Genomic DNA, 72,089 nt, shown 5'->3' with positions numbered 1-72,089 from the left:
AGGATCCCTCAACAAGCCCTCAGTGTCCACTTGGAATCTGCAGATATCCTCATGAATTCGTTAAAATTTCTAAAAAGTCCCACAAAAACCAAGAATCCCTTAAGGATTCTTAGTTAGGATACTCATATACTCAGCTCGTAAGGAAAATTTTGATGATAATGAGACCGTATCCTTGATTAACAATCTTGTACAGAATTCTGGATCGTCTCTTAACAAATCTAACGCCTTACAGAGTCTATAGAAAAGAAGGAACGTAGCTTTAAATTGTTCACGCAGAAAGATCAATATACACACTAATACCACAGACAAAAAGTTAAAACACTCTCAGTCATATTTATCGCACGCTTCAATGATATTATTGAGAATAAATTGTAGTTTGGACTGTATTCGCATTTGTCATTTTATTCAATGAAATTTATAAAGTTATGATACACGACATTTTGCTGTACATATTTGTATCTATTATTGCGGTGTGTTTTTACATGCGCAATGTATGTAAAACCATAATAATAAAGACAGTGAGCCAAAGAGATGAGAAAAAAAAATTATGATTGTAACTCTGTGTGAGTCTTAGATTTTTTATTTCTCTTATGTCGGTGTTGGTGCTTTGTTCAAACAAACTGTTCCAAATCTGAAGAACAGAGTTTTTAATTTTAGCACCTACTGGCAGACTCAAGTGGGCTGGTCGCTCAATATGAATGCCTAAGAAAAGAGATTGGTCTTTAGTTGAGATACTGGTAGAGATTATTGGCCTCATGAAACGTTGCCAATGTATGACCAATGAACATTCTGAAGTAAAGAAGCGCGTACGCGAGTCCTCAGTAGTTGGTGAGATTTGAGGAAATATCGACGAAAATGAAGCTCTGAAATGTAATCGGTGTGGAGTTGACATGCTTTTTAAATGACTAAAGCAAAAGACACGATAATATTTACAAAAATTTACAAATTTTAATAGTATTGAAAATTGTTGCCAAAAACGGATCCATTTTGTTGCCAAAATCGGGGGGTGCCAAAATCGGAGCATGCCAAAAATGGAGCATGCCAAAAACGGAATCCCACTGTATTTGGATCCAAGATTTTAGGTGCAGATTGAGCATGCTTGATAAACAAGAATCCTGTTTTGAGTTAAAGAAAGTTTAAGAAGTTGATGATTCTGTCATTTATACTAGCTACAGTGCTGTTCTGAATAATAGCAGCGCATGTCGATTTTCATACAAAATGCTCAACTTTGGCATGCTGTAGTTTTGTTCTCTTTCAAGCAATCGAGCTGAAATTTTCTCCACAGAACTACAAATATAATCAATTTTGTAACTAAAAAATTTCAGTTTTTTCTGAGTCCCTGCCGAAAAATGAGACACTAGGTGAAATTTTTCGAAAAAATAGCAGTTTTTCATTTCAAAATTTTTCTTCTACAAATATTTTAAACATTTTCGGTTTAGGTGTAGGTTTGATAAGTAGGAGGAGATTGTTCCAATGGTAAGTGATATACAATTTAAAACTATAATGTCAAGCCGAAATTCAAATTTTTAAAACTGCTATTTTTTCGAACAATTTCACCTAGTATCTCACTTTCCGGCAGGGGCTTAGAAAATTTTGAAATTTTGTGTTTACAAAATTGGGCATATTTGTAGTTCTGTGGAGAAAATTTCAACTCGATTGCTTGAAAGGGAACAAAACTACAGCATGTCAAAGTTGAGCATTTTGTATGAAAATCGACATGCGCTGCTATTATTCAGAACAGCACTGTATATACAAGAATTCACTATTGATGTAATATATGGATATTGAATAAGTTTCAACGCGCGATTATAATACTTCAGTTTTTGTGCTGTTGTATTGCTGTATGTAGTGGGAAACCAATCAGTTTGGTGATTCTAACGGTAAAAAAAAGCACGACGAAAGGAAAGTTGATAATCTATCATCATTATGATTTCAGTCCTAATTTCATGATCCGTTTAATAAATTCCGCGTATGATTCGGCAATTTTAACAATTTATACATGTGTATTCGAAGAAAACAGACTACGAGCATTAATTACCTTGCAGATATTATATCATTTTCTACAGCCTAATTTAATAATCCGTACATTGGTTGTAACAAAAAAATTTTTTTTGATCTTGGGATGTTGATTTGCCTCCTAATCATAGTTTCGACAATAGTCACATGCTTACTATCCCTTATGGCAGTGTTGTTGATTCTATTGTCTATCGCTCATCAGTTTCGCGCTACCCGGCAGGGACTTGATCCTCTGTACCCAATACTCTGCTGTGTCTTAACTTCACGCAATACATTCTGTAGATGTGTGATACAGTTTGCGGAATATTATGATTTATCACTTCGTTCAGATGGAAAATTCTGTTTTGGTACCATATTCACATATCAGATAACTCCCACCTGGAACGATGTAATACATCGGAGACATGTAGATTCAGATGTATGTATACGATCTATGCCTAGTTCGGCTCTGATCGACAGGCAATCAGTGTATTCAGTTTTTCAACTAGCTTGAAGCGATGAACGTTTCAAGACAAGCTCTCCACTATATCTGCTAGCAATCACCGGTCGCCGATAGACATTTCGGTTCTTTTCTGCTAAAGAAAGATCCGATTGTATGCCAAAGACTATGGCTCATGCTTTTCAATACAGCTGGTAAAACAAGAACTACACCCAGCACCAAATAGTACGTAACTATGAGGCGGACCGGAAAGTTTGATGAGCAATCCCCACCAATATAAACACAGAGTAGAATAAGAAAAAAAAAACTCAGCAATCGCAGAAAAAGAAGCCCGACTTCGCGAGTCTCGTCTCAGGTAATATTTAACACTTCCGCATTTTTCCGCCCCCATATACTAAATTAGCATCTCCAGAAACAGAACTGAGAGGGCAAGTGTACCATTAGTGGTGCACCTAAGGGAAAACTGCTAAAACATGGTGTTAAAATCATGAAATATATGATTTTAACGTATCATTCGATAGATCTTAAATCTTTCTATCATTCAAAATGATAAAAAAGTAGATTGACTAGGAAAACAAAGTTTAAACACGTCATCAAAATTTATTCAATTTCGTTTAATCAATAAACAATAATAACACGATAATGAAACTTTATCCACTTGAAAAGTGAGAGATCCATCCCATTAAAAGTGAGAGAGAGTGTTTCATGTCTATTATACTTTTATTTTTTTATAAAAATCTTTTTTTGTGGTTTCTTCAATTTGAGTTTGAATGTTTAAGCTAAGTATGCTGTTTCGCCCAAGAAAAGTAAAAAAATCTTTGACTGAATGGGTCAAGAAATTTCCTACAGAGAGCCCCCTTTGGGATGGCATTTCTTCTCAAATAATTTATAAAAATTATATAGAAAAGATGCGTGACAACATATTTGGTATCAACCTATTATCAAACATCTCTATCACGGATATAATGATAACAAATTTTGTTATTATTCGGTAACCATTTATAACAGAATATTAAAATGATAACAGCCATAATGAAAGTTGTTATCAATTTGATATCATCTTTGCTCGGGGTGCAATAATATTCTTCAATATTATCTCGATTATATCACGGATTCCAAAATTGTGGTGGTGTATACTAAAGTGTGATATAATGAAACAGCATTTTCTTGCCATATAAATTTTATTAAAATCTGATCGATCAAATTGGAATGTATTGGCTGTTTAAGAATTATTATTCAATGTAAAATGTATGGAATTAAATAAATATTGTGGCGTATTTAAATCGAAAAGAAGACCGTACTTAAATCAAGCGTGGCACAATGAAGCGCGATTGTGCAGTGTACAATGATCTGAATCGACATTTTGGCAGAAAAAGTTATTTTTTCTGTTCCTGGTTATTTTGGACGTATGATGTCTTCAGGGAAGTTGTTCGTAATTGAGCTCTGTATCTTCTTAGAAAAAAAAATATGAATAGGGTTTTACATCAATTATCTTGATAAAACCCTGCCAACAACCTTCACCAATTCACTCGGTTCATGGCCCCTTCTCTCCATCCTCGACTGCAACCCACGCTCTCCAGGTCCTGGTGCACCTGGTCAATCCACCTAGCTCGCTGCGCCCCACGCCTTCTTGTTCCGACCGGATTCATTGCGAACACCATCTTTACAGGGTTGTTGTCCGGCATTCTTGCAACATGCCCTGCCCAGCGTATCCTTTCAGCTTTAGCTACCTTGACGATACTGGGTTCGCCGTAGAGTTAAGCGAGCACGTGGTTCATCCTTCGCCGCCACGCGCCATTCTCCTGCACGTCGTCGAAGATCGTCCTTAGCACTCGGCGTTCGAAAACCTCAAGAGCTTGCAGGTCCTCCTCGAGCATAGTCCACGTCTCATGCCCATAGAGGACTACCGGTCTTATGAGCGTTTTGTACATCGTGCATTTGGTGCGGGGGTGAATCTTTCTTGACCGCAGTTTTTTCTGGGGCCCATAGTAGGCACGACTTCCGCTGATGATGCGCCTTTCGTATTTCCCGACTAACATTGTTGTCAGCCGTCAACAAGGATCCAAGGTAGACGAACTCGTCCACCACCTCGAAGGTATCTCCGTCTATCGTAACACTGCTTCCTCGGCGAGTCCTGTCGCGCTCAGTTCCGCCAATCAGTATGTACTTTGTTCAGTGCGCATCGTACCTTCGTGCTGTGCGTACACGAATTCTCTCTGCTCTTGGAAGTTTTCTTAAAAACTACCTAAAGCAATAAAACAGTACTTTTCAGTGCTACAAAAACAGTACTTTTCAGTGCTAAAATTAAAAACGGTACTTTTCAGTGCTACTAAAACAGTACTTTTCAGTACTATTTTTTCTACTATTGATCCCTTTACGATCCTTGTTTGGACCCGTGCCTTCGATTTTTCGTTGGACCCGTTGGCGAAAGCTAGCGGTGGTAATCCTTCTTGGACACCGTCTTGGGAAAAAACCTTTCGAAGGTCACGTCTTCTTTCGTTTATTAATTAAACATGGTATCAACAACAAACAAAAGGAAGGGTGAATCTCTGAATTCACTACTTCCTTCCAAAAAAGTGGGTTTTAAAACTGTCACTACACGTGGCAAGAATGGAAGAAAGGACGCTTCCCCGGAATGCGAAGTTTCTTCCAAGGGTGAAATGAATAATTGTATCGAAATGAGCAATCAGTTCGATGCTCTAGACAAATTTTCCGAACACCAAATCGAAGCAGCCTCTAGCCCAGGCTCTTTGATTCAAGTGAGGAAGCAAAGAGTGCCGCCTATCGTGGTCAGTTGTTCCGAATTTGGGGGATTTAGGCAGGAGATCTTGAACTCCATTAGGGGAATCAAGGTTTCCTTCCAAATCGCAAAGAAAGGAGACTGTCGCGTTTTGCCGGAAACTATTAAAGATCGTGAGCTTCTTCTCAAACATCTTGAAGAGAAGAAGCACAAATTTTTTACTTATGACGACAAAACTGAACGTTTGTTCAAAGTTGTCTTGAAAGGTCTCTCAAGTGACTATAAATCACCTGAAGAGATCAAAAATGGAATAAATGATTTACTTGGATTTTCCCCAGTCCAAGTAATCATTATGAAAAAGAGAACCCAATCTGGCATTGTTCGGAAAGGGCTTTCTCAAGAATTTTATTTAGTTCACTTTAACAAAAAAGAACTAAATAATATTAAAGCTTTAGAAAAAGCAAAACTTTTGTTTGATGTCCGTGTGACATGGGAACATTTCCAGAAACCTGGAGGAAATTACCAGAACCCCACTCAGTGCCGTCAGTGCCAAAAGTGGGGTCATGGTACAAAAAATTGTCGCATGGATGCTAAATGCATGATTTGCGGAGGTTCTTCTCACGCCAAAGACGTCTGTCCAGTGAAGGAAGATACCACCAAATTCATATGCTGTAATTGCGGGGCTAACCATAAGTCAAATTTTTGGAATTGTCCTTCACGCAAAAGGGTCATTGAGGCTCGTGCCAGGCAGATGAAAGATAATATCCGTTACGATAACGGTCGTTTCCGGAATTTGCCTGGTAGAGTATCGAACAATGCTCATTTTTCAGTTAACGATCGCTTGATCATGAATCATACCCATCAGGAAGATCATAATCATGCTCAGTCACAAACAAATTTTAATCCGTCGGGTAGCCGTTCGAATCTTTCAATTTCGAATGTATCTACCCACGGTAAATCCTTTGCCGATATCGTAGCAGGAAATTCGAACTCCTCCCCTGTTCGATCCATGGGTACCCATTCTACTTGTTTCAAATCAAATGGAAAAAACCCTACCGCCACAGGTAACTCCGCTTCTTCGTCTACCGAAAATTCCAATGGGAAATCATCAGATGATATGTCTGCCTCTGATTTTAATTTTCTAACTGAACAATTGAATCTAATGATTGATGCAATGTTCAAAGCCACCACTATGACTGAAGCAGTCCAAGTAGGTGTAAAATTTACAAATCAAATTGTTATTGGATTACGTTTTTCTAATGGATCCAAATAATAATTTAAATATTTTAAATTGGAATGCTCGTTCTCTGAATGGTAAAGAGGACGAGCTATTTAATTTTCTTACGGTTAATAACGTGCATATAGCAGTTATTACCGAAACGTATTTAAAACCTGGATCTAAACTCAAAAGAGATCCTAACTTTTTTGTTTATCGTAATGATCGACTTGATGGGGCATGTGGGGGAGTTGCAATCATCATTCATAGGCGTATAAAACATCAACTGTTTTCATCATTTGAAACTAAAGTTTTTGAAACTTTAGGTGTTTCTGTTGAAACACAGTTTGGTAAATATACTTTCATAGCTGCCTATTTGCCTTTTCAATGCTCTGGGCAGCAAGTTAATTTGCTCCAAACTGACTTGCGTAAATTGACTCGCAATAAGTCAAAATTTTTTGTCATTGGTGACTTTAATGCCAAACATCGGTCATGGAATAATTCTCAAAGTAATTCCAACGGCAGAATTTTATTTGATGAGTGCTCTTCAGGATATTTCTCAATTCAATACCCTGATAGCCCCACATGTTTTTCCTCTTCTAGAAATCCATCAACGATCGATTTGGTCTTAACCGACTCTAGTCATCTTTGTAGCCAACTGATTACTCATGCTGATTTTGATTCTGATCATGTCCCTGTTACATTTCAAATATCCCAAGAAGCGATTCTCAATCCTATCAGCTCCACTTTCAATTATTTACGAGCCGACTGGAATATATATAAAACGTATGTTGACTCCAATCTTGATGTTAACATTTCTTTAGAAACTAAACTTGATATTGACAATGCTCTTGAAACTTTAACAAATTCCATTGTTGAAGCCCGGAGCATTGCAATTCCAAAATGTGAATCCGTGATTATAGACGATGATCTTAAACTCTTGATCCGTCTTAAAAACGTGAGAAGAAGGCAATTTCAACGCACTCGCGATCCTGCTATGAAAATTATATGGCAGGATTTGCAGAAAGAAATCAAGAAACATTTTGCTCAATTAAGAAACAAAAATTTTGAAAATAAAATTTCTCAATTGGACCCTGGCTCTAAGCCCTTTTGGATATTATCGAAAATCTTGAAAAAACCTCAGAAGCCAATACCGGCATTGAAAGAGGAAAACAAATTATTACTAACTAATTGCGAAAAAGCTCAAAAACTTGCTATGCAGTTTGAAAGTGCGCACAATTTTAATTTAGGACTTACTAGTCCAATTGAAAATGAAGTTACTCAGGAGTTCGAAAATATTCTCAATCAAGAGAACGTTTTCGAAAATGCCTGGGAGACTGATTTGGAAGAAGTGAGAACTATTATTAAAAAATTCAAAAACATGAAAGCTCCTGGCGATGATGGAATTTTCTACATCCTCATCAAGAAACTTCCAGAAAGTAGCTTATCATTTTTAGTTGATATTTTAACAAATGTTTTCAATTAGCATATTTTCCTGACAAATGGAAAAATGCTAAGGTTGTTCCAATTTTAAAACCAGACAAAAATCCTGCAGAAGCTTCTAGCTATCGTCCAATCAGTTTGCTTTCCTCCATCAGTAAACTTTTTGAAAAGGTTATTTTGAACAGAATGATGGCCCACATCAACGAAAATTCAATTTTTGCCAATGAACAGTTCGGATTCCGCCATGGACATTCGACCACTCATCAACTTTTACGTGTAACAAATTTTATCCGTTCCAACAAATCTGAAGGCTATTCTACTGGTCTTGCTCTTCTAGACATAGAAAAAGCATTCGACAGTGTTTGGCATGAAGGTTTGATTTTAAAATTGAAAAACTTTAATTTTCCAACATACATTGTTAGAATAATTCAAAGTTATCTGTCAAATCGTACACTTCAGGTTAATTATCAGAACTCCAGATCTGAAAGACTTCCTGTAAGGGCTGGAGTTCCTCAAGGCAGCATTTTGGGACCAATATTATACAATATTTTCACATCTGACTTACCTGAGCTACCTCAGGGATGTCAAAAATCTTTGTTTGCGGATGACACAGGCCTCTCCGCCAAAGGACGAAGCCTGCGTGTCATCTGTAGTCGATTGCAAAAAAGTTTGGATATTTTTTCTTCATACTTGCAAAAATGGAAGATTTCTCCTAATGCTTCCAAAACTCAACTAATAATATTCCCACATAAACCAAAAGCTCTTTATTTGAAACCTTCAAGTAGACATGTTGTCACGATGAGAGGGGTTCCAATAAATTGGTCAGATGAAGTTAAGTATCTAGGGCTCATGCTAGATAAGAATTTAACTTTCAAAAATCACATTGAGGGCATTCAAGCCAAATGTAATAAATATGTAAAATGTCTCTATCCCCTTATTAATAGAAAATCAAAACTTTGTCTTAAGAACAAGCTGTTGATATTCAAACAAATTTTCAGGCCAGCCATGTTGTATGCTGTACCAATATGGACTAGCTGTTGTAATACCAGGAAGAAAGCTCTGCAGAGAATTCAAAATAAAATTTTGAAAATGATTCTGAGGCTTCCTCCCTGGTATAGTACCAATGAGTTACATAAAATATCCAATGTTGAAACATTGGAACAAATGTCAAATAAAATAATAAATAATTTCAGGCAAAAATCGTTGCAATCTTCTATTGCCGCGATTAATGCATTATATGTTTAGGTTAAGTTAGGTTAAGTATATTCAAAGCGTTTTTTTTCTCTTAACTTGCTGTCCAGAGCATTGAAAAGGCAAATAGGCAGCTATGAAAGTATATTTACCAAACTGTGTTTCAACAGAAACACCTAAAGTTTCAAAAACTTTAGTTTCAAATGACGAAAACAGTTGATGTTTGATACGCCTATGAATGATGATTGCAACTCCCCCACATGCCCCATCAAGTCGATCGTTACGATAAACAAAAAAGTTAGGATCTCTTTTGAGTTTAGATCCAGGTTTTAAATACGTTTCGGTAATAACTGCTATATGCATGTTATTAACCGTAAGAAAATTAAATAGCTCGTCCTCTTTACCATTCAGAGAACGAGCATTCCAATTTAAAATATTTAAATTATTATTTGGATCCATTAGAAAAACGTAATCCAATAACAATTTGATTTGTAAATTTTACACCTACTTGGACTGCTTCAGTCATAGTGGTGGCTTTGAACATTGCATCAATCATTAGATTCAATTGTTCAGTTAGAAAATTAAAATCAGAGGCAGACATATCATCTGATGATTTCCCATTGGAATTTTCGGTAGACGAAGAAGCGGAGTTACCTGTGGCGGTAGGGTTTTTTCCATTTGATTTGAAACAAGTAGAATGGGTACCCATGGATCGAACAGGGGAGGAGTTCGAATTTCCTGCTACGATATCGGCAAAGGATTTACCGTGGGTAGATACATTCGAAATTGAAAGATTCGAACGGCTACCCGACGGATTAAAATTTGTTTGTGAATGAGCATGATTATGATCTTCCTGGTGGGTATGATTCATGATCAAGCGATCGTTAACTGAAAAATGAGCATTGTTCGATACTCTACCAGGCAAATTCCGGAAACGACCGTTATCGTAACGGATATTATCTTTCATCTGCCTGGCACGAGCCTCAACGACCCTTTTGCGTGAAGGACAATTCCAAAAATTTGACTTATGGTTAGCCCCGCAATTACAGCATATGAATTTGGTGGTATCTTCCTTCACTGGACAGACGTCTTTGGCGTGAGAAGAACCTCCGCAAATCATGCATTTAGCATCCATGCGACAATTTTTTGTACCATGACCCCACTTTTGGCACCGACGCACAATGGGGCAGATCGCTGTTTTCGACGGCCAAAACCTCTAGTACTCTAGTTATGCACCCTAGAGGTTTGGTGTCTTCGACAAAGTGTTTTGGAATAACTTGTACTATATTTTGACACATTCAGATTTGATCTAGATAAGTGAAAACTGATCTAGATCAGTTTTATCTTTTGATAGGAGCGTCCTAGCAAAAAACTTTCTTCTGCAAAGTTGTTCATTGAGGCATTTTTGACATTTCTTCGGAAGACACTTACACTCTATCACCGACGTGGATTACGATATATGACATTTTAGTAAAAACAGTCAAAAAATCGATTTTGACCATTTTTTCATACAAAAAAAAATGTTAAAAAATATTTTGTCATCAAGTATCAGAAGATTAACTATAACAAAGTAAATTTACATCATTAACTAGCAAAATTTTCAGATTTAATTATGTTTTTGATAAAAATAGTCTAAAAATAGTGTTTTACAAAATCCAGGATAACTCATGAAGCGGCAGATGGCGGCAGCTAATTTTTTGTATACGGCTAGTCAAGAACATAAGTTTCATTGTCCCGAAGAAAGAAAAGTGGGGCCACGTGGGACTTTTTTGTTGTGGTGGTTTGAAAACTTGATGAAAATATGTTAAAAATGCTTATATTTAAGAAACTTTTCATGAATTTATATTTTTCAAATGTATTTCTGAAACATATTGCATGTTGACGAAGTGATTTGAAAAAGTCATCACCAAACTGGTATCGTATAATATGGCTTTTATTAAACACAATACTATTACTCTAATAAAAATCAAAGGATAGATAGATAGGTAGATACACATATGGGACAAATTATCTTGAATTCCGTTTAAAAGTTTATTGGACTGGTATTCCAGAGTTGACTTCTTAAAAACACTTCGTCAACATGCAATATGTTTCAGAAATACTTTTGAAAAATATAAATTCATGAACAAACATAAGCATTTTTTAACATATTTTCATCAAATTTTCAAACCACAACAACAAAAAAGCCCCACGTGGCCCCACTTTTCTTTCTTCGCGACAATGAAACTTATGTTCTTGGCTTGTCGTATACAAAAAATTAGCTGCCGCCATCTGCCGCTTCATGAGTTATCCTGGATTTTGTAAAACACTATTTTTAGACTGTTTTTACCAAAAATATAATTAAATCTAAAAATTTTGCTAGTGAATGATGTAAATTTACTTTGTTATAGTTAATCTTCTAATACTTGATGACAAAAAATGTTTTAATAATTGTTTTTATGAAAAAATGGTCAAAATCGATTTTTTGACTGTTTTTACTAAATTGTCATACATCGTAATCTACGTCAGTGATAGAGTGTAAGTGTCTTCCGAAGAAATGTCAAAAATGCCTCAATGAACAACTTTGCAGAGGAAAGTTTTTTGCTAGGACGCTCCTATCAAAAGATAAAACTGATCTAGATCAGTTTTCACTTATCTAGATCAAATCTGAATGTGTCAAAATATAGTACAAGTTATTCCAAAACACTTTGTCGAAGACACCAAACCTCTAGGGTGCATATCTAGAGTACTAGAGGTTTTGGCCGTCGAAAACAGCGATCTGCCCCAGTGTGCGACGGCACTGAGTGGGGTTCTGGTAATTTCCTCCAGGTTTCTGGAAATGTTCCCATGTCACACGGACATCAAACAAAAGTTTTGCTTTTTCTAAAGCTTTAATATTATTTAGTTCTTTTTTGTTAAAGTGAACTAAATAAAATTCTTGAGAAAGCCCTTTCCGAACAATGCCAGATTGGGTTCTCTTTTTCATAATGATTACTTGGACTGGGGAAAATCCAAGTAAATCATTTATTCCATTTTTGATCTCTTCATGTGACTTATAGTCACTTGAGAGACCTTTCAATACAACTTTGAACAAACGTTCAGTTTTGTCGTCATAAGTAAAAAAATTGTGCTTCTTCTCTTCAAGATGTTTGAGAAGAAGTTCGCGATCTTTAAGAGTTTCCGGCAAAACGCGACAGTCTCCTTTCTTTGCGATTTGGAAGGAGACCTTGATTCCCCTAATGGAGTTCAAGATCTCCTGCCTAAATCCCGCAAATTCGGAACAACTGACAACGATAGGCGGCACTCTTTGCTTCCTCACTTGAATCGAAGAGCCTGGGCTAGAGGCTGCTTCGATTTGGTGTTCGGAAAATTTGTCTAGTGCATCGAACTGATTGCTCATTTCAATACAATTATTCATTTCACCCTTGGAAGAAAGTTCGCATTCCGGAGAAACGTCCTTTCTTCCATTCTTGCCACGTTTAGTGACAGTTTTAAATCCCACTTTTTTGGAAGGAAGTTGTGAATTCAGAGATTCACCCTTCCTTTTATTTGTTGTTGCAACCATGTTTAGCGAATAAGAAGACGTGACCTTCGAGAGGTTTTTTCCCAAGACGGTATCCAAGAAGGATTACCACCGTTAGCTTTCGCCAACGGGTCCAACGAAAAATCGAAGGCACGGGTCCAAACAAGGATCGTAAAGGGATCAATAGTAGAAAAATAGTACTGAAAAGTACTGTTTTAGTAGCACTGAAAAGTACTGTTTTGAATTTTAGCACTGAAAAGTACTGTTTTTGTAGCACTGAAAAGTACTGTTTTATTGCTTTAGGTAGTTTTTAAGAAAACTTCCAAGAGCAGAGAGAATTCGTGTACGCACAGCACGAAGGTACGATGCGTACTGGAGGAAACTGTTATTGTTGATGAACTGACTGCCTGTGCACTGGTTCAAATGTGTGGTATTCCGAATCAAAACAATCGTTTCCTCGATCTAACATTTACGAACGACGATGGATGTTGTCAAATGGATTTGTGTGAGCCCCTACTCCACAACGAAACTCATCATAATGCTATGTCACTCACCGTTAACTACAACAAACTTACCTATATGATGAATCTGCACTGCACAGTCAACCAACACGACTTAAATTGGACCTCAAGAGATGTAATTACGCTGATATTGTGTAAGAGCTCTTAACCGTCAATTGGGATGATATTTTCATTGAATACGAAACGTTTGACGCAGCACAATAGAATGCATCCATCGACTCAATGGTTAGCTACTTATGTAGGTTTGAAATGTTTGATGAATTAGGAAATGGTGTACATCGTGTGAACAATGCTGTCGACTTTAATGTGTTGGCATTTTATGCTACCATCTATGAAGTTTTTTCTAGACATTGCCGTGTCGTTAACAGTAAAAGAGGTGTCCCAGTCTACCCCGAGTGGTTCGACCACGAAACTGTACAACTGTTAAAGATTAAAAACAAGCTGCACAACAAGTTTCGGCGGAGCAAATCGATCCGTGATGAGGATGCGTACAGACAAGCATTGCGAGAGTTTAAAACGAAGCAACGTTCCCAGTATGCGGCATATATGGATGAATTGCAATTTAACATTCAGGCTAATCCAAAAGTGTTTTGGAAATATGTCAGCAAAAAACGGCGTGATACTGGAATCCCAGTTAATGTTACGTACAAATTGATGAATGCATCGAACGTGCAGCTGAGTTGTTTGCCGAATACTTCAATGCAGTTTACTCCGAACGAAATGAGATTCAAGTACCTGTATATCCCCGTGCGGAAGAGCGTTTACCTGAAATAGCACTGGCTTTGGACGAAGTGTGTTTAAAAATTCAAACGTTGGATGTTTCCAAAGCTAGCGGTCCAGATGGTATTCCGAAAATTTGTATCAAAAGTTGCGTCGAAGCGTTCGCACTTCCTTTACACAAATTGTTTAATTTGTCTCTTTCTTGTGGCTATTTCCCGGCGCTGTGGAAGATCTCGCACATTGTTCCGGTTCATAAAAAGGGTTCCAAGTTGCCTGTGGAAAATTACCGTGGAATAGCCATTCTATCCGCAATACCGAAAATGTTTGAAAGCCTAATCTATGACCAGCTTTATTCATGGATTGAACCGCGTATTTCATCATGTCAACATGGCTTCTTGAAAAAGCGCTCTACGACCACGAATCTGGCTGAATTTGTGTCTCGAACTTCCCAGTGGATGATGGATGGACTACAAGTGGACACAATATATACAGACATGTCTAAAGCATTCGATGTCATTAACATTAATGCCATTTTATCAGTTTTGGGAAAACACGGCATTGAAGATCGAATTCTCAGCTGGCTTCGTACTTATTTGGAAAATCGGACCCAATACGTTAAGCTACACCAAACGAGATCGAAATCATTTTCTGTTGATTCCGGGGTGCCACAAGGTAGCCATTTGGGCCCTTTGCTCTTCATCCTTGTCATGAATGAATTGCCTAGTTACCTCGATGGAGTCTACATCCTCATTTACGCCGATGATGTCAAAATATTCATTCCTATAAGTTGTTTGAAGGATTGTCGGAATCTACAACGAAATGTTGAGCTGTTCTCCAATTTTTGTATGCAGTTTGGTCTAAAGGTCAATGTATCTAAATGCAACGTGGTGTCTTTCTCTAGAAAGCCTAATACAATCCACTATGACTATCGAATGAGTGCAGATGTCATACATCGATCGTTTTGTGTGAACGACTTGGGCGTGGACCTCGATAGTGAACTATCCTTCACTAAACATATTGACAAGGTAATCGCAAAAGCTAATGCCATGTTTGGAATGATTAGACGGCTTGGACAGGAATTCGATGATCCGTACACAATAATTTCTCTCTACGTTGGATTAGTTCGTTCGATTTTTCGCATATAATTATGATGTTCAGTCTAACTATAAAATGTTGTATATACAGTACAACATTTTATAGTTAGACTAAACATCATAATTATATGCGAAAATGACAGTCATTGGCTATGTTTATAATTTTAATTATTAATTCAAAATTGATTACAGACTTTCTGCACCATTTCATATGATCATCGGAAAGGAACTGCAAATGATATTTTTAATTCGTATATTTCTTTTTTCAGGATATATTAGCAAAATGTATTTGCAGGAAGCCATCGTAAACATTTAGTATGAAAGGTCATCGTATATATTTTTTTTCAGGCTTGTTGGAACAATCTGCTATTATGTATTTAATATTTATCATCTTTCATGCAACATTCTAGGTCAAACAATCGAGTTATTGAATATTTTGTTTTATATTTTACTTTATTTACATTATTGTATTTATTTTTATTACATAACAATCATTTAATTGAACCATATAATACGGGTGATATTGGGAGGGTGCATCAGAGCATCATTGAAGTTACAGCTGGACAATGGAGTGGAGTGCCAGCCGGAGTCAAGGGTTGAAGTAACCGTAACATCCTTGTAGATGGGTTCTTCTATCCCAACAGTTGTAATGGAATTGACGCGCCCTTCTTAGAACAAACCATCCCGTGGATAACTTGACAGGTATTGCAAATTTCATTATACTTTCCGTTGGATCATATTATTGGAAGGAGATTCTCTATTTCCCGCGGGTTTCGCGTAAGTGTCTCTGCTTACGGGTCCGCCACACCCCTTTTGGCCCTTCATACAATGGCATGTTGAATTCAGATTGATAATGAAAATTGACTGTACTGTTAAGTGGAACCGCATGCAGAGCAAGACTCAAGCTAGGATGGTGGCTACCTACATACTACATACATACACGTTGGATTAGTTCGTTCGATTATTGAGTATGCTGGGATAGTTTGGCAGCCATATTACGAAACGCATAAGACAAGAATCGAAAGTGTACAGAAAAAGTTTGTTAGGTTTGCACTCCGGAACCTTGGGTGGAGAGACGTTTTGCCGGATTATAAATCATTATGCACGCTTATTGGAATTGATTCGCTCGAAATTAGAAGAAAAACGGCTGACGCTTCGTTCCTAAAGGATATAATTGATGGTAGGTATAATTCTCAATACTTAGCAGGGCAGATTTCAGTATATGAGGGTAGAAAAGGTTTAAGATTAACAAGGCCGTTTCAAATTCCAAATAGAGTTCAAAACTATGCTAGGAATGAACCTATATATCGTATGATGTCGTTTTATAATGTAAACCCGACTAAGGGTACATAACAAAATTATATCAGCATATGTTATTATGTTATAAATTTTTTTCGAACATAGGTTGTTACAAACTTGATGCAGGATGTTGTTAAAATAACTAAAATTATAACAAAAAGTGTATGAATAGTAACATAAACATAACAAAATGTGTTTTAATTCTATCAAAAACACATCAAACCAAGTTATAATGTTTGATACAAAGTATCAAAATTATAATACTGTTCGATATACGATAATATTGTATATTATTGAAATGCATAACTATCTATTTATGTTGTTATAAAGTTGTTAAAAATGAACAAAAAAGTATCTTAAAGAGAAATAAAACACATTATGTTATATTTCTGTTTTATTATGTTCTGTGGATAACGGAGCCTAACAAAATTATATCATAATATGATATGCACATCATATTCTGATAAAATTTTATTATATTTTTGTTACAAGCCTCTAGTCGGGAACCGTGATTGTTTAAATGTTGAAATGTCCAAAGAACAAATTAAGTATGTAATAAGATTTAATTTTTAGATGTATTGACGGAAGAGCATTGTAATTAGTTTAAGATAATGGGCAAATGCCTACAGTCACAATAAATCAAATCAAATCAAATCAAAAAACTATAGACATAACACCTTCAGTTTGTTTTTGAAAAAGGCTAGAAAATTGTGTTATTTATCAGTTTGTTGTCTTTATAATTCGCATATAATTTTGTTGTTATCAAATCTGGACAAACATTTCAAAAGGGCCCATCGACATTGGTAAACATTGGCTTTGCAAGGCGCTGTTGAGCCCATTTCAACTCGATCACGCTCACCAATACCACTATCAGAAAGAGCTGACACCAATCTTTCTGATAGTGGTGTTAGTTTGCGTGGGCGGGCTAAGAAGGGCTCAACAGCAACGTTTCTAAAAAAAGGCTCAAGAGCTCTTGAGCCCTTTTCAAATGTTTGTCCAGAAATCACCTGACGAGTAAAATAATTAAAAACAACATAACTTAGAAGAATATAACTGTGAAAACCATTGACATTTCTGAAGTTAATACGAATCAAACTAAGTTACTGTAGTTTATGATGTGAAGTGTTGAATTTCAAAAATATGCTTGACAAGCCTTATAATTTTTCGGCTGTAGGGGGGGTGGGGGTGGGGGTGGAGTCAGATAGCCGTAGCGGTAAACGCGCAACTATTCAGCATGATCATGCTGAGGGTCGTGGGTTCGAATCCCGCTGGTCGAGGATCTTTTCGTAAAGGAAATTTTCTCGATTCCTAGGGCATACAGTATCTTCGTACCTGCCACACGATATACACATGCAAAAATGGTCAATCGGCAAAGAAAGCTCTCAATTAATAACTGTGGAAGTGCTCATAAGAACACTAATCTGAGAAGCCGGCTTTGTCCCAGTTAGGACGTAACGCCAGAAAGAAGAAGAAGAAGAAGGGGGGGGGGGGTTTGACCTCCAAAACCCCCTGTTGGTTGCGCCACTGCCATGCCCAGAAGACACATCCCGACTAGAGGCTTGTAACAAAAATATAATAAAATTTTATCAGAATATGATGTGCATATCATATTATGATATAATTTTGTTAGGCTCCGTTATCCACAGAACATAATAAAACAGAAATATAACATAATGTGTTTTATTTCTCTTTAAGATACTTTTTTGTTCATTTTTAACAACTTTATAACAACATAAATAGATAGTTATGCATTTCAATAATATACAATATTATCGTATATCGAACAGTATTATAATTTTGATACTTTGTATCAAACATTATAACTTGGTTTGATGTGTTTTTGATAGAATTAAAACACATTTTGTTATGTTTATGTTACTATTCATACACTTTTTGTTATAATTTTAGTTATTTTAACAACATCCTGCATCAAGTTTGTAACAACCTATGTTCGAAAAAAATTTATAACATAATAACATATGCTGATATAATTTTGTTATGTACCCTTAGTCGGGATCCTATTCCCGAAACGTTTGTTTCACTTCGCAATGGATTATTCATTTTAAAGCTGGGGGTTCTAAATCGATGACATAATTAACATCTGATGTGATGTCTAAGTTTCAAAAACATCAATCGACTTGTGCTTAGATAATTCATAATGGTAATTGTTTTTCCAGTTATACCAAAAAGTTTTTATTACAGTCTGACCAGCCTAATGCTACGTTCAGACTAGAGCTGATATAACGTAATATAAGCTATCTTGATTTCAAACGTCATACTTCGTCATATTTTCAGTGAAAACTAGATGTAAGGTTTCTGATATCAAGAGAGCCTATATTATGTAATGTCAGCAGAGTTGCTTAATATCAATCATATCAGCTGTTGGCTGATGCTCTAAAACTATCAATATCACTTACGAGCATACAATATCATTTTGGTTTGACATCCAAAAGCAGTGATGCGACATCGCACTCTAGATCATCATCACTGCAGAATGAGTAATTACGTGGTAACTATCCATGCTATTAATGTTTTTCAGTGACCAACACAAAGTTTCAATTTATCTGCAGCACTGTCAAAAATATCGCCATAAAATGTGCTTAATTTAAGGCTAAACTTAACCCATCAGTGATATCCATAGTCTATCGTCATCATTGCACTGGTGATGGAGTAGACAGATGTGATATAGATTGATCCGAATTTTATCGCAGTCGGCCTGTACAAATCCGCAAATTTTAAGCGTTGATAGTGACAGCCACGATAAAACAAAAAAACAAAGTATTATACTCCGAAGAATGACATTTGGTAGTGACGTCATTCCTATCGCAATCTCGAACGAGTACAAGAGAAAGCAAAGCCTGCTCTCTTTTACTATCCTTCTAGCCCCATGCTTGGCGATAGGAATGACGACACATGTATTTATTGAAAATCGTTTTTTACACGTGGGAATAGCCTACCTTGTTGTGTATACCGTGGTGACAGCGAGCAACTCTGAATGTCAGCTTTAGTCTGAACATAAATAGCATAACTTTTGTTTCTTCGTACAGGTGCTGCGAAAGGACATTTTTTAAGGCGGTGGAATCACACAGATGCCAGCCGCTCTTGTGGAGACTTTAAATTGTCATAGGCCGGAAATGCTATCAATGGACCGATGCACGAGATCACTATTTGACGTTTGACCGGTGCCGCGTTATGTACGTGACCATGGCAACCAGTGAATTCGGCACCGCTCAAACGTCAAATGAGTGAACTCGTGCACCGGTCCATTGAGGTTTTACTTTCAATTTTCCAAAACATCATGCTACACAAATGCTCTGATTTTTTAATCTTGCTATTAGGTTATCGTAAATATTGTCTAATAGATGGGACAAATTTATAACACAAGTAAGTTATTAGGTACTTCATTCTCCACATTCTCATACAAATGATCATTTAAACTCCAGTGGTCCACACCATGCCCTTGATTAGGATGCCGGAGCAATATTACCGGGAAACGTTTTCCAGTTCATTTGATCCAGCCGCAATTCCTACAACTCAATTACAATTTGTGAAATTAGCTAGAAGCTCATTTACGCCGCCTCCACTACTGTCTAATAAGACGTGAAAATCTTTCGGTTTCCTCGCTCTTCATAAGACTCGATGGGGCTCCTTGGGAAAGAGAAATCCTTCCATAACCGCACAAGATAGACATTGGGTTTGCCTCCGTTCCTTCCAAGTAGTATATAACCCATTCCTGAGTCCTGACGGCAAACATAGTAAGATGTGTGGAACACATCTTACTTTTCCAAGCATCCCCAAGATTTCGGTACGAGAGCCGTGTACATGTAGTTGAGTCGAGACGAGGGTTCTTACGGCAATTGCACTCTCTGTGCTCCGTGAAAAGCGAAACTTTTCCCCTTCTATCGATGCCCTACCATTGCTACCAAGGCTAGGAGGCTCTTACATGACAAGGGATACGCGTGGAAAGTATTTCAATTAAAATTCTTTCGGTCTTTGATGTTTGGTTTTCGTCAGGCAGGCAGCACCAGACAACCAGCAGCGAGACCTACAGAGGGTGGCTGGCAGAGGGCAATGCCTCTCCAAAACTTAATGATGCTAATCCTCCCGCAAAGTTACCAACCGGATGTAGTTTAAATCTGTTTTAGCAAGCGGATTTGGTCGGGTCAGATGGTTGATGCAATGCTGCGAGCGGAAAAGTTGGAATATTGAAAAAAAGTAACAATAGTTAACAATTCCGAGATTGATGAGAAATAATTGTTTTTGTGTACAATAGGCACATCATAAAGATGTAGGCAAAGTGTTGACATTTTTCAAACTTTTTTCAAGCAATTTCTATTACGATATCAAATAATGAAGAAACCAAAAAGATATTAAAAAATTGAAGTCCTAATATGAAAACAAAAAGATTTATTAATTATTAAAGACAATATCTTACACGATATGGGATTTTAAAGTGCCTTCTGGAGATTCGATGAGTTAAGTGAACATAATTTATATCAAACGAAAACGGATTTGGAAAATTTTATTTTTTTTTCTCAAAAAAGCTCTTCTATTAAAAAAAAAATGTTTTCAAAAATCACCTTTTTATATTAATTTGTTTAGCTCTGCCAAAAACAGGGTGTCCACATATTATCCGAACAACAAGATTTGGAAAAGATCTCTCATCTTCTCATTCATAAAAATAAAAGATCAAGGTCCATGTATTTTTTCTAAGACTTATATATGTTAGAAAAAAAGCCCATTTAAATGTTTCAAAGCCATTTCCCCCGAGGGCCTCTAGTCAATCAGGATATATTGTCGTAATAAATTCTTCATGAGATAAATCTATTTTTTTAATATATTTACAATGATTTACAGGTTCTTGGTTTTAAGACAAACTGGAAATATAAAATTGTACCCGTCAAATCCTGCGAGTTTGAAGGACATTTCTCTTCCGTTACCTATCCTGATACCTTGATGGCTACAGCATAGCGTCACACCATTGCCTGGCGTATTGTAAAGCTCCATCTTCTTCGGTCTTCGGCGATACTTCTCCAGTTGCCCCGGACCTTTAGGGTCGCCAAGTTCTCTTCCACTGCGTACAGCCAACGTATTCGCGGTTTTCCATGAAGTCGCCGACCTCTACCTGGTGTCCTGCTGAATATTATTTTCGCAATTCTTTCTTCCGACATTCACACTAAGTGACCAGCCCACTGAAATCTGCCGTAAATCACACGCTTGATAATATTCGCATCTTTGTAGGCTTAATACAACTCGTTATTCATGCGTCTATGCCACACGCCATTTTTGAATTTCCCACCGAGTATTGTCCGCTAAGCTCGAAAACACCGAAGGCTTTCCCGTCAGCCTCTTTCAACGTCCCCGCTTCGTGCCCGTAGAGCTCTACCGGAAGAATCAATGTTTTATACAGCACGAATTTTGTTCCCGTTTGCATGTTGCGGGACCTAAGCTGCTTACGTAGTCCAGAAAAGGTCCTATTCGCAGCCGCAACGTGTCTTTTCACTTCGCGCGAAACGTGGTTGACGCATGTCACATGTAGAAGCTCTACCGGGATCTCGCCCTTTCCAGCAGCCTTACAGTTCTTCAGCTAGCTGATAGCCTTTTAACCGTATCTTATGATAGGTGGGTCCACAGCTTGATCGTCATCATCAATGTTCATTCCGTTACTCGCTATATTTCCATATTCGCCTTTTAACAATTGCTGAAAGTGCTTCTTCCATCTGGCATTAGTGGATTCACTAGTGGATACGAGTAACTGACACTGAAGAAGACTGCAAGTGGCAATCGAAATACGCGTTCTGTCAAAGATAAGCATTTAGGAGCAGAACTAAAAGGTACTAGGTACACAGAAAAAAATCTTTAAATTTCAATGTATTGTAAATTGAATTGAATCAAATTAAATTAAAATTAAATTAAATTAAATTTATACAATCATGTAAAATTCAAGTATTTTTGGTTGCAAATTGAGTTGAAATGCATTTAAGTTTACATGATGCTGTAACAATTCACGAATTTGATTTATATTTACATAGCTTATTATTGATTATCTCGTACATCTATACTACGAATTACAATATTTCACTCCCAAAAAAGAAAGATTGAATCGCGAACAAATGTTTACAGGCATGGAGGCAGCCACACAGAAAAAAGTTTTTAAATTTAAATTAGATGTAATTAGGAAAAGCTGTAAAAATACATGAATAATTATTGAATCAACAGTTTCGTTCAAATTTAGATTAAAATCAATGCACATATTCGGAGCATGTATTTTAACCTAAAATTGCATATTTATTCATTTAACTTTATTTGCCAGTTCATTTTGAACGAAACTGTTGATTCAATTCATGTATTTTTACAGTTTTTCCTAATTACATCTAATTGAAATTTAAAAACTTTTTGCTGTGTTGACTTTTTTTTTATAAATGACATTCAATCTTTCATAATGTTTGCTTGAATGTTCAACATTGAAAATGACAGACAGGGCGGAATTGATCATGTAACGAAACAGGTTGAGAAATAAAAAATCTACTAAATTTGGTCCCTTTAATCAGAAAATGAAGTCAATATGTCAAAATGTAGGCAACTTCCTTTGAAGTAAGCAGGTTTTTCGAGAATAAACGGTTTTACGGTTTAAAAATTTTGCTTGTAATGTTGTATGATTTCAAAAATGAATTCAGTAAGAAATATTTTAAAATGACCGTTATACATCTAGAATTTTTCATTGTATAGGTATCAGGGATAATTGACTTGTGGCTCACAAGGAAAGGCGGACTATATTGATGAAATGTTGCATATGAGATTGAGTTGTGGATTGAGAGAAAGAAGTAACCTAGTATTTAAACTTGTTTAAAAAATATAAGCGGTATCAGCTAAATCGACGGAAAACTGGATTGGATTGAATACTGGAAAATTTTGGCAACGTGAATGTAGCTATGACTAAACCGGTTTATGTTTATAAAAAGTAGAAGACAAAATCCTCAAGAATCAAGTTTTTTTTCAATTCTGAACTATCTATAAGGAGATGTCCTACCTCCGTCGGCGAACGGACATCGATGTTTTCCGTCGGCTAACTTTATAAATGTCGATTCACCATATTGCTATTTTATCAAATAACGGTATACCGTAAACTGTAGAGAGCGTAAAATGGCGCTCCGTCGTCCTTTTCTCCAACTGGGTGGCAAATTGATGATTTTGCGCAATCAACCACTTTTCCACGCGAAGGGGAAATTGCTCTCCTTCTCTCTCTCTGGCCGCGATAAGCTTCTCAATGCAGACATCTTCATTAGTGGATGCTGGATTTCCTCGTAGGGTTCATGCACACACATCCAACCGCACCTGTAGCTGGTATAGAGTAGAGAGCCCATTGCATTGACTGCAGCAGGCGGAAAGAGTAGGCGAGATCCATTACCGTCCCTGATGTGCTGTGGGCAAAATAGCCCACATTCTAAAGCTAATATTGTTGTCAAGTGTTATGATTTTATTTGCAGTCACAACTCGGCGCGTCTCGTTGCTTCCCTCTTCCTGGCCGGTTCGGATATCGGGCCTTCAGCCACCGGTTCCAGGGAGCATCTCATATTTCACCCCTTTTTATCGCGAGGGGACGACAATCAAATCGGAGTTGGGCACCTAGTAGGCGAACCGTTTGTTCGCGTTTCGCTTGAGTGAAATAATATGTAGCTTTTTTCCATTCATGATCGTTGCGATATTTTTTTTTTTTTCATAATTTCCCTTCCTACCCAAACCGCACAGATAAACAGAAGATAAACGCAAAATTTGCCAATATTAGACCCCCTCCCTCCCCCATGTAACATTTTTTGTATGGAAAATTTCAATTTTTTGTATGGACCATAAAACTTTGCGTTACGTAATATTTGAACAATCCCTTGCAGAACTCGTTTTTACAGCACTCGTCGTAATTATCTAACTCGGCAAGCCTCGTAGGATAAATTTACGACTCGTGCTTTAAAAATCATCATTATGCGACTTGTTCCGTAAACTACTATTTGTGATTCCGTTGCAAATCAATCAGCTTTTCATTGATAAGATGCACTACATATGGCCTGCTGTTCCTACCAAAAAACAATGCTGAAAAGTGCTACTTTTCAGCACTGTTTTTGGAGCTGAAAAGTAGTACTTTTCAGTAGAGATGGGCGACTCACTCACGAATCATTCAAAAGAGTCGACTCACAAAATTGAGTGAACGAATCACGGTTCTTTTCAAAAGAGTCACGATTCACAAACACCTCATTATTTGATAGATGAGTCTAAAAATTATATGGATTATATTTTTGAATTGGACTTTTCATTGTTTCTGTCTAGTTGATGTAAATTTATTAAAAATGATCTCGTGCATTTACATATTGCCTTTCACATACGGAATACATGATTTAGATATGATTTTTTTAAATGAGTCACTGAATCGATCAAAAGAATCGATTCACTTTTGTGAGTGAGTCATCTACGATTCACTTCCAAAATCCGACCATTTCGCCCATCTCTACTTTTCAGTACTGTTTAGAAGGTGTCAACCGAATATCCTAGTCTAATCTGCCATAGCATCTGATTTAATATTATTATTATTATTTATTAAGGAGGTTATCTGATTTTATATGTGATGTGCGATACAGATACAAGATCATCAGGAAGCATATAAAATAAATCAATCTGTATGGTTCCTCGGCGATATCGAGCCTTCAAAACACTTAACTTTCGAATGGTGGGTGAAGATTTTGTTTCTGATGCATTATGCAAATTAATGGAAATGTGTGGACTTTTCATGATTCTTATTCCGGGCGTTTCCTTACTTTTGCCCCACATTCCGGACACTTTGATTCAAATTCCGGACAGCTCATAAAATCGTAAAAAAACAAGTCAAATCATTATTCGAAATTGGCAAACAACTAAAGAGGCGTCTAAGGCAGTGGAGTATTACACATTTTTTATAGATATCTATAGAAAATGTTGATTGAAATGAGCCTCGAAAGTGTGAACTTTTGAACGACAAAAATTGAAACATATCATGGGAAATGTTTCCCATACAAAGTAGAGTCACAGATGACAGACAGATGCAATCACTAGCGCCGCCACACAGCGAATTGCGTGAATCAGTGGTGAATAATAGTATCTTGAGATATTTCATATTTACCACTAGCATCGTCATGGGAACTTAGCGATGACAGCGCCACAACGATGTTGCTACTTATGTTGCCATTCAAAATGACCGTTTATTATCTTACACAGTTTTACAATCGGACTTCAACGTCTGTTAACTGTGGTAGAGTGTACGGAATAAGAAGCTGTCCGTAATATAAATCAAAACGGCAGTTTGTAATCATCGGATATTCCGGAAATACTTGTAGATAGCCCTATGTTGCGTACAATAGGGTCCTAAAGCTCTGTCCCAATTTTAGTGCCAAACGCTTAAGTTTAGGCCAATAACACATGTTTACTCAATTTTCTAATGTTTTCCGTTGGTTTGAGTCCAAAAAACATTTTTTTAGATTTTGTCACACTCCTTGGCTTAAACTCAAATTTTGGGTGCATTTTGTTTTCCGTGTCCCTTCTGAAATGTGTTAAAACTAAAACCCCTGTGGTGTTTTTGTCGACTAAGCGAACGTCAAACATGATCTTAAGTGTCAAGGTTCATTTATGGACCCAATTTTTAAATTAAAGTTTAAACATGATATAGCCGTTATTTGAGTGGAAAAAATTGCTAAAGTAGTTGCAGTGAGATGCTCTTTCGTGTTATTGAATAAAAACAAGATTTCATTAAAAATTTTAGGACCCAATTACTCAATATGCATTGTATTACACTTCTGTTGTAAAATCTTGAAGATTGATTGCTGATCAAATTTAGGTCCTCAACTGATGTTCCAGGAATCGGTTCCTGGGAATCCGGAACTTTGATTGTACGGAAAAGTGATCCCAAATGAGTTAAAAAGTGGAAATATACTAATGGTTTATGACTCAGTTGCAAACACTGTGGTTTTATTTGATCCGGGCAAAATAATTATTAATATGTCTCAAATGTCATTCGGACAGACCCCACGAAACATCCGTAGAAATCCGTAGCTGACCGCTCGACTGAGGTGACCAGTCCCAGACAACCAGAAATCGCATGAAAGTTCACGTTACAACTCGTTTATTCATACTAATTACATCAAACCCGCAAAACACCGTGGATAAACTCGTCAGTTTGATGAGTTTCCTCGCATAAAACACTTCTTTTCTGAGTTCATTTATACATTTTGTTTCGTCTCGTACACTCGTACAAAGTAAGTCGCATCAATCCATAGCAGCTGTCAAATCAACATTTGTTATCATAAGTTAAGTCGCATAAGATCTCAGGTTGGTTCGGTAGAATATTTATAGACTCGCATTGTATGTTATTATTCATCGCATAATATATGCACGCATTTCGCCTCCACTTTTGTACGTAGAAGGCCTTTTCGCGACATCTTATGAGTGAAATTTTGCACATATAAAGCCTCCAGGAGATTTCGTTATACGTACATTTTGGTTGTCTGGGGTACAAGTCACTTGAATAATGTCAAAATTTTATTGAAATCGGGTGAAAATTATGAAAATTATAACCAAATGATCACGAAAATTTGGTTGTACAATTATGTCAGGGACGCAAAGGTTAATCGCCCTCGCAGGCGAAAGCAACACCATCGGAGAACCTATCACTACTCTTGCCATGCTAACCAACATTTTCAGCAATACTGGCATCATTTCCCAGCAACCAATAAATCTCAAGCAAATTAAGGCAAATCGTTACCTCATAATGACGTCGGTTTCCCTATCAGATTCAGGGGAATGGGTGGGCGATGGAAGACAATTTCCCCTCGTCAAATATCCTCCCTCTGTTGCTTGTAAAACCAAAGCTCCTGAAGCTGACAACAAATTGGCCACATTCTTCGAGTCTCGCATACACACATCATTTGCGCGAGAGAAAGGACCTGTTCTCCATCATCATCATCATCGCCATCATCACGCAGTGGTGATCATTGTTTGTTATCCTTCCGCTCTCCCTTTTCCCATTATTACGCTAAATGAAGAGCCATGAGTGAGGGGAAGACCGACAACCAAAGAGCGCGCGGTTGGCGAAAGGCAAAAGGCACACGATTACACATTTTTGCATAACCTCATCAACTTCCGCTTGTGCTTGTGGCAGTAATAAGCCCCCGAAGAGATGATCATGCCGGAGGGACAGAGGAAAGGGCCTATTATCATCCCTCGTCGTCGTCAAATGCCGAGAGGAACCTGATGCTGGTCCGCCTGCTAGCAGGCTGCCATTCAGTCGGTTCTGGTCCGGTCAACGCGTTGCACATACTTTCAGGAGCAAGCGAGTCTACATTCGGGATGCTAGGAAGCAGTTTGTGATGCAGCATACTAGTGTGCTGGAGCCAAAAGGTCGGAAAGTTGTTGGAATTTCTTTTTCATTAGTGCTATATCTTGTGGGTTCCCATGTGTGACCATTATTGGGTCGAAATGAGTGTTTGTCGGGTGCCCTGATGACCATTATTGCGAAAGGCAGCTACTTTTCCGGTCATTTTGCGATAGTCGTGTCGTTTTATACAGCTTCGTCGCTTTTGTCGGAGTAGGCTGAGAAGGATGCACTGAACCGTTACTATGAGGATTAAGTTTCCCCCCAGAGTGCTATGATTGACTGAGGCTCAACGACAAGTATTGTACACCGTGTGTTTCTGGACAACGATTATGATGATCTCATTTGGATGCAGATAGTCTAACCTGTGGCCTGTATAGAACGTGTCTGCCGGAACAGAAAGTGGCTACGGGTTTGAGTTTTGATTGGCTTCCTCTTGTTTGGCCGTCGGTCCAAGAGTAATGATGACGGATTGCAAGTGCCACATGGCAAGGAATGGTAGTTAATCATTCCGAATCCAGATTCCGTCCATGGAAGTGATACTCAAAGACAACGACGGAATTGGCATAGAGCATTTTTTTTAAGTGATATTGACAAACGTTTTAAACTATTGCGGATTTCGTGCAGATGTTCGACGGTGGAATGTGGTATGTTTGAAAATTGAGATTTACGTGTGGAGAGCCCCCGCATCGAAATAATACTAATTGAGTGATTGTGGCAAGCGAATAATTGGATTTTAAGTTATTGCCTTTTTGTGGAGCTTTTGAAGTGGCACTCAGGAATAAAAAACCGTTCAATAGGACTCAAAGGATTAATAAACAAATCGGGAATGAGGTAAATACCGTTATTTATTTTAATATCGCTATCGTTTTTAAAAGCAACATATTTGAAATCAGAAAACAGAAACGCGGGAAAAAAATGTTTCGTACCTATCTGAGAACATCCTAAACTGTAGAGTCGTCTTCAGTGACTTCTAGTCGAGTCGCTAAGGTCGAAATACGCGTATCTGTCAAAGGATACAAATTCTAGTTGGAATGAATTCACGGAGAAAAAATATTGGTAACTACAAACAAACTTTAGTTTATTTCAACCAAAATTTTACATAAACAAAAAGTTAGTTTGCTTTTACTTCCCACAAAATGTTTGATGTTTCAACCAATTATTATTTTGGATTAACCAATACAGTCAACTCTCCCTACCACGATTTTGAAGGGACCATCGAGTTAGGGAGATATCGAGTTACAGAACACAAAACCCGTGCAACTGCGATCCAAGGGACCATCGAGTTAGCCATGAAAACCAACTTTTACTATGGTTCTCTTACTCGATATCGAGATACGGAATATCGAGTAAGGGAGAGTTAACTGTTCGTTAGAAAGCGCATTTTCTGTTCTTTTATTTGTGAATAATTACGCAAAATTGAAACCTCTTGATGATTTTATTTTTGAATTAGAATTTATGTTGAAATCTGATTCGATGAAATCTTTACAAAAATTAATGTATTACCAGCTTTTAACTTTTTTTTAACTTTTTCGCAAAACTTCACATCAAATTGTCCATTTAATCCAATTGCAAAATATATGTAATGTTTAGCTTTCGGTAGTTGTAAAAACTTCCACTCGGCTGGAAATTCTATTTCATCTGAAATGTAATTATTATTATCGGAAATTCTGTTTTCATCTGAAATGTAATCGAAAAAAGTAGAAACAATTTTTATTATAGTGATTCTTGGTAATACGAATTTGCCGACATTTGAACGTGTTTCAACCCGAAATTGATGTCGCAAGCCTTCTTCATCTCTATTCGGTTCCGGAACTTGAAACCTACGATAAATTATTGATTTTTTTGTTATCAAATTCAGTTTTGGCTGGCGACTTAAAAACTAATTACATGAGAGCAAAATGTTGGTTTTTCCTTGAACTTGATTTTTTTCTTATTTCGGAACAGAACACGAAACGCTTGAACAAATCGAATAAAGCATGGTGAATAAAGTTAATGAAAGCGGGCTCTGTTCAAACTATAAATTACGATAGAAATAATCGTTGTTTGGTTTGTGTTTTCTTTAAAAAAGTTATCAATTTGCTTCAACATGTATTTTTGCTGAAGTCTACTAGAATTGTAGTTTGAATACCACAGCTCTGAACCAATTAAAATTTGGTAAATGAAACTGTATTTTAGATAGAAATAACGAAAAATCTTAGTTTGGAATAAACTTATTTTTTGTTGACTTGACAAATCTTCCGAGTTAGAATCACCCAAACATTTAGCTTGTTCCAAACTAGTGACATAGTTTTAAAACAACAAAATAACTAAAATATAAGTTTGGAAAACAACAAACATTTTGGTTGTTTCAAACTGTGCTGATTTTTCTTCGTGTTGGTATAGTATTAAATTTGGTTCTTTATTTCCTTTGCCACAAACAAAAAACACATGTTTTTTACTGGGTAAGTTTCTATTCATAATTTCGAAGTAACTCAAGCAAATAAAAAATCGGCTGTATTTGACAGAGCTTCATTGATTATGACTTTTAAAAAACCGACCTCATACCAATAATAAGGCTTTTTCAGAGCAATATTTTTTAAATCTCATTTACGTTGTGAAGGAAGTAAACATATTTTCCAATAAAACTACCTTGTCATCTTTTTTAGTTTTATATAGATTTCGTGCTACATATATAAAAATATTTAAATTCCATTGTAGTGTACACTGAAGAACATAGTAAAAATAAAGCAAAATCATTTATTCTTAGCATCAGGTTTAGTTTCTATCTAAAGATGCTTTAATTGAATCTACTACTATCGCAGTGTGCAGACGTGAAATAATCAGCCGAATAAACCTCAATCTAAACCTGTGAAATATTAATCAATGCGTAATAAATCATACATCATAAGACGTTGTGAGCAAAATCCAGTTGAATGGTGTACATTACGTCGGAGTACTTGCAAAGTGAAGTGAATTATCATCAATTTAATTTCATCGCGGTAGTGAAATTACGATTCGCTTTCAACTGAAAGTGCTTACAGAACAAAGCGGCCGTTGGCCGTGCAACAATACAATACAGAGAGCACGCATCAAAAATGTCTATCCAGTGTACTGTTTGTGCGAAAGTGATAAATGCAGTGAATGATCGAGTTTTCTGTTTTGGTGGATGCGGTCAAGTACTACACGCGAAATGTGCGGATTTAACTAATGTGCAAGCAACTTCTTTACGTGAAAATGTTTCCTTGAAGTATATGTGCCACGACTGTAGAAAAAAACAAGTGTGCCTCAATACAATGTCGGGGAAATGTGAAGAAATACTGCGGGCAATCAATGAGATTAAGATTCGTGTGGAAAGAATTGAATCAGATTGCGAAAGAAACATTGTTTGTGACGCAATAAAAAAGAGCGAGGAAAGCTTAAAAGTGTTCATACAAGAACATATTAGAGTACAATTTACTAATTTAGTGAACTCGGAAGATAAATGTCTTAGAGCCGAAAATCAAGATGCTATAATTTCTGATGTTACCACTCCGGGCGAAGGCCTAGCTGGTAGTAGAGGAACGTCATTAATTAGTTATGCATCGGTAGCGAAAAGGAATAGACGAATAAGTGCGAATGAATCTGTACTACGTTCAGGTCGTGTTCGACAGAGAAGTGATATTTCAACCCCCAAAACTGGTGGCAAAGGTCATGAGCAAATAAAGTGACGCAAGAGGAAAAAGTTCCCAAAAAACACTGGACTGTATGGTGCGAATTAAACCGGCGGTACAGCAAACTAATCAGCAAACAAAAAAAGAGGTAAGAAATAAAATTAATCCGTCCCAAATGGGTATCAAGAGTGTGCGAAATGGCATGAATGGATCAATTGTGGTTGAATGTGGAACAAAAAATGAAGCCGAAGGGCTATTGGACAAAGTTAGAAATGAACTGGGAGAAAACTATATGGCAGCAATTGAGCAACCAAAAAGACCAAGGTTTAAAATTATTGGTGTTGAAGACGAATATGATTCTGATGAGCTGAGAAATATTTTTAAAAATCAGAACAATATTGAAAATGTTCAATTTTTGAAAATTTTGAAGACACTAAAGCATCGTAGGGGTGTTTATACGGAATTCACGCTTATTTGTGAATCTGACTCAAGTACTTTTGAGCAAATTATGCGTAAAGGAAGACTTTACATCGATTTTGATAGTTGTAGAGTCACAGAAAGTGTTGATATATTTCGTTGTTTCAAATGTTGTGGTTACGCTCACAAATCACAAGATTGTAAAAATGGTTTACATTGCGCAAGATGTGCCGGGAATCATGATATAAAAGAGTGTTCGTCTGAACAAGAAAAATGTATAAACCGCGCAGTTTCAAATAAGGACAGGAAAACAAGACTAGATGTTAATCATACTGCATGGAGCTCTGAGTGTCCAATCTACTTGAGAAGGTTAAGACTATCAAAACAGTATATTGATTATAATAAATAGCAATCAAAGGATGTAGCGGACATTATTTTGTTGAATATTGCTGGATTAACTACACATTTTGACGAATTGGAACTTCTTGTAGATTCCAAGAAACCAAAATTGGTTATGCTTACTGAAACACACTTGACAACTGATATAGATATTGCGGCATTTAGCCTAAGAAATTACAAAATTTGTTGCTGTTATTCAAATTCGAGACACACTGGTGGAGTTATGATGTATATTCATGACTCTATACAATTTCATGAAATCAATAATTTGGTGAAAGGAATGAATTGGTTCTTAGCAGTTAAGATAGTCAAAGGACTAAAAGTAGGAGTATATGGTTTGCTCTATCGTTCCCCAAATGGCAATAAAAATGAATTTTTAGAATATTTGGAACTAAATTGGTTAGAAAATACTCTAGACGATAATCAGATGAACTTGATTGCGGGAGACTTCAATATAAATTGGAAGGACCCAAGTGACAGAGAGAGCCTGCGCAACATTACACAGTGTTTCAATTTGAATCAGAGAGTAGAAGATGCAACAAGACGTACAAGACAGTCCGAAACGATGATAGATTTAGTTTTTTGTAATAATGACGATGTTATAGTTTCAATTGAAGAAAACAGCAAAATATCTGATCATGAAACATTGCGAATTGATCTTGGTCAGAATGATGGATGTGTTGAAGATGTTTTGACAATAAAATGCTGGAGAAATTATTCTAAAGATGCATTACTAGCATTGCTGAGAAATAAAATGTCTCATGAGAGTGCAAGATTGTTAGATGAAAAAGCTGACGTTTTAGCTACTGTTCTTAAGGAGAGCGTGAATGAACTTGTTATAGTGAGAAAGATTAAATGTCGATCCCGAAAGAAATGGTATACAATAGAACTAAAAAAACTGAAACATTCAAGAGATGTAGCTTGTAAAATAGCAAGCCAAAGTTGGGATGATGTTGAATGGCAAAATTATACTATACTGAGGAATGAATATTCTAATTCTCTTAGAAAGGCGAAGGCAGAATACACTCAAAAACAGATAAATTTAAATAGAGGCAATAGTAAGCAGCTATGGAAGACGCTTAAAAAATTATGGAAAAATAAAGAGAATTCAGCTAATTGTATAAGTTTCAATGGGTCAAGCGTAGAAGATGGTAATGAAATTTGCAATAAATTTAATTCGTACTTTGTTGATAGCGTTCAAGAAATAAATAGCAGCATAGAAAACGTTCCTGATACCTATAATGATCAAAATGAACATTTATCAGATCAATTGAGTGTATTTCGACAGATTTCTCTGGATGATCTCAGAAAAGTAGTATATAGCATAGGTAACTCATCTGGTGTTGAAAACGTGAATCTTCAAGTACTGAAGGACTCGTTTGAGGTAACTGGCGAATATTTACTAAACATTGTTAATGAAAGTCTCGAAATTGGCAAATGCCCACAAAATTGGAAACAATTAGTTGTTGTACCAATTCCGAAAATACCTGGAACAACTAAAGCGGAAGAATATAGACCAATTAATATGCTACCCATCTATGAAAAAGTGTTGGAAGTCATCGTAAAAAATCAGTTGTTGGATTATTTGAAAAGTCAAAAGATATTAATTGAAGAACAATCTGGGTTTAGACAAAACCACTCTTGCGAATCAGCTCTTAATTTACTTTTGTACAAATGGAAAAGGATGATCGAAGAAAAAAAGTCAATAATTGTGTTGTTTCTGGATCTTAAACGAGCATTCGAAACAATTTCACGCCCTATCATGTTAAACACTTTGCGTAGATATGGTGTTGCAGGAAAAGTCCTAAGTTGGTTTGAATCATATTTATCGAGTCGGACACAAATATGCCAATATAACGGATCAAATTCATTGCCCAGAGTAGTTCCTTTAGGAGTACCACAAGGTAGTGTCCTTGGACCATTATTATTCATTCTGTATATAAATGACATGAAAAAGGCTGTCAAGTATTGTGATATTAACCTGTTTGCAGACGACACTGTTTTATTCATTGGTGACAAGGATCCTTTATCAGCAGTTAGAAAAATTAGAGCGGATATTTTAACATTGACCAACTGGCTAAAATTTAAAAAATTGAAATTAAATGTGCAAAAAACCAAATTGATGATTATAACGAATAAAAAGCAAATAGAACTTGACGAAATAAAATTAGAAATCGACGGATTGGAAATAGAAAGAGTAAATGTATTCAAGTATCTAGGTGTTTATATTGACGATAGACTAACCTTCAAAGAACATATTGATAATGTAGTGAAAAGAGTGGCAAGAAAATATGGTATGTTAGTACGTCTGAAAAGTCAGCTTACATTTTGGAGTAAATTGTTTTTGTATAAGTCTTTAATTGCGCCTCATATAGATTACTGTTCATCTGTTCTTTTTCTGGCGAGTGATATACATCTGAGGAGACTACAGAAACTTCAAAATAAATTTATGCGATTAATTCTTAACTGTGATAGATATACTCCAATCCAAACAATGTTAGATACACTACAGTGGCAATCTGTTAAGCAGCGTATAATATTCAATGTTCTTTTGCTCATTTACAAATTGACGAATAATAAGTTACCAGACTACCTCAATGATATTATTGTAAGAGGAAGAAATATACACCAACATAGAACGAGACGAATTGATGATTTGCGTGTTGTACCCTTCACAATGTCTACGAACCAAAAATCGATATACTATAACGGAATACGAATTTATAATCAGCTACCATTGGATGTAAAAAACGCAAGATCGATTCAAGAATTTAGAAGAAAATGTTCTGGATGGGTGAAGAATAGTTTTAGTATAAGATGAAGAATGTATGAATTTGTAAACTTGTAAATTATCATAAGATAAATAAATGAACTATTATTATTATTATTATTATTATTATTATTGCTGTGTGCGATTGAAATGCAAATATCAAATGCGGAAACACCAAACGCGGTAAGATTTTTAACAAGGAAGGCGAAGTCAAAGATTGGTTTTCTTTGCTAGGTTGGCGGTGATAGGGATCATGGTTGCTAAGTATCCTTTGGTTACTTTGTGTAACCGAATTTGAAGCTTTATTAGACTAGATTTGCACGTCAAAAGTGCATTCGATAGAAAAATGAGATATTGATCGTTGACCTTTCAGTTTATTTTGATGCTTCATGTGCATGAAAATAAACTTAAATTTACCATATTTTGTTTTGATATGTAAACAAATCATCGATTATTTTCAGAAGACTGTTAAAAATATTATTTTGTGCGAAATTTCGATTTCAATACTTTACAAACCTTGTTTTATTTATATTAAGACTGCATATTTTCATAATAATTTTCTAGTTTTTTTCGATACTTGACAATGAATATTTACTTGTAAAAAGGTTTCTAATGTTAAACAAATGGGAGTGAGTTGACAATTGTCACGTCGATTCTATTCCATTACCCCGAATCCCACAAACCCGAATGACATTATCCAGAATTCCAGTATCATGATATCATTACAGTCAACTCTCCCTTACTCAATATTCCGTATCTCGATATCGAGTTAGAGAGCCACAGTAAAAGTTGATTTTCATGGCTACCCAAGAAACATTTGCCTATTTTATAATCATTTATTAAGCAATTTTTCACAACTACATACTGAATAGTTGCTTTATTATATGACTTTGCAGCTGCTACGCACACATTTTTCAAGCAAATCTAGCGAAATTATTAGGCTACTTATTATATATTGCAATGATGTTTATTCAGGTGTCACTTAGCCTAGTAAGGATTGTTGATTTAACAACGCTAATTTAACAAACAATATTATTGCAGTTTAATGCAGCATTATTGTTTAACAACATTTTAATTACAGTCGCCTCTCCACATCTTGATATCGAAGGGACCATCGAGATAGGGAGAGATCGAGACATAGAACAAATTTTAATGAATACTAGATTGAAAATCACTCCATATCACATCGTCTTTGCAAATTGTTTTGAAACCCTAAAATATAGTCTAGTAACACGTGCTATGCTGATCAACAACTGAACAAGCGCATTACTTCTGCTGCTGTTCAGTACTGATGCAAGCTGAATTCAGTTGGCTATTTTAGCGCACAGTGAGAAAATTTATGTCAATGCTGGTCAAAAATAAAGTTTATTCACAAAGTAAAAACGTAAAGTCTGAAATGATAAAATGAATTTCATAATTAACTTGTTGAATTTCAGTTTTAAATTGTTGAAACTTTAATTTAATTGTTCATCTTACTATACTAAAATTCATTTATTTTTTATATGGTATTTTTATTAGGTTAATATTTTAATTATTTATCGTACTTTTTCTATCTACTAAGCATTATAGAAATGTAAAATATATTTCAATCATTCTTATGTTAAATGTGTTCTTTTTGTTTTTCAAAATAATCCTGTATCAGAAATTTTCAAAATATTTTCTTAACATAATTGAATAATTGTATTGAGAAAGCATCAGTTATGATTGTATCCAATATGTTTTTATATATTAGTAAGTTAGTGATGAATTCGCCAATGGCGAAAAGCCACTCAAATAGAGATAAATAATAATAATATAAGTAAATTGAACATTGCAATACATTAGGAATATAACGCAATTTTTTAGATATTTTGTCCATTTTTCCAAAATTTGGCTATGGTGTGACCTCTTTTGTAAGGCTTATTTGTTGCTGAACAATGTGTTTATTGATCGTCATTTTGGCCTTCTTAGGATTAACTGCTCGGATGATATATCTATATTGTATTAGGATGTTATAGAATATCTATTAAGCTTTTAATCATGTTCATGTTAAACATGGAAACAGCTGAAGTGCAAAGCAAACAAAACGTTAGTTCGCCTCCTGTACATCTGTTTACACAATTATATTTGTTATAGAAGGTAAAATTACTTATTCAACTCATAATTAAAACAATATTGACAAGTCGACAGAGATTCTTTGGAAAAGTTTAATAAGTGTTGATTCAACTATTATTCATTTTAATGAAAAATGTTGAACATTGACTTAAATTTGGATCTAAATAGCATCTTCTCAGCTCTTTGTAGGGCATTTTTTTTAGCTGTCACCATTATTCAACAATAATTAAATATGTATGTTTATTTGTGACTCTGGTTGGGTAACCACTTTCAAGTAATTATTGTTAAATTATTAAATTATACTTCGATTATAATTAAACATGTCATGGTTAGTAACTTTTTCCGATATCAAAAACGTCGCAGATTATGATCACTACATTTGAAAAATTCAAATTATGATCTTCCTAATTCAATGTTATTCAAACTTTACCCTCGTTGATCCATAGTCGCCTATATGTCTTAGATATGATTTGAAAAACATTTAGAACATTTGAAAATAACATAAAAATACATAATATGTGTTGCTTGAATAAAGACCGTTATTCGCATTGTTTTTAAGTTTTACTAATCATGCTGGTCAACGTTTTAAGTATTAGACACTGAAACTTTTGAACGATTTGTTGTTAATCAAATGTTCAATTTTCTACTAAAATTGTGGCTACAACCTATAGAAGCTTTTAATCAGTCAATTGTTAAACTTCTTATGTGTTGTAGAACAAAAGCTACAATATTTGCATTTTCAGAGGTTTATTCAGCTCTTACTGAAAACACAATCTTTTTAATAAGCGGAAAAAACAGCTTTTTAATAAGCGGAAATTATTTTTTTTGCAATTCCGTTGTATATGAGCCTACTTTTCATCTAGGAGATGAACGATATAATGGCCTACTTTTCCTACTAAACGAAGCAGTGCTGAAAAGTGCTTTTTTTCAGTACTGTTAAAAGTGCTGAAAAGTAGCACTTTTCAGCACTGTTTTTTGGGGTCGTTAACTATTGAATAAGTCTTACCGCACGTTTCTTCTCTAATTGCTCTGGATTATTCAAACACTTATTTAACTAGTTTCTTATTCTACATACGTTGGGCAATCCAAATCCAACTCATAAGGGTCTTTTTGATTAAGAATATGATCGTCTGGCGGACATAGAACATGTAGTTAAGTTGGCATGTTAACTCGCAAAAAATCCGGATCTTTCTGCGACGGTTTGTGTGGGCCTCATCTGCCAACATGAGGGACAATTGTTTGTGAAATATGGCAGAAAATTGCATGTGAATGCAGCGTCTTACCTGTTCCGAATGTAGTTCAAATGTGCTACCGATGGAAGAGTGAACATTTGTGACAGTCCTGTGTAAACAGTATCATAGCCTACGTGATTGGAAACTCTGAGTCGGTACTACACATGGATGTTTGTTCATGTGGGTTGCCTTCTGTTTCTCGAAATAATCAGGCTAAAACGGCATATTTCGCAATTGCAAAAAATGTTGTATGCAACGCGTTGCAAAACTCGATTTTTTTCAGCACTCGTCGTATTTATCCAACTCGGTAAGCCTCGTTGGATAAATGTACAACTCGTGCCGAAGAAATCATCATTTTGCAACTTGTTGCTTAAATAACTATTATTCAATTAATGATTCAACTAAAAATTTGTTCAGCAATGGTTGCTGCTATGCAGCTTGTATTAAACACGTAAGTATCTTAAAAGCTTCCAATTATTCCTTGGGTTTATCTCAACTGGGAATCAGCTGGTGTTGCTTGGGTTAGAAGACACACCTTAGAACAGGGTTTCCCAACCAGTGGTCCGCGGACCCCTAGGGGGCCGTGACGGATTTTGAGGGGGTCCGCGAAGCCGTTGAGAGTAAGTGTCATTTCGAATGATCAATGAACAAATGTGAGGAACTTGGTATCAAGAGAACATTATTGTCCTTTCAAATGTGAAAATTCCTTCAATGTGATCCTATCAGTTAAGGATTGCAAGTCTGCTATAATTACATTTATTCTAATTCTATCCAGGATGATCTTGAAATTTAAAGCTATGATAATTTCTGGAGTCACCTTTAAGAAATTTCTGGAATATTTTCGGCTTAAATCTTAGTAGATTTCGGCAGCTTACTAATGAATTTCAAGGTTTTCGGAGATTTTCTGACGATGTTTTTTTAAAATTCTCTCAGCTTTCGATAGGTATTTGACTTTTTGATGATTTATTAGCGAAATTCGAAATGTTTCAATGTGAATTATTCTATTTTTTTTTTTTAATTCAAATTAGGATGCGACAGGTTTTTTGGAATTACTGAGCTCATATTTGGTCACAAAATACGTTGTTCCCGAGTGCTTCTTATTGCCAACCAGAATTCAATCGAGAAAATTCCCTTCGTCAAAATGGATCGTAGAAGTGCCAAAATTCTTGGCTTTATTCTAAATCATACATAAATGCGGTTTACTTGTTCAGACAAATGGCTGACGAAACACCCCAGGTGGTTTGTCCTATTTGCCCTGCATAAATGTTGAATTTTGTCAAGATCCTTAATAAAAGTTTCTTGTTCTATTATTGGAGAAAATTGTTAGGTAGATTACTGGGCTCCATCCCATTACCCCGAACGCCATTACCCCGAACGCCACTACCCCGAATGCCACTACCCCGAATGGGTCACTACCCCGAAAGCCATTACCCCGAATGGGTCGTTACCCCGAACGCCACTACCCCGAATGAGCCATTACCCCGAATAGTATGAGATACAGTACAGTATCTTGTTTTGCGTGCAAAAATGCGTCTCTAATGAAGGCTGGTAATTAATGGCGCGTACAATTCGTCGGTAAAATGTTCATCATATATTTTCCCTTCTTTCATATATTTTCCCTTCAGCTATTCTTTCGAAATATCTTGATGGCAACTATATTCTTCTCATTCTTTCTGAGACAGTCCCTGTTTATCAGCTCAGTGGGCACCTTCGCAATTCAAGGGTTCATTCACAAATTTAATTAGGCCAAAACTTGCCATTTTTAACACCTACCCACTCCATCGTACTTTTTTTGTATGGAAATTCTACATATTGTAAATGGGCTGTAACATTTTGAGGACAACCACCCACAAACTCTTTTGCTCCCTTCAGCGTTACGAAATTTGTGAATGGGCTTTAATAAAATAAGCCTTTTATTGATTGAAAGTAATTCGAACCCATAACCCTCAATATGGTGTTGCTTAACAGATGCGTAATCACCGGTATTTGGACTTATTGGTGGTGTTCATATTTCAATTTTGTTTTTGAACAAATATTTTTCTTTCTTATGAATATAGGTTGTGTCATAGCATCCCGTTGTTACAGTGATCATTCACGTCATAGCTGCAAACATTTCACCAGAAATTTGCCCTTCTTTTTTTAAATAGGCTGTTCTTTCTCGTTTTGGTGGATAAGCTAGTCACTAATATTTCCATATAGAACAGCTTTTTATAAAGGAATATATCTTGAAGGCATTCACTAAAGTGATTCCTGCTATAATTCTAATCGGAAATTTTCTCTCTATTTTATCTTCTTGTATTAAAGCAGACAGGTCTCTTATGAAATTACTCACCACTTTTCTGCCATCATCATTTCTTCATTATCTTGAATCATATTTTTTTGTGGTTATCTAACAGAAATTCAAATTAATGATCCCACAAATCAACAAAAATTCTTACTGTGCCGTCAATCAGAGGCCGCCGATTTTTCTAACATGTACAAGTGTACAAGTGCGATAGCGGTCTATTAGGTTGGTTTTTAGGCGGGTTCCATAGAACAACACTTGCAGCGACTATCCAGGGTGAATTTCCATTACAATCGTTTACAAAACAAAATCTTCAAGAAGATCTTAATCTTAATGCCCGACACTTATAAAAATGAGTAAAGGAAGTGGCTACCGAGTTCCAATAAGAGACTTTACTACATTCTAATTTTGTGCATATTATAGCTATCCTTCTCATAATAAATTCACCCTTCTTTTCGAAATAGGCTGTTCTTCAGAGCATTGCAACGTGGCTGTGTGAATCTTCCCAAAATTAGAGGACAAAACTTAGTATGTAAAAATTATTTGCTGAACAACTAGCTGCTTTTTTATCTACTAATATTTGAAAAATACATTTTTGAGCCAAACCCGTAAAATACTCAGAAGGAATCGTACAATTATCTCCCCACTCTCTAACTAGAATATGTCTCAAAATGTTATCCATTCGGGGTAATGGCGTTCGGGGTAGTGACCCATTCGGGGTAGTGGCGTTCGGGGTAATGACCCATTCGGGGTAATGGCTTTCGGGGTAATGGCGTTCGGGGTAGTGGCATTCGGGGTAGTGGCGTTCGGGGTAGTGTCATAGAATCAGATTACTGACTCAATTATTAGTGAACTCATCCAAACGATCACAGCAAGATTCTTGCATCGAAGATTTCTCCATTAAGATCTGTTGTGGATTAAATATATGATTTGTAGGATTGCCTGTCCAGTATACCAGATAACACTTAGACGTATTTTGTACAACCTCGATTTTCATTCACAACAATAGCGTGGTGCTTCTGGCGATGGTCTACAGCGTGACGACCGAAAGGGTTAATCATTTTGAGAGATTCGGTATTTTCATAAACATCGATTTCTAAAACATCCATCTTTGTGGGTCCGCGAGACGTTTGTAAAGCTTCAAAAGGGGTCACTGCTTCGAAAAAGTTGAGAACCACTGCCTTAGAAGAACATATTATGAATTATCATGAAGAGATTCATGGAAAATAATACATGAAGAAATTGGTGAATGAATTTCAAGATACTGGAAATATATCTGAAGAAATTTATGGATAGATTTTTGTAAAGCTCATGAATTAATTGTGAAATCCTCAAGTAATGCTCGTGAGGTTTATTAACATAATTTGAAGTACGTTTATGCTTGTTCAAGAACATTTTGGGAGAATCCCTGGTAGTATTTTCAGAAGAATCATAGGAAAATCTCCAGGAAACTCTTATTGAATTTGTGGGAGAATTCCCTGATCAAATTTCTCCAGTTATTTCTAGTTTCTCGAGAAATGTGTTGAATAAAAGCTAGTTGTATTCCACGATGAATGACGTAAGATTTTTCAATGTTCCTCGTGATAGCATGAATCTCTGAATTAATCTTTTGTCATGATGTTGGAAGAATGTAATCAAATAATACATCAATAGGGTGATATTGAAAACTGAAGAGGCAATAGGCAAACTAAACACAAAAAGTTATGTGTTCACATTACGCTTGATTTATAATCACTACTTTTTCGATCCAGTTTCCTAATTGCTGGTAATTTAAGTTTTTCATTATTTTCCATACGTTTTGACAGTTCTCGACTACCATTCTTCCATGTGCTTGTGTTGGAAGTTTGAGAAATTTGAGACAAAAGCGTAGCGCGGTCAGTGAGTGGAATGCAAACATCAGTAAACATGTTGTAAAGGGGACGAGCCTGGTGTAGTGGTTAGAACTCACGCCGAGGACCTGGGATCGAATCCCATCCCCAAAATAGCCGCTTATGAAGTAAAAAGTTATAGTGACGACTTCCTTCGGAAGGGAAGTAAAGCCGTTGGTCTCGAGGTGAACTAGCCCAGGGCTAAAAATCTCGTCAATAAAGATAAAAAAAACTCATTGTTGCACCCGCCGGCCGAGGATATTTCTGTAGAGGAAATTTTCTCAACTTTCCAGGGCATGAAGTATCTTCGTACCTGTCACACGATATATACATGCAAAAATGGTCAATTGGCAAAGAAAGCTTGTAACCTGCATACCCACTACTACCGTCCTCGCGTGTGGTTCTAAATGATTCCACAAGGTCTACCATATGAAATGGAAGTATAGATCCCTTACCATATGTAAATCACTACACTTACAACACACACAACAGAACACATCGTCTGGTCAGCAGCAATAGCTGACCACAGTTACAAAAGAACCAATTCTCCATGCCTCTCCAGTAAAAATAAGAACAAGGATGGTGAGCACATAAGGCCGATCGTTACGATCAGATCTCAAAGAGAATCTAACGATAGATACTCTGTACTGATAAACTACCCATAAAAATCTTATCAGTAACCCTCACCATGTCCCGATAGACTCTCGCAGCATCCCATCTCTCGATTAGATCATTCGTCTCTCGTTATCGCCACCCACCGATGAGATGTGGTACACGAACATGGGCTGAGCTGGATCATAGAGTCGTCGCAAAAAGAGGCATCCATCAGTGGTCAGTTAAGTGTTAAGCAGGCAGGAGGTAGAATCCTCGTTTTACAGCGTAGATAGCCTGACTGACGGTAGCCAAATAGTTATTTTGTGGCATTTTGAGAGTGCGAAAGTAGATGTGCTTCATTCTGGGGTAATACGGTGACTAGTGGTGAGATAGTGCGGAAGGTTTTACTGGATTCTTTTCCACAGCTCGAAGTCTCCACCTAGTGGAATGATTCAATTTGTGCGAACGAGCAAAATGATGGAGTAGTGTGGTAGAGATTACTAGAGATCGGTAAGATCAGAAAGGATCGCAATTTCTAAAAATTCATCCCAAAATTCAATTACCCTGCGAGTGATCTAAAGTGCTCAATATGTGTCCATCTAGGCCTTTCTTTTCACTCCAAAACCCATGGATACGGCTCAGTGTTGGACCTTCGCTTCTGTGCATGGCGAGGTCAGCGATGGAGATGCCGGCTTGGTGCCGGTGGTTAACCCTTGTCTGTCCGGGCAGACCCGTTTTGTGCAGCCGCCGAGGGATACACCATTACACTGACGCCCACTCCACACTAGGATTAAGTATAAACTAACATGTAAGTAATAAACCATTTACTAATTATTAAGCATGTAAAATCTTTGCTTTTGATTTCTCCATGGTGAGACCCGTGTAGCTTCTTTATTTTTGGTTCCACTAAATCGAACCTGGTTGTTAGTTGGCAGAGTTGATATGTGGGAGATCAGTTCCTCTGCTACTTCTTTCAACCGCTTTGTCTCCGTCTCATGCGGCCTTCTTATGGGGAGGTGACAAGCTCTTAGTTAATAACTGTGAAAGTGCTCATAAAAACACTAAGCTGAGAAACATGCTCTGTCTGTTGGGACGACGTAACGGTAGAATGCAAAAGAATATGTTAAAAAATATTCGCTTCGTTGGTTACAATGCAAAACAGCTCGAACATAACCAATAGATTTATTTTTCCGTACCTATTCGAAATGCCTTTCGATCACAGACATTAAACTATTGATATCAAATGGTTCAAACAGGAAATAGAGGTAGGAATTGTAATATGATTACGAATTCAGCCATATAGGTGCAACTGATCAAGAGCAATCTGCTTGATTCATCTTATTATTATACGAAATCTCAGGCTTAACCTCAGTAGTGGGGATGTAATGCAAATGAATCGAAGAACATCCGTTCGAATACCTAATCCAAGAACATCAACATGGTATACAAAATGAACAATATCTCATCATTCATCAGGTGGTGAAACTTGATATTCAAATTAACCATCTGGAACAAATTCAAGCTAAAAGCGGTTAACAGGTCGACATTGATATACCCACAATAAAACGAGAAATGGAGTCGGTTGATTGTTACACATACACTTCACATATCAATTACCATCCAAAGCTGGAACAGGAAGAAAAAGGGGCAATCGATGCAATATGCTGATGCACTATTCAGTAATGCTACTTATAAGCAATCCGTTCTTTGATACGATATGGTCCACAATTAGGATACAGGTGGATTGGTGCATTATGATATCGGATACCTTATGATGGACCGTATCTTTCCGTTTAACAACAGTATCACCAGTCACACCAAACAATATCTTAAAGGGCTTCTCGTGCCCGCTTTCTCTACGCTCTATGAGCCATGCATCAGAATTGAGTGGTTTGTTGGTTTATGAGCAAAAATGTATTTTCTTTATTAAATGCACAGTCCCTTGAATTATCAATTTCACCAGACCACAAACATTTGAAACTTGTGCAAAGTTTCGATGATAATGGTTAGAACTGTCATTTGCATCCGGTGGTTCGCATCAGTTTAATTCTGTTGTTTCTAGGTTTCTCAATTACACTCCCGTGCAAAGGTTGGGCTCATCCTCTCAAAGACATACAAAAGTATGTTGTTCATATATCTGTGATTACATGTCCAATTAAAACTCTCTATGGCGCATTCGAGAGACAATGAGTTATTCTTACTTCGTAGGTATTTTTCCAAAAACAATTTTTGAATTTTTTATGCTAAATTTTCACTTAAAGTCGAAACATTTTCCAAAAAACACACTGAAAAAACATGACTAATTTCCTCAGCATTGGATCGACCAAAAATTTAAATATGTGCGTCATTAGAACCGTTATCTTATATTCTTTGATGAAATTTGGTGGAAAAATCTAATCTATTTTAAATTAATGAAATATCCATTCAAGGATCGTGTAAACATTTTGGTACACCCCTCAGTATGATGTAAGTATTGTGCCGAAGTTTGGGTTCACCTACGACGCATGCAAACCATTTTTGTTAATAGGTATCTCTGCCCATTTTTCGAATTTCAATAGTCTATGGCATGTTTAAACGTAAATAATGGGAAGAACATAATTGGTGTGAGATTAAACATAATTTTTGCATGATGCGTTGAGTGACTATTTGAATATGATTTCCATATTTTCCCGCCAACATTTTTCATGTGCTCTTTAAAGAATAAAAGGTTACGATTGTAATGATGCACTAATATAAAATTTTGGTCGATCCAATGCTCCAATCCTTATCAGTCCAGGATCTTTTCATAATGGAAGTTTCCTTGACTTCCCTGAGCATAGAGTATTATCGTACCTGCCACACGATGTACGAATACGAAAATTTCAACTTTGGCAGTTAATAACTGTGGAAGTGTTCATTGAACACTAAGCTGAAAATCAGGCTCTGCCCCAGTGAGGACGTAATGCCAAGAAGAAGAACTTTGAGTGAAAATTTGGTATAAAAAATTCGAAAAATATTTTTGTATGTGTTTGAGGGGGTGAACCTGAACGTTTGAACGAGATATTGCAATGATGGAAATATGATTTCCAAAATATTGCAATTTCAGAGAAAACTTTCCGTTTTACGGTTCAACGGAATGCTACCGCAGCTGTCACATCACTGATTTGCACTGGTAAATCATCAGTAGGCTTCAATGATACTACAAATGAACTACCGCAAAACGGAAAATTTTCTTAACAACCGTAATAGTTAGAAGTAATGGTATTTTTTCATCGTTTAACTCCTTCAAGATTTTTTTTTTCAGAAATTCTCTGGCATATTTTTTTTAATATTCGTTTATATTATGTTTACGAAAATAGTTCAGCATTCCAAGTTGGAAAACTGTACATTTGACTATTGAGCCTCAAAACTATTGTAATATTAACATGTAGAACATTTTCCAAAATACCATTTACGTGTTGGTCTTTTAAATTTTATGCGTATTTTGGGCATAAACACAAAAAACCCTAATTTTCAAAATATTTTTTTGATTTTCAGAAACTATTTCTCAAAAAGGACGTTTATAAGACTCATAGGGATCCGCAGGTTGGGAACCACTGGATTAGAATAAGGCTAAAAGTGGGAAATACCATGGCCTCCCGAGTTACTTAAATAAAATAAAATAGCTGAAGCGGGGAACATGTTGGGTTGTAGGTCCAAATCCCATCGGTCGCCACTATAGGCCAGAAATTAAAATTTCGCGGCAAAAGCCCAAAAGCATTTTTTAATAAAGTGAATTATTGCGATGAATTTTTCATTATTTAGATCATATGTGATTGTATACCAACTATCTTTTTTGATTTATTACATTATTTCAAAGCATTCTGTGGAGGTCAATTTTGTTTAAACTGAAAAACTTGAATTTCAACCTATCATAAGAAAATTTGATTTGAGAGGAACAATGTCAAGAAAAAATATTGTATGTACATTTTTGGAAAGCAAATTAAGTGAATTTTACATGCCTGATATAAAAATAAATTTAATTTTAACTTTTACCATTGATTTTACAATGTACCAGTAGTATTTACTATATTTTTACTACAGTCGCCTCTCCACATCTTGATATCGAAGGGACCATCGAGATAGGGAGAGATCGAGACATAGAACAAATTTTTAACGAATACTAGATTGAAAATCACTCCGTTACTAGGAAAATTAAAAACAAACAGATGTCATTTCGTCTTCGCAAATTGTTTTGAATCTCTAAAATTTAGTCTAGTAACCTTTGATATTGAGCATATCGACATACGGAGAGAAAGGGAGATATCGAGATAGGGAGGATATCGAGATATGGAGAGTGAAAATGTATGCAGAGTGAAGGGACCGGAAAAGTCATCGACATAGGGAGAGATATCGAGATGTATAACATCGAAATGTGGAGAGTCGACTGTAGTTCGCCATAAAAGTTAAGGTATTCCACCGTATTCGGCTTGCAAGCATTTTGAGGTGGAAGCCTAGACTCCACTCTTATGTGCTATTGTTATATGTCTATATTTTTATAGAAATCGCAATGGCTTCAATTCAATATTTATTTATTTATTTTATTTCCTTAATCTAACTTTTGTCTAAATGACGATTGAAGTGGTGGGAAAAAGTCCCTTGGATTTGACACTGGGAAAAATTGTGGCCAGTCTCCAAAAGATGTAAAAAACCCACAACTTTCCATAATATAACCTGACTTATGAAAATTACACTAAACACATTAAGTAAGCAGGACATACAATTTGAAAATAAGTCAAGTATTTTAAATATTCAGAGGTATTCTCCGTCAGTAGATGAAAAAAAAAACAAAAAGGGACATTTAGCTAAATTTTTCTAACGTTAAGTTATTGGACATATTGTCTCCTGAAAGTCTATTTATTGAATCTAGTGTCGCATTCATACTCTATTTTGAAGTTTTTGCTCCCCTATGCTTAAACGATGTCAATTATGATAAAAATCATTCTCCCAAAATTTGAAGTGATGTGGAAGATGGTTTGGCTGTGCACACGCCATTCGAAGTTTATATGAAAATTACCATGGAAAAGGCGAACCTTTTGTATTCAGTCAAAATGTGGTCTTCGGCAAAGTTGTAGCTGAAAATATTTCACATGAGAAGAGTTTGTTTACTTTTCCATAAAATATTATGACGAACTATTATTTTGAACGATTTCACCTGGTGCTTAACTTTTTAGCCGGTAGTGTGAAAATTTTCAAATCTTGTGATAATGAAATTGAGTATATTTGTAGTTCACTGCCAAAATTTCATGCCAATTGCTCATATGGAAACAAAGTTACAGCATGCCAAAGTTGAGCATTTTATATGAAAATCGGCTTTCACTTCTTTTATTCTGAACACAGCTGTATGTACAACTTTTCCGAAAGCACCAATCTTCAAAATTGAGTTAAGAATCTTAAGACACATGGTTTTTAAACATATGATGCTCATAAATGCCAACTAATGACACTATTTCATATTTATCAGGTATGCTAATCATTGAAGATCAAATCCAAGAGGATCTTCATCCTGAAATATATGAGTAACTAACATAACTTGAACTTGATATATAAGTTTGAAATATTGGATGCTCATCAGTGCCTTCTAGTGGCAGTTTTTTGAGTTAGGCAGACATGCAGCTTATAGCCTTTGATTCAATGAGCAGATTTTCTGAAATAATCATTCTTCCAAGCTAGCACCATTATGCGGTCTTTCTAAGCTAGCGCCAATATGCGGTGAAATTCTCAACTAACGAATGTGTGCTATGTTTATGTGTTTAATCTGATAAATCTAATCAAAATAAATTGGAAGAGTTCATACCGTAAGTTGATGGATGATATTTGAAACATTATATGAAAAAACTATATGTGTTTTCAGATAAATCTGATATAATTACTTGATTTCAACACACTGAATCAAGTAATTATATCAGATTTATCTGAAAACACATATAGTTTTTTATATAATGTTTCAAATATCATCCATCAACTTACGGTATGAACTCTTCCAATTTATTTTGATTAGATTTATCAGATTAAACACATAAACATCGCACACATTGGTTAGTTGGGAATTTCACCGCATAATGGCGCTAGCTTAGAAAGACCGCATAATGGCGCTAGCTTGGAAGAATGATTATATATAACAACTCTAAAATAAGAACTTGTTATGAACACAATCGGCGGACCAATTGTTATCTAAAATAGGATATCTTCTACATATCAAATGGTGAACTGTTCCACTCCCGTGAACACAACTGTTACTTGAGATGTTCGGTTGAAACTCGTTACAAAGTATTCCAGTACGCAATATTCATACATATAACCACCTGACGCTAATAGAGACATCACTTGATCTACACAGCTAATTCTAACAAAGAGCAAGTTTTTTGTGAGACTGTTCCCTACTGACTCTAGTATCATGCAAAACACTCAATTTAAAGCACGAACAAAGCCCTCAGCTTCTTATTTCACTTCGAACAATTTAGTTAAAGCAAAAAATGCGTCTCAATTTAGCTACAGAGCTTAATTTGCTTGTCCGAACAACGGCGAGGGAAAACTTTTTATCCTCCCAGAATGCGACGCGACAATTCTCTCCTCAACTTATTTAATGCGATACAGGCGCTTCCCTATACTGACTTCTCTCTTTTCTATCTAATCTTCCCCGTTTCAGGACCAGAATTTCTTCGCTTCATTGAACGACGACTAAAGCTGAAAAAGAAAAGTTTCCATCCCATTAGTTTAAATTCCCAAATGAAGTTGACCCTCATCATCGGGTAATGCGAAGATAAGGAAGCTTTCGGGTCCGGTGCCGGTTGTGGGTGGAAAAGCAGGAAAATGGGTTGCAAATAGTTTGCCCCATTCTAATTAAGTTGTCCACAACTAGAGATAGGAGTGTGCGTCTTCATTATCGGAAAGTTAGCGAGTGTAGTAAATTAGCAATGATTCACCACCAGCCAGCGAAATACCACACGAATCCTTTGACACATTTTCTCAACTTACACAATTCGCATGCCACGGCGGCAGCAGCGGCGGCCGCTGCAGCTGCTGCAGCCGCCGCCTTGGACCAACACCACCAGCAGCAGATGACCCATAACCTCCATCATCACCAACACCATCATCAAAAGCATAGCGCAGCAGGCGATGATTTGAATCTACTCAATAATAACATCCTAGCAGGCGACGACGAATGCAATAAGAATCCACCCAATCTAGTTGGCGGGAGTGGGAATAGTCTGGATATCGAGAATACCGATACCAACCAAAGCAGTGATGCAGAAAATCACAACATCGACATCCTAGACGATGATGACGACGACGGAGAAGAAGAAGACGCCGACATGGACGACGGATGCGACGGAGAGCATCTCGACACCACCAGAAGCGACAATCACACTCCGAGCAGCACCACGCCGCTCGATGCCGACGGGATTGGAAAATCTTTTACGATAGCGGCCATTCTCGGCCTAAAGAAGAAACAGGAAGCCGACGGAAGTCATGGCGCCTTCAGCGACGTCATGAACCTCTCCCTGAACAATCACAGTGATACGGCGTCGGCATTCCAGCTTCGTATTGGCAAAGATTCCGATGCCCTAGCGGATGCTGCTTCCGGTCTGGACGGCAGCCAATCCCATCTCACCAATCACCACATATCGCAATCCTCGCCTACCCTAACTGCCCTGCAAACACTGCACCATCTTCATGGAAGTGCTGCCGGTGGTTTTACCCCGCATCAATTTCACCATCAAGGAGGTGGCGTTGCCCACCAACAGCAACATTCCACCCCACAAGGACTGACTCCAGGACACCATCTGACGCCATCGCAGTCAGCATCACAGGCGCATCATTTGGCCAATCACCACCATCATCACCACCCACAGCACCATCACCAACACCATCATCATCATCAGCAGCAGCAACATCCGCACCACCCACATCATCATTTGTCGATGGCGGCAGCGGCGGCCGCACACCATCACCACGCGCAGAATCATAATCGGGACAAGTTTAAAGGTGAGACACGGTTTTGGAATTTAGGTTTCAAGGAGTTGGTCATTGAAATTGTTTAAAGCTAAGTAGGCTGACTGAACAGTGGAACCAGGTCCGTCACACTCGGGCTCAGATTGGGTACCACTTCTAGTACTGCATTTGGTCCCTCGGTAGTGCAAAAGGTACCCAAGCTTGACAGATCGCAGTACACTTTTCACGGCATTCTAGATTACCTCATGAGCCATAAAATTTTGGGCAACTGCAAGGGACATGGAGGTCTTTAATTTGTCTTTGGTGGAACCGACTAAAAAGAAAATTTCATGGTTACTATGATGGTCTTCTCAAACAGCCTTTCATAGCATTTCTGTTCCCTGACTGAATGTTTTCATGAATCGATGGCCCCTTCAAATACCGACTCATGGAAGTTTAAGGTGATTATAGAACGAAGTTAAACCTCAAATTTTCAAGACCACAAGTCTTGAGAACCAAACAGCGGTCCACGTTGGAAATTTATCCCAATGGTCACCACCAGCAAGAACGACAATTTGATTGACTTTCAACGCGAGCTTTTGTCAGATTCTCCAGTCTTGTGCACTTGAAAATTCAAAGTTTGGCTTCGTTTTATAATCACTTTAACTGTAGAACCTGTGCACAAATTTTATTGTATTAACTAATGAACCCATGGTAAAATTAAGAACTGCTCCAACAATTTTCTACCGACTACATAATCTGTCAACATCATTACACAAGAAAATATATTCGGTTTATTGAACCTGAGTTGAATTATTTATGACTACACATATTCTTGATTTGACAAGTTTAGCGTTATATTTTGACCATACTGTATTGTACGGTGTCACGGATTGTAGTGGAGTGGATGCTTCTAGGGTAGGGTGATCATCTCCTTGAGATTCAAAATCAGGACTTTTGACATTTTTTCAGTTCCATTTTGTCTCAAATTCCGAACATAACTCATACTCCGAACATCAGCGAAAGTTTAATTTCAAATGATTGTCGAGGACTTGTAATATAAAGGAAAAGATCATCTTGCGGAGAAATTTGAATGAGTTTCGTGTTCAAAAATGAGTGTCTGGAATATTTGAAATTAGGAACAAAACGTTTTTATTTTCATTTTTAAGACTGTGTTCAGTTGTTAATAATGAATGGAAGACATTTTTGTTTTATTAAAATCAAAATATATTGGTATTACTCAACGTAATTCCAGTTCCTAATATTATTTGTCGAATTTCTCTAAGGATTTCGCAAAACTTCTAATTAGCGGGTATAAAAAGAAGTTCTTGAATATAACTAGCCTTTCGCTAAGACAATAATTTGTCACTGTTTCGAAGATACTTAGGTGTTTTGACAACGCAAGTATCTTACAATTCGCCAAAACCCTGCCAGAAAATGATCAATGGGTTGAGTTTCTGAAAGGTTGTCAAGGTTATTGTTTGAAGTCTGTCGAAAACTACAGTAGAAATCCTCCAAGCTAAACTGTCGCTAAAAAAAAATCATCGAGCATCCCGCCAGGAACCCACCAACAGAAATCTTTTAAAAATTCGACGAGGATCTGAAGAGGTAGGTATTCAACCATTGTGATAGCCAGATAAATCATGCAAGCCAGCAGTTTTCTGATGATTTTCAAAGAAATCTGCTTAGCGTCTGCTCAAGATCTTGCTAGAAAGTTTCTAAGAATGTCAGAAAACAATCACACAACAAGTTTTGGAGATCTTTTTCATTCTAATAGTGATGAACAATTTTAACTTCTTATTATCTTTAACATCCCATGGTTTTCGGCAAACAAAAAAAAAGCAGGACAAAACTTGAAATATAAAAAATAAATCAGGACACAATCAGGAAAGAACTTCAAAATCAAGACTAAATCAGGACGGATGGTAACCCTATACTATGGACATGATCACACAGTAGCGTAGCTAGGGGGAGCGGTAGGTCCAGTCCGCACCGGGCCCCGGAATTATGGGGCCCCAAAATCATGACTGAAATCCATCATACTAATACAAATTCGTTTACCAACGAATTAGTATGAGAACCATGAAGACAAAATCCAACTTGTTGGGCCCGTACTAGGGAAGGCGTACCAGTTATCGCCATAGCACCAGTTTTGGCTATATTGACACAAAAATGAAAAAATAGAGTATTAAAATTATAACAGTATTTTATTAGCAGTTGTCATGAGCAAGGCTATTTTTTACATTTTCGGCCAATTTACTACAGTTATCCTTTCTTATTTCTAGTGTTTTTAAATATTCTCATTTCCGAAGTAACCATATCCACTGCTATCTTATGGATTCGTTATCACACAAGCCAGTTTTTAATAACCTGTTTGAGCGACTGTGATTTTTAAAAATGACTAATTTTTTTACAAGGATATTCTAAGAATCAATGAAAATACTTAAGAATATCAATTTTATTTTAAAGTCCCCGAATATCTACAACAATTGGTGTTTTATGCACGGACAAAGTTAAGCCATAGTGTTCCCTATTTCGCAACATGCGAAGTGGATCAAAGCTAGCGAGAAAAATATTAGTAGTAGTTTGTCACAACAGATGTAAAAAATCTGAAAGCGGTGTCGTTTGGTGCGAAAGTTTAGTGCTGTATCCATTAATTCTGCCAGTGTTTTTTGCAAAATATTATCCAGGTATGATGAATTCTCTAATTAGGTAATTAATGTTCTATTGAAAGCTAAAAATCTGTTCTTTAGGATGGTTAAAATTGCTAAGCGGCGCAAGAGTATCAGCGCAGTGAGACACAGAGGAGACGATTCAAAAATGCATGGAATATGTTATATCCGGAAAGAAATCCATGTATGCGGCCTGTAAGCTACCAAACAAAGCTGCCCATGTCCACAGTGCGATATAGAATGAGTGATCGATGGAAGCATAAGAACGTTTCGGGACCTCGATCCGTTTTGACAAAGGAGGAACAACAGATTGTTGACTGGCTGATTGGGATGCAAGAGCGCGGATACCCGATTACTAAGAACGGTTTGAAATTCAAAGTTGGAGAGTTTTTATCAGCTAATCCACGGGAGACACCATTCAAAAACAATCGCCCTGGTAAGTCTGGAAATATTGCGGAAATTTAGGCATTAGAGGTGCGTTCCAAACGCATGTTATAATGTGATGTTTTACTGTTCTAGGACGCAAATGGTTTGGTGCATTTATGCGTCGTAATCCAGGGTTTTCTCTGCGGACTCTGGAAACAGTGTCTTCTGCAAGCGCCAGAGTTAGCGAGGGAGATATTCGAGGCTGGTTTCGCTCCATTAGGGGCTGGCTTGAGAAGCATGATATGTTGGAGATTTTGGATTGTCCGGAGCGTGTTTTTAATGGAGATAAAACTTCCTTTTACTTACATCCAAAGTCCAAAGAAGTGCTCACCAGGACTGGATCGCGCAACGTCTATGAGGTCGAACAAGCACCAGGAAAGCAAAACGTTACGGTTATGTTTGCTTTTAGCGCTGCTGGATGTATTGTACCTCCTCATGTCATCTTGCCAGGGAATCGCCTCCGCAAAGAAGTTATTGCAGGATTTCCGGACGCCTGGGGGATTGGCCAAAGCGAAAGTGGTTGGATGGATGTGAACAATTTTCGTTCTTACATCCAGAACATCCTTCATCCTTTCCTGGTACAACAGAATGTAGTGTTCCCTGTTATTTTTTTCGTCGACGGCCACGCATCCCACAAGTCTTTGGAAGTAGCAGACTTTTGCCTATCGCTAGGAATAGTATAAATTTCCCTTTATCCGAACACAACCCACATAACACAACCTGCAGACGCCGCGGTGTTCAAACCGCTGAAGGACGAATGGAGACGGGGAGTAGAACAGTGGCGTTCAGACCATCATGGAGAAATCCTAACATTGGTACATTTCGGTAAAGTATTAGCACAAACTGTTGCACAAGGTATAAAACCTGCAAGCATTAAAAATGGATTCAGGGTTTGTAGATTGTGTCCATTTGAACCTGATAATGTGGACTACAGCAAGTGTATCGCGTGAACATGCAATGCTCCCGAAGAATCTGAGGCCTCGAATCACGAAATTGATCCGCCAGCTGAATTGGCACCTTCACCATTATCACCACAACTTGATTCATTCACCACTGTTGATCTACAATCCTCCACGCTGAATACACGAGACAATACAGCTATGTCTCTTCAAACAACAGATGAATGTGTGTCTGTTCACATAAACAAAATTATCCAAGCTGTAGATATGATTGGACCTCAAACAATGAGGAGAATTCAGGGAAATGTTGGCCTCCTTTCTCGAGATGAGCGGACTATTCGATTCTTTTATCAAGAATTTGTTAGACCATATATCAGCGTAACAAATTGCGACACTGTAGATGGTGAAGATATCAACAGACTCCAGATAGCTTCCGACATACTTGTTCCTGATATGGTGACCGATCCAGCAGCAATTGATGATAGCATTCTCATGTGCTCGATTGCTGCAACGAGCAATGACGAGGAAGAATCAGTTGCGTTTGATAATATGAATCTACCTCATGAAATCCCTCCTACTGTAATTGAGGTGCCAGCTGATACTTGGAACCAATCACTCAATTCGTCGCAAATGGAAACAGAGGATATCATCTATTGCCAACTCAACAATGAATCACCTACTAACAATTCAACGCAAAATGCTGGAAATGATCATGCGATAAGGAATAATGAAGGTATGATGTTCAGAATATTAAATATAACGTACTTTAATACCCTTTGCTTATATTTTAGCTGATAATTGCTCAGAATACCGTCGCACTATTGATGCTGAGTTTGAAGTAACATACAACGCGACAAAGATTCAATTCACACTGAAACGTCTCCGACAGATTCTGTAGCAATGATGTCTGGACCGGCCCGAAGACTATCAGAGTTTTTGAAACTACCACCTACACCACGACGTTCTACGAAGCATCGTAATTACTCGAAGCAGTATTACCCAGTTTTAACAGCAAAGGAACGGCTTGATGAAATGCGGAAGAAAGAAGATGAAAAACGTGTCAACGAAAACCTAAAGGTACAAAGAGCAATGAAGAAGAATCGTGAAGAAATTAAAAAGACTAAGGCTGAAGAACGTGAACGTAAAAAAGTAGAAAAAGAGCAGCAAAAAGAACAAGCTAAGGCTAAGGCCAAATGTAGCAAACAATCGAAAATGTTGATTTGATTATGTTGTTACCGTGACTGTATGAATCGATTACTTACATTCAAATAAAATATAAAATGTAAACATTATTAGTTTTGTTTTACTTGAAATTTGAAAAACTCCAACAATCACTGTAAAAGAAACAACTACTAAGTGCATTACCTACAATTTTAAAATTTTAAAGTTCCCTCTTCGTACGGAATCTTTGTATATTTAGTACTTTACTTGTAAGAAAATCGAGAACCTTCCCTTTTCCTATAGGCGTGAAGTACCTAATGGACGATTCCCAACTGGGGATCTTTGGCCACTTTAATATCGGTCTGAACCATCACCAAAGCCATCCAATGACGCATGTATACGATGCAACCATTCTTGGGATAATATTTCATCGACAATCATAAATTATATCGACACTGAAATGCGCTAAAACGAAAATGGATGATTTCTTAATATTTTGAATAAATTTATTTGTCAGGCTATCTAAGATCCATAACTGGTACACATGTACAGCGAATTAAGGAACACTATGGCCATAACTGGTACAAAGAAAAGATTATTTAAAATAACGTTAAAACACATATATTAATAGAAATTGTTCAATTAAAGCACTACATCCTTTGAAAAACAGCATTATATCTAAAAAATGTATCGTACATGATATCTTTGTTAGATTTCATACTTAAATAGTCATTTATCTGGAATATCACTCTAACTAGTTAGATAACTGATACACCTACCCTATATATAATACTAGTGGTCCCGGCAAACTTCGTCTTGCCATCAAGTAGGCTGTTGAAAAACGCTTTTGATCGTCCCATATAAAATGACAGTTTCGTACGCGCTCGTTTTTTTTCAACTTCCCGGTGAATATCCTGGGATTTTTATACACACAAACACGTCGGAACCCTTGACGAACAAAACTGAGAAAGAATCATTCATATCCGTAGACCCGTTCGTAAGCCATTTCGTGACATACAAACACCATTCCATTTTTATTTATATAGAAGAGATAGGTCCACACACGATTTTCCATACAAAATTGTCAATTTTGATAGGCTAGATCTCAGATGTTTATTGATCGATTTGAATGAAATTTTCACAGCACGTCAGATATAACTTGAATTTTAACATATATTTTCGAGTGATTTTTCCAATTACGAGTTCATAAGCAATAACACTTTAACTTAAGTGATTTTTTTGACGAAAAACTATAAACGATTTATCTTAAAATAGGAAAGCCCTACATAAAAACAATCTTCAGCAAACTTTTTCATATTGTCTAAATATACAACTTTGCTGAAGATACAATATAGCTATTCCTTCAACTTTATGAGTTACGTAAATTATTAAAATTTGTCAAAAAAAATCACTTTAACTTTAGTAAGGACCTTGGGTCTTTTTCAACCCATTCCAAAATTCAAATCAATGTAACTTTTGATTGAAATAACCTAACAATTTGAAACTTTCTGACAATTTATTTTGTGGGAAATTTTGTTTTTGCGGAAACAAAAGTTTTGAATGACCCCTAGGGGAGCTCCCATATAAAAAGTTACAATTTGTGACTTAGGGTCGTTTTCGACCCGAAAATTCAAACAGCTCGCAAATATCAGTGTGTTGACCGAATTTAGTTCTGTTGGGCTTAAATGAAGCAAACACATGTCTAGTCTCAAAAACCCACCCAGAGATCCGGATTTTATATTTTTAAACAAAATTATTGCAAATTATTTTATCACGAAAACAATCGGTCATTACATAATCATTTACTTCTATCAGGAAGATGGCCCCGATGCACAAATCACTTATCAAGCATGACTCATTATTTTACTCAAAATCTTAATGACATAAGCCAAATATATCCATTTTAGGGGTCACCTTATTTAACTCCGCACCGGGCCTCAAAATCCCTAGCTATGCCACTGTGGTCACATTTACTGCATTGCTCAGTGATTTTTACCAGATTATAGTAAACTTAACAGATTTTTGTAGTCGGTTGAAAATCATTGGTGCAGTTCTTAATTCTACAATGGACTCGGTAGATTATACAATAAAATTTGTTTGCGTATTCGCTTATCGGAATTTGGAACGCGGTACAATAAAAAAAAACACGCGCATAATCATAATCTGAGGAAGTTGATTATTATTATTATTATTATCTTTATTAACGAGATTTGCAGCCCGAGGCTGGCTCATCTCGGTGAAAAAAAAATAAAGAAAAGAAAAAAAAGAAAAAAAGAGTGTACCCGAGGGGTATCTCTCACCAATGTTGCTGTACAATTTTAAATGTAATCCAAATCTCAGTCCGTTTTTTGTTCCATCGTAGGTCTTCATCGTAAATCATTCGTTTCCTGTTTTTGTGTTACCGTTTCAGTGCCATTTTCGTGTCCGTGTCCGTTGCTGTGTTAGTTGTCCAGTGGGGTGTTTGACTGTATTCTTCGAACTCGTCAAAATTCGTCAAAGCTCGTTGAAGATACCTGCTTCCTTGAGGAAGTTAAGTAGGATTCTCTCGCAGGCGGGGTCATTTTGAAGCGCTCGACTGGTGGATGTTATGTCGTACTGCCTTCTGGGGTATTCGTAGATAGGGCAGTTGCTGATGATGTGCTCGACGCTGTTCCTGGTGTTACAAGTCTCGCAAAACTTCCGGAAATTCCTGCCGTCCCCCATGTTGTGGGTTGCTCGAGTGTGGCCTGTTCTCAGGCGCGTTAGGACCCTTTGCTCTCTCCAGTCACGCACGTCCGTCCACGGTAAGACGTCCGGCTTGATTTGTCGAAGGAAGGAGGATCTGTCACGCGTCCACTCAGTCGCCCATGCATTCCATATAGTGGTTTTTACCCAGACCTTGATGTCTTCACCCGGGACTTCATTTGTTCGAAAACGACTTTGCCGACCGAGGCTAGCCAGTGCGTCGGCTCGTTCGTTGCCGATTATGCCGCAGTGACCAGGTACCCACATGAACGTTATTGGTCCGCTTGTGTTGTCCAGTTTAGTCTGCGTGGCCTGAATGTAGGGGTGCCTGTTGGTACATGATCCAATTGCTGACAGGGCGCTAGCAGAGTCACTCACAATAAGGACCGGAGCCTGGCTATCCTTAGCGACCGCAAGGTAGATTGCTTCTGCTTCGGCGGAAAACACAGAACACTGTTCTGGCAGACGGTATGCTAGATCTAAGCTGGTGCCGTGGATACCAATGCCCACTCGGCCCGCTAGCTTGGAACCATCCGTGTAGCGTACTTCGGTGTCACTGTATCGTTCCTCCAATATTTGCCGGAAGCATGTTTTAACCGCTGCAGGGGTTGCGCCTCTTCTGAATTGGGACTTGATCGTGGAGTCGAAGGTGATCTCTCTGGCCTTCCAGCTTCTCGGTCCTACACGGTGGAGCCCGGCCACCGGGGGAAGCGTGGAACCGGCCACAGCTCTCAGGGCATAGTTGGCCTGCTCTTCGAGAAAGCAAACCTGCCCGTCGCCCTCCGTGCGCTCCAGATAGCTGACTGCACGTCTGCAAATTGTCATCGCTGCCTTGTAGCGGAAAGGAAGTATACCGGCTTCTGCGCAAGCGGCGGCGGCCGGAGTTGAAGGAAGTAGGCCCGATAGTGTTCTCACAGTACTGTTATATGTCGGAGACAGGCAGGACACCATTGTGTCAAATGTTCGGCAGGTTAGCTCAATTCCGTAAAGGAGTCGACTGTTGATTATGGCGTCAGCTACGCGCAGTCGGGTTGCTCTATCGCTTGTGGTACGTCTACCTGAGATGCTACGGATCAGTCTCACCCGGTTTTTGCAGGCCTCTTTGACACGGTCGAAGTGAGTGCGGAATGTCAAGTACCGATCGATGTTCACACCGAGGACTTTGACGGTTTTTCTTGTTGGCATTGGTCTGCCATTGACCGTGATTGGATTTTGTGGTGGCTTGTGCCTGGTTTGGCACACGTGCAGCCTTGCACACTTTTCCGCGGCGATGTCGAAACCGGCGTCCTGTGCCCACTTGGTCACAGCCGATACCGCAGCCTGCAGCTTGCGTCGGATGCTCTTGGGGTGTTTCCCTGTAACGATTAATAGTATGTCGTCGGCATATAGTAAGATGAAGATCCCCATTGGGAGCGCCAAGAATACGCCGCTCATTGCCACTAGGAACAGGGTAACCGCTAGCACTGATCCCTGTGGTACGCCAGTTTCTTCTCTCACTACCTTGGATTTGTGGTTTCCCACAACAACTTGGAATGATCGCCCGTCAAGGAAGTTCTTGACAAACAAAAGCATGTTACCTGTTATTCCCCAGCGGGCTAGTTTGTCAAGCACTCCGGGTGTCCACGCTCGGTTATAGGCCTTGGCCAGATCAAGTGCTGCCATTTCCGCGTGCTCGCCATTCTTCTGAGCATCGTCTAAGATTTGGCCGAGAGAGGCCAGATAAGTGCCAGTGCCGTACCCTGGTCGGAAGGCATGCTGCCGATGGTCCAGCTTTTTCTTCTCCACGAGGTGCTCTATCAGTCTGCGGTTTGCCATCCTTTCCATGAGTTTGGCCACGCAGCTCGTCAGAGCGATTGGCCGGTAGCTTCCAACATCGTTGGCGGGACCGGAGCTTTTTGGTATGGGCACGACATAGCTGTGCTTCCAGCTATCAGGAAGCGTACCGGCGGTCCACTCATTGTTGATGGTTGCCAGTAATGCGGCTTTACCGCTTGGAGGAAGATTTTTCAGCATCGGGTACCCGATTTCGTCGGGTCCAGCTGATTTTCCCTTCGCTTTTTTGAGGGCGTACTCAAGCTCTTTGAGCGAGAAAGGACGGTTGAAAGGTTGGCCTTTGTCTGGAGGAACTTGGAAACGGTGAACCGCTGTTTCTGGTTGAGGGTGGCGTTTGAGGAAAGGTTCGGGATATTTTTGAATTGATGAGAGCTCATGAAAAGCATCCGCCAGAACGTCGGCTATGACACCCGGGTCTTTTGTTGTAACACCGTCAACTTTTAGGGCCATACCTTTGGCCCGTCTTTTGCCATTGAAGCAGTTAATGCGCCGCCAGAGCTCAGATGACGACTGCTCTTCGGTAATGCCGTCCAGGAAGTTTGTCCAGGATTTGTCTTTGGCCTCTCGAATCACCTGACGGCAGGTGTTACGGGCAACCTGGTAGCTTTCTTGGGCAAGGGTCCAGTCCGGATGGTCTTCGGGAAGTCTCTTTTTTGCGCGTTGGAAGGCCCGGAGCGCTTTCCTGCGGGCCTTGACTGCTTTTTTTGCTTCATCGGTCCACCAGTGGAGCGCGCGGCGTCCCGGGTTGGGGCTTGTTTTAGGGATGGTAATAGACGCAACTTCGTTAATGAGGGCGGATAGGTCAGTGACGGACATGGGAGGGTGGTGTTCTAACTCGGTTTCGAGCGATGTTTGGAAATCCGGCCAATTTGCTTGCTCATACAACCAGCGTGGTCGCCGCGTTGTTTCGGGTGCCGAAGTGTTTTCCAAGGTTAACATGATCGGTGCGTGATCGCTCCCTCGGAGATCGCTCTCCACTGACCAGATGAAGCGGTTGGTGATTTGAGTTGATACTAGGGAGACGTCAATCGCGGTGTCGACTCGTCCACGGGAGAAGGTTGGGGAACCGTCGTTAAGGATCGTTAAATTGAACTGGTTTGCAACATTAACAATGATGGAGCCACGCGCACAGTTGCGGCGGCTGCCCCAAGCTCGATGGTGGCCATTGAGGTCGCCTAGGATCATCATTGGCTCTGGAATTTGCTTAAGAGCATCCTTGAGTCGGGATTCTAAATTGGGCTGCTTGCCGTTCGGTAGGTAAATGGAAGCCACCGAGACGGAGAAGGGCCACGGGAGGTGGATCGCAACAATCGGTAGATCAGTGTCTATCTTGATCTCGCTAGCGGAGAGTTCGGCGGCCACTCCGATGGCAACCGATTGGTAGATGTTGGCGTAATTCTTAGTGTACCATTGGTATTTTTTGCCTAGTGTATTGTTCATTACTTCAGGTGTTGCTCTGTGGATCTCTTGTAGAGCCAGGACCACAGGCTGCTGATCCCGCACTAACATTTCTACGTCTTGAAGGTTGTGAAAGAAGCCATTCACATTCCACTGCGCGGCAAGGGCGATTCGGCCACCGCGGGCCATATACGGGTGGGTTCTATTGGAGGCGATGTTCTGGGAGGGGTTTGGGCTCGTGCTCAGCGAGTGGGAGACGGAGGTTGAATAAGACAGAGCTTCGCCAATCAAAGGTGGTGATGAGCTACCCGCCGAGGGTGGTATTTTGGGTTGGATTAACAAGGGACTCGTCACCCGGGTTTGGGTTTTCGGGGAGACCGAGGTCCGTACTGTGTGCATGTAGGGGTTGTGTCATGTCGTTAGCACAGGGGTGGGACTTACCGCCCGGGTTGAAGTGCCCGGGGTGCCCAGGAGGTAGGGCAGGGGTGTCCGCGGAGATTATTGTCGCTGGACCGTAATGGGTTATGTACAGGTCATCGTACTTATCAGTGTTTGTTGCTGGTGGGGAGAGGCGTGGTGTTGTGCCCGAAGAGTCTTGGATTTTTGTAAGGGATCGATACTTGCTTGGACAATTTCTGATAGGGTTTCTTCTGGGGTGAGGTTCATCACTCGGGTTAAGGCCATATAAGGGCCTAGAGCTGCTAACTGTCTTGATCGGATTTTCCTTTAAGGGGTTTGCCGCCGGACGACGCCGGGGGATGTTCTCTACTTCCGGTGGGGCAATGACTTCCGCACTAGGAGGGCCCCGACTAGCCGAGACCTTATCCTGGAGTTTGTTTCTAAAGTTGTTAACCAGGGGGATTGTGATGTTATCACTCGACCCTGTAATTCCCTCATCATCCTCGCTACCGGAGTTTGCCCACGAGTGCCGGAGGTTGTTCCCTGATTCCGGTGGGGCCTTGACTTCCGCATCAGGGGGGCCCCGGCTACCCGAGGCCTTATCCGGGTTTCTTGGTCCCTCGTGGTCCGGTAGGGGGAGTATGAGGTGATCACGCGACCCTTTCTTATTCGTTGGATTTGTTTTTGCATAGTAAGATGCGGCAATGTCGATGAAGCAGCTAGTTGTTTGTGCGGACTCCGACAGAGCCCCACCGGTAGAAGCTGACGGTGAGGCCCCCGCTACCGGCAAGGGTGTCAGACCCGCTGTTAAGAGGGACGATACCCCTGAAGGACCGGCTACTGCCAACCGAAAGTCGCCAACTGCAGCTCTCCAAAGGTCGTACTTCCGTGCATTTGTTAGTGCATCCTCCGGGATGCGGTGTTCTGATCCTCTTGGGTCAGGTCTGTTGTGATTAGCAACGTCTTTGGTCTTTGGGTAGATATTCTTATTTCCGATAGAGCTTGCCGTCGAATTCCGGGAGATGTACCCAAGTACCGGTGGAGCCATGACTTCCGCATTATAAAAGCCACGGTTTCCCCAGGCCTTATCCTGGAGTTTGTTTCTAAAGTTGTTAATCAGGGGGACTGTGAGGTTATCACTCGACCCTGTAACTTCCTTGTCGTTCTCGTTACCGGAGTTTGCCCACGAGTGCCGGAGGTTGTTCCCTGATTCCGGTGGGGCCTTGACTTCCGCATCAGGGGGGCCCGGCTACCCGAGGCCTTATCCGGGTTTCTTGGTCCCTCGTGGTCCGGTAGGGGGAGTATGAGGTGATCACGCGACCCTTTCTGAGGAAGTTGACGGCGAGACACGTTTTTAGTTTTGGTTGTTTAGAAGGTTTTGTGGTCAAACCCTAATCAATTATATTCATGGGGAAATTATATGTGAAACAGGCAACACGAAGAGAGACTGAAATTGAGAGTGGAAAGTAAAGACGATTTGTTGGGGGCTGCGTCTTGGGAAGTTCGAAGCAAACACCAAAATGTATGTAAATTGTGAAATAGTACAAATAATATGTGTATTACAGCATTGAATCTGCTACCACTAAAGTTGCTTTCAATAATTGTTTTTTACGCCATGTGGCGGTCCATTTGTTACGTAAGACAATTGTAAAAAAAATAATAGAATCATTCTGGTGGGCTTCGATCCTACGACTCCCAATACGCTAGACTAAATTCTCGCATAACTTATAATCTCGCCCTAAAAGACATTGATAACCAAGTGTGTAGCTCGATGTTACTGAACAAACGAATGGATTTACACGTTATTTAACAATGCTACGATGAAGAGAAGATCCATCTCTATGCCCCAGTGATGATAGTATTCATATCGGTTCAATCATTTGCTTAAAAACAACGAGCTACACACTTGATTACCAACTAGGGGGTGAGGGCTCGAACATTTAGGTCGTTCAAATTGAACACAATCTTTTCCACGAGTGCTAACCATTGTGTATTGGTTTGTCTCGCAGGAAATCACATTCAAGCCTGGCTGCTTGTTGATTTTCAATTCGCATCCCCCAGGTTACCAATGGCTTTTAGGGCGAGTCATGATATGAGAGAATTGTATGGCGCTTTAAAAATCTCAGACACCACCTCCCCAAATGAACCTTTACATAATTAATGGACGGCCTCCAACGATGACCATTCTCAACAGCAGTGATAGACTTTCATGAGTATTTCTTGAAATTTTACCGAACATCGTGTTTTTTTTTTCTTTTTGATGTTTGCTAATGATTGAAAGATGGATTCTTTAGCCTGAAAGCTTACAAAGCCCTTCTGTGCGAAATGGATTCTGGAATCGAACTGCAATTCTTTAACTGTAGAAAAAAATATTTCAATGGTATAATCTAATACACACACAAGTCAATCCAAATCCAATCAAAAACAAATCAAAATCAAAAACTTTAAATTGAGAAGCTCGAAATCCAATTATCAAAAGAGAAATCCCGAACTTGATATCGAATTTTCGAAATTAAGGCTAAGTAGGCCGACAATAGAATTTGTACGCGTTCCGAAATTTGGGATAAAATGGATCATTCTGGAATCACACTTAAGAAGAAACTTCACATTTTGTGGGCATAATCCAACCCACCTACAACTCAATCCGAATCCAATTCAATTTAAATCCTTTCCACATACAAAATCGAAATCAAAATTTGCAAATCAATATTTTGAAATTGAAATCGTAATCTTGAAATCAAAGTCCCAAAATCTAATTCAACTCACAATCTCAAAATCAAAATCATAATCTCTAAAACGAAAGCGAAATCTCGGATTTAGTTTTCGAAATCGAACTCTCGAGCTCAAAATCTCGAAATCAATATCATGAAGTCGATATCTAGAAATCGATATCAGAGACGAATAGAGACATAGTAGTCGGGTCCCTTGGTACTGCAAAAGGTAGCAACGCAAGTTGGACAGATCGTAGGTAGTACACTTTTCACGGCATTCTAGATTTTGGTATATTACCTTATGTGCCATAAAATGGAGGTCTTTATTTCATCTTTGTCGAATATCGAAATTGAAATTTCAAAATTGAAATTTCAAAATTGAAATCTCATAATCAATATGTCAAAATCGTTATCACGAATTCAATATCTCAAAATTGAAATCACGAGATCGAAATTTCAAATTTGAGGGGCCCAAACGCAAAGAGGTGTAAGTAACGTTTTGGTCGGGTTTTAATATAATATACCAAAACAAATCTATGGGTTTCAGGCTTTAAAATAGAGTTACTGTGCACGTGCTGTAGCCTTAGGTGCAGGAGCATCATTGCTTGCAAGCACACGGGCGCGCTGTACATTGTGAGACCTTTTTTGGTGCGCCTCATTTTTCTTGCGATGTGTCTCACTGCGGTCTCATGCGCTCCGTCACATGTGCTGTTTATAATCCAGCGCAATAATTGAAGTGATTACAAAAGTTTTCAACGAGAATCGAAATTGTAGCTCTTGGATCGCGAGTCTTCGATCATACAGTCGCCTCTCCACATCTCGATATCGAAGGGACCATCGAGATAGGGAGAGATCGAGACATAGAACAAATTTTTAACGAATACTAGATTGAAAATCACCCCGTTGCCAGGAAAATCAAAAACAAACAGATGTCATTTCGTCTTCGCAAATGGTTTTGAATCTCTAAAATCTAGTCTAGTAACCTTTGATAATGGGCATATCGACATAGGGAGAGAAAATTGGGAACGAAAATCACATCGAGATATGGAGATATCGAGATAAGGAGGATATCGATATATGGAGAGTGAAAATGTATGCAGAGTGAAGAAACCGAAAAAATCATCGACATAGGGAGAGATATCGAGATGTAGAACATCGAGATGTGGAGAGTCGACTGTATCATGTAAGCCATCTAGACACCTGCATGATGAGGCGAAAATAGATGTAGACTCTTCGTTACTAAGCAGTTGTTTCACAACTGGGATTCCGATGGCGAGCCGTAGCGCCTAGCAGCGCATGAGACGAGTCTCCCCGAGAGCACATCACTTAGCGCGCGCTTTTAGAATTTTCGTGAGCCTCCGTCTAGCGCAGCACACTAGGATTCCGATGAGCTAAGAGACGGTTTGGTTGGAGGCTCGTCAGTACCGTTTTGATTCATATTATGGACACTTAAGGACTCAGTGAAGTATAACCCAGCATAGGGCATACAAAATAAATCATTCTGTATGATTCCTTAGCGCTATCGAGCGTAGGAAGCCCTTATCTTTCGAATGGTGGGTAAAGAATACGCTTCCGCAACTTGAATAATTTTAAATAAATCAAAATGTGTGGCCTTTTCATGATTGTTATTCCGGACGCTTCCTCACTTTTGCCTCATATTCCGGACACTTTAAATCTAATTCCGGACAGCTCATGATAATCATTAATGGAACAGTCAAATCATCAATTGAAATCGTCAAACCACTAAAGAGACATCTAAGGTAGTTGGGCATTATAAATTTTCGAAGATATTTATGGAAAAAGCATACTAAAACGAGCCTTGAAAATGAGAACTTTTGAACGACAAAAATTGAAACATTTCGTGTGAAATGTTTCCCATACAAAGTAGAGTGTCCGGAATTTGAAGCTGTCCGTAATATGAATCAAAACGGTACATTTATGTGCTCCTGAGAAATAAGTAACTCTACTTTAAAATAGTATTTTTACAAATTTCATGAAAGAGTGAAAGGGAGAATTACATTTTTTGTGCAGAGCCCCATACACACTACAGTATAACCACAGACAAACATGTTGGCTGTTCAGGAATAAAGAACGATAAACCGTCTAAAAAGCGATATTATCACGAAACCGATATATAAAGTGCGGAGCTGTTACTATGGCGAAGGAATAAATCATACTGTTTATTATCGTTCTTAGAATACATAAATGTTGATGTATTAGTAATATTAAGAAATGTCAGATATATGCAGGGGTGTGCTCGCGTATTTTGGCAATAGGATCGTCTACGCCAACACTCCTCCTCGCGAAAACATCCCTGCGTTCATCCTCCAGATCATTCGAAGAAATGCAGTCAGTTGGATTGTGCTGTAGATGGCCAGATTTCATCCACAGAGCACGCCGTAATATCATCATGAAGTACAGCTGGTTTCTTAGGAAACGGACTGACGACGTAATCTTTGTACCGTGCTGGTAAAACTCCCCTGGTGGATCTACCTGGACGAGACGAATCGGGTTGGGGTTCAATCGCCTTCTCAGTTCCAGTATGCACCTGATCGTCGCTATAGAGAACTTCTTCACATGATTCGAAACTCAATGTATCATCTGTTTGGTATTCCAGATCATCCTCTGGGTGGACAGATTCGTCTGCCACCTGCTTCACCCGAACTCGTTGCTGTGGTAGCTCCTCCTGTCTCACTAATCGCTCTTCATCAGGAATCAAAGGCTCCAATATGACAGTCGATTCCTGCAGACATTCATCAGGAGGATGACCACGCTTGATTCCAGCTCCCTGCATGAATTTGACGCTACGACTGACGAAAATGCCTCCACTATTCAGATCCAGAAATCGATATGCTTGATTCTGGTTGGAATATCACACAAAAATTAAGGCTTTTTCTTGCATGGTGGCCGAAATGCGAACCAACGCATTTGAACCAAATCTCCTGAAATTTCCAATATTCGGTTCGAACCATCTTTCGAAAGAGCTAATGCTCATGAATTTGGAAGTCGATCGATTCTGAATGTACGTTGCTGTCGATATAGCTTCACCCCAATACTTCCGATCAAGTCTAGAATCAATCAGCATACACATCAGATTTGGAACAAATAGAACGTCATTCACCTGTATGTCAACTGGAGCACCAACACTGTCTATTCCGACAATACAACCACTGCCAATTCCCTTAGCTTCTGCCTTCTCTCCGTTGGCTAACAACACACTCACACCAATCGTGGATTTCAACTCAACGAAAAAGCTTTCGTTACCTGTCATGTGAGGAGATGCGCCACTATCAACAAACCAGTCAGACAGTTCTCCTTGACCAGTCATGAAAGCCATCGGACCTTCCATTACGCTTTGTGCCTGCTTCGCTTTCGCCGTTTCTTTCTGCTGCAATCCCGAACATAGTTCTTCATCCTTTCGGCTGGAATCCTGACTAGACGAAAGCTCTCTCTGAAGAATCCTGCAATTCCGCTTAATGTGACCAGGCTTTTTGCAATGGAAACATGTCCGTGTATCCTTGCCAACTTCTCGATCACCTCCACGGTTTTTCCAGTAATCCGCTCGCAGTGCCTTTTCACTTGATCCAGCAGTGTTTCCCAACTTTTCACGTCGTTTCTCGGCTTCCGAAAGCAGTCCCGACTTCACCAAATCAATGGTAAGCTCATTTCTTGGCCTCTGTTCCAAAACGGTTGCCAAGGAATCATAGGAATCTGGAAGTGAACACAACAAAAGAGCTACTTGCAATTTCGGTGGAACCTCATCACCTACATCCGCAATCCTTTGCACTAGATCCGTAAAACTCTGAAGATGCTGCTCCATGTCTCCGTCCTCCGACAGCTCAAGACGAGTAAGCTTTTTCAACAGGTAGACTTCTGATCCTTTGTCATGGTAATCTTTCAAGGACTTCCATGCATCCTTTGCGCAGATACAACTCCGTATCAGGCTTGTCTGATTATCCATACAAAGACCTATTGTGGCTCGGGCTTTCGCGTCCGCCTTCTTCAGGTATAAGTGACTGGATTAGGCCTTTCCTCCGCTATCACGTGCCATAGCTCCTCACGCACTAACATCATCTCCATCTTAAATTTCCATGATTGGAAATTATGGTTATTGAGCTTCGTGAGTGGGAATCCTGGTAATCGTTGTTCCGCCATCTTATTATCTTCCACTCGCGGTAATCACTGATCGAACAATCACGATATTTTCGACCGAAAAAAAAACAAATTACTAACGGTTTCGAGAATTAACACTGGCGCCCATAACCTGTTGGCTGTTCAGGAATATAGAACGATAAACCGTCGAAAAAGCGACATTATCACGAAACCGATATATAAAGTGCGGAGCTGTTACTATGGCGAAGGAATAAATCATACTGTTAATTATCGTTCTTAGAATACATAAATGTTAATGTATTAGTAATATTAAGAAATGTCAGATATATGCAGGGGTGTGCTCGCGTATTTTGGCAATAGGGTCGTCTACGCTAACAAAACAGACGTAACACTTAGAACAAGTTTCTTCAAAATCCATCGCCCAGTTTACACCGTTAGCATCTGGTGAGCATGTTGCACGAAAAGGTGTTTCGTGCAACAAGACCGGCAGATGGCAATAATGTGAAGCGTCAAACGCGAAGAAAAACGATACGAGCGCCTTCGGTTGTGAGATTTGTAACATAGTGAATTGAAAATGATCGTTAAATGACTGGTCGATGGAAACTACGTCAGTGATGCGTCTGTTTGTCTGTGGTATAACCACAGTCAAACAGACGTAACACGAGAACATGTACTGTGTTTGGCCGATTGGCCAAAAGGTGGATGTAGTGTGTAAACGTCAAACACGAACAAAAACGATGCGAGCGCTGCGGGTGATGCATTAGCCACCTATCATATATTTGAATAGCCGTTGAAAAGGCTGTCAATGGACATCGATGAAAGTGTAACGTCTGTTTGTCTGTGGTAAAACCTTTATGATTTTTTATGTTCCATGACTCGATATCGATTAATGAAACCATACCAAACCAAAATTGTATGGCTACTGTGCTGCCCATAACTGCATAACAGTCACATTCGACATTTTTGGCAAATTGGAGTTAACACCATGGAGAGTCATCAAATGATAAATACTTTCGATCAACTTACTGAAATCTGTGAGATTGTTCTAGAAAATTCCAAAAATACCAAGTTGTTTTGTCGCATTGGCAATTGTAACCGCATAACAGTCACATTGAGATTATACATGAGCCTCATAATGTAGTAGCAACGAAATTTCTATCAGAATTAGTTTCTGACTATTCACCCAATATGCGATATGAGTTGTACAAAATTTCAGCCTCAAATAAGCTCTTTTGAATTCTTAATGATTTTTTGAAATTTTAGTTTCCTCCCATACTGCAGTAAAATGCAAACTTGGTATCCCATTTACTCAATGCCTACTTTTGTCGAATGTTACAAATATGCAGTTATGGGCAGTAGTGATGGTCTCCTCAAACCGCTTTTCAAAGCATTTCTTTTCCATGAGGATCCATGACTCGATGGTTCCTTCAGATATCGACTCATGAAGGTTTGTACAATCAAAATCAAAATTTTGGAATCGAAATTTCAAATCCCATCCAAACTTAATCGGAATCCAATCTAAAATTCAATGCAAAATAAATCCAAGTCCAAGTCCAACTCCATCACAAATTCATGCCCAAGCCATTAAAGCCATGTTTACCTAGTAGTTATCATTCTGTTATTTTGATTTCCATTTCAGACTTGGCCAAGAAATCCTCCCTCTCGGCATCGGCAGCCCTCAAAAGCAAACGTGTTCGCACTATTTTTACTCCTGAGCAGCTGGAACGTTTGGAAGCCGAATTCGAACGGCAACAGTACATGGTAGGCCCGGAACGCCTTTACCTGGCCCATACCCTCCAACTAACGGAAGCCCAGGTTCGGTTCAAAATTTCAATTCAATCATAATTCAGTGATCATTCATGATCCGAATTTTTCAGGTCAAGGTATGGTTCCAAAACCGTCGGATCAAGTGGCGCAAACACCATCTGGAAATTACCCAGCAACGACTGGCTCTGATACGACAACGACAGATTGCCAGCGGAGTCGTTCCACCTCAACTGGGGCCATCGGTTACGGGAGATTCTGGAACTTCGCCACCGTCTCCATCGGCTGCCAATCATCATCATCAACACCACCAGCAGCACCTCCCGGGAACGCACCCAGTGGCCATGAGTGGCGGACGCATGGTTCACGGTTCGGCCGCGGGCAACGGAGGCGGTGCTGAATCGCCGGAACTTACCATCTGTACAGATTCGCTGGACGCCAGGAGCGTTAGCGAAAGCGATGAGTAGGAAGCGGTAGATCATGCCAACATATTGTAATTTGATACAGGGACTCTCGAGATTTGTTAGATTGCATAGGATTGAATCGTTTTTTTTTTTTCGGTTTACGTTTACGGCGAGGTTTGCGGTAGACATCTAAGGATAACGTGTCCAAACACGTTGAGCTGATTCTTTACGTAAGAATGTATTTAATTTTAAATCATAAACGTAGGAACCGAAGATTTGGTAGAATCAAAAGATAATCACCTATATGTATGATGTAGCGAATATGTGTATAAAATGTTAATACAACCCTGGATACATCTTAATTGTCGAAAGAATTCCAAAATGGTATTGTCGGTTTGGTTGCTTCTATCGTTGTTTAGTTAGTTTAATTGTTTTTTATACCTAATTTATATACAGTCTGTTACATGGCATTCGCACTGTATTGGACTGTATATTGAGATTTGCCAAATGTTTCTTTCAACCTACAATTTTTTTTTTCCTTCTATTTTCGATTATTGTTGGATTTAACTAGCACCGACTCAAAACTTCTGTTTCTTTGATCAAAACATTGTTGATTTGTTTGATCAATATACTCCATTGAGCAGCTTCATGAAAAGTAGGGAGCCGGATCCTATTCTTGGCACTTTTCATGCACTTCGACAGTTTTTTTTTTTTGTTTTTTTTTTAAGTTACTGAGCTCATATTTGGCCACAATATGCGTCGTATTGAAGTG

General features: G+C 38.3%; 1 protein-coding gene across 1 annotated transcript; it reads left to right on the top strand.

The window, feature by feature from the left end:
* The first annotated feature begins 27,498 nt into the window (after nucleotides 1-27,498).
* On the top strand, nucleotides 27,499-71,638 carry LOC5578002 (homeobox protein goosecoid). The gene is made up of 4 exons (XM_021852805.1): nucleotides 27,499-28,404; nucleotides 49,528-50,867; nucleotides 70,789-70,964; nucleotides 71,027-71,638. Exons 2-4 carry the CDS (start codon nucleotides 49,796-49,798, stop codon nucleotides 71,378-71,380), a joined length of 1,602 nt encoding a protein of 533 aa, XP_021708497.1. The 5' UTR covers nucleotides 27,499-28,404; nucleotides 49,528-49,795; the 3' UTR covers nucleotides 71,381-71,638.
* The last annotated feature ends 451 nt before the right edge of the window (nucleotides 71,639-72,089 follow it).

This window comes from Aedes aegypti, chromosome 3 (assembly GCF_002204515.2).
Source record: "Aedes aegypti strain LVP_AGWG chromosome 3, AaegL5.0 Primary Assembly, whole genome shotgun sequence".
NCBI classification, from domain to species: domain Eukaryota; kingdom Metazoa; phylum Arthropoda; class Insecta; order Diptera; family Culicidae; genus Aedes; species Aedes aegypti.
The sequence above is the reverse complement of the archived record's forward strand: the minus strand, read 5'-3'. Positions and strand labels throughout refer to the sequence as shown.

Bases quoted from the DNA above. Each gene is read 5' to 3' on its own strand.
- LOC5578002 (XM_021852805.1), top strand. From the start codon at position 49,796: ATGATTCACCACCAGCCAGCGAAATACCACACGAATCCTTTGACACAT. The intron at 50,868-70,788 runs GTGAGACACGGT...TTTCCATTTCAG, and splicing joins TAATCGGGACAAGTTTAAAG to ACTTGGCCAAGAAATCCTCC. The intron at 70,965-71,026 runs GTTCGGTTCAAA...CGAATTTTTCAG, and splicing joins TCCAACTAACGGAAGCCCAG to GTCAAGGTATGGTTCCAAAA.